At 36.1% G+C, this 72,089-nt stretch overlaps 5 protein-coding genes across 8 annotated transcripts; 4 read left to right on the top strand and 1 right to left on the bottom strand.

The window, feature by feature from the left end:
* The first annotated feature begins 13,090 nt into the window (after window positions 1-13,090).
* LOC145029100 (protein RSI-1-like) lies at window positions 13,091-14,409 on the top strand. Its single transcript, XM_078977722.1, has 3 exons — window positions 13,091-13,533; window positions 13,798-13,822; window positions 13,926-14,409. The coding sequence occupies exons 1-3, from the start codon at window positions 13,453-13,455 to the stop codon at window positions 14,105-14,107; spliced, it is 288 nt and encodes a 95-aa protein (XP_078833848.1). The 5' UTR covers window positions 13,091-13,452; the 3' UTR covers window positions 14,108-14,409.
* Window positions 14,410-40,741: 26,332 nt separating this feature from the next.
* LOC145031662 (myosin-binding protein 3-like) lies at window positions 40,742-42,413 on the top strand. Of its 3 annotated transcripts, none has more exons than XM_078980264.1 (2): window positions 40,742-41,339; window positions 41,418-42,413. In XM_078980264.1, the coding sequence occupies exons 1-2, from the start codon at window positions 40,820-40,822 to the stop codon at window positions 42,158-42,160; spliced, it is 1,263 nt and encodes a 420-aa protein (XP_078836390.1). In that variant the 5' UTR covers window positions 40,742-40,819; the 3' UTR covers window positions 42,161-42,413. The 3 variants fall into 3 exon arrangements, with proteins under 3 accessions (XP_078836390.1, XP_078836388.1, XP_078836391.1); XM_078980262.1 differs by having other exon boundaries at window positions 40,744-41,339; window positions 41,415-42,413; XM_078980265.1 differs by having other exon boundaries at window positions 41,189-41,339; window positions 41,408-42,413.
* A 1,756-nt stretch (window positions 42,414-44,169) lies between these two features.
* On the top strand, window positions 44,170-45,277 carry LOC145031661 (HMG-Y-related protein A-like). The gene is made up of 2 exons (XM_078980261.1): window positions 44,170-44,319; window positions 44,515-45,277. The coding sequence occupies exons 1-2, from the start codon at window positions 44,269-44,271 to the stop codon at window positions 44,959-44,961; spliced, it is 498 nt and encodes a 165-aa protein (XP_078836387.1). The 5' UTR covers window positions 44,170-44,268; the 3' UTR covers window positions 44,962-45,277.
* Window positions 45,278-50,735: 5,458 nt separating this feature from the next.
* On the bottom strand, window positions 50,736-55,619 carry RAD4 (DNA repair protein Rad4 family). Its single transcript, XM_078980260.1, has 13 exons — window positions 55,363-55,619; window positions 54,667-54,714; window positions 54,364-54,485; window positions 53,927-54,226; window positions 53,740-53,832; window positions 53,558-53,650; window positions 53,355-53,453; window positions 52,533-53,269; window positions 52,351-52,454; window positions 52,166-52,266; window positions 51,735-52,079; window positions 51,427-51,636; window positions 50,736-51,303 (listed from the first exon to the last, which is right to left on the bottom strand). Exons 1-13 carry the CDS (start codon window positions 55,403-55,405, stop codon window positions 50,923-50,925), a joined length of 2,676 nt encoding a protein of 891 aa, XP_078836386.1. The 5' UTR covers window positions 55,406-55,619; the 3' UTR covers window positions 50,736-50,922.
* A 6,846-nt stretch (window positions 55,620-62,465) lies between these two features.
* LOC145031658 (THO complex subunit 4D-like) lies at window positions 62,466-71,634 on the top strand. 2 transcript variants are annotated; one of them, XM_078980259.1, is made up of 7 exons: window positions 62,466-62,586; window positions 69,784-70,026; window positions 70,391-70,525; window positions 70,647-70,715; window positions 70,795-70,982; window positions 71,073-71,129; window positions 71,211-71,634. In XM_078980259.1, the coding sequence occupies exons 2-7, from the start codon at window positions 69,826-69,828 to the stop codon at window positions 71,389-71,391; spliced, it is 831 nt and encodes a 276-aa protein (XP_078836385.1). In that variant the 5' UTR covers window positions 62,466-62,586; window positions 69,784-69,825; the 3' UTR covers window positions 71,392-71,634. The 2 variants fall into 2 exon arrangements, with proteins under 2 accessions (XP_078836385.1, XP_078836384.1); XM_078980258.1 differs by lacking the exon at window positions 62,466-62,586 and adding an exon at window positions 69,228-69,510.
* Window positions 71,635-72,089: the final 455 nt, after the last annotated feature.

Raw genomic sequence — 72,089 nt, 5'->3', positions numbered from 1 at the left:
AAGTTCATGTTTCTAATACTTAGTGCTTTGATAATCTTTTATCAAGGCTTCTTGAACTTATACACTTTTGCCTTAGATAGTTCATATGTGTGTCTTAACAATTAAGACTAATTGCCAAACCTCACAATTCAAATTATGGAAAGGGATGCCGTAACCATGATCGAATTCGAGAATGCAATTTTACAATCACTATCTTTTAAAATCTTTCTTAGTGAAAGCATTTTCTCACAATCATTTTCATGAAGGAGGAAATCTTATGACACTTAGATTTAAACGGTGTATGTGTTCTATCCATGTGAATTTGTTAAAACCAAAGTTTTACGATAAATTCAAACTCATATGGATCGAACTTTCTTAATCTTGATTTCTTGCCTTATGGTAGCACAACTGCCCACCACGTCTTCCAAGTAGTTAAACAGCTCACCTTTTCCTATCAATGTACTTTCCATTGATCAAGGTCCTTGCCTTTTATGCATTCAAATGAGAACTCATAGGACTCACATGCATAATTAACTCGATTGGATTGGCACAGAAACAAAATAATGTCAACACGCTAGGTTGTAAACCTCAACTCGTGTGCTAGTGATAATCAATAAGGTTTATTTGTTCTTGAAGCCTTTCAAGACCATTAAGACTCCCACTGACTCCATGACATATGAGATTCTCTTGTCAATAAACATTTATTGACAACCAAATATTCAAGAGTTAGTGTAGCTTTTATCAAAACACTTCATAAATTGGTCTTAGTTGGTCTCTGTCTTATCCACGACATCACAACTTTCCACAATTGATGAATGTTATAAACCTTCTTAATATTATTCACTCAATGTCACAATCTTGACTTTAAGACTTGTTTTGGAACGAAGTATGATTGACTTCTTGATTTGACCATTTCTTCAATCTTTGATTCCTCTTCTTGGACATACAATTGTACCAAGACTCACTTAGAGGATCAATTAAGATATGGTTCTCAATCATTAAGACCTATCATAAAGCATAAAAGGTACTCTCCCTTCTTCTTAGAATGGAGAAAATTTTATCTCTCTGCCTACTTGATTCTTCTTATTCGTTTTGCTATTGATCTAAACCCTTTAATCAATTCAAAATTACACTTAATCTTGTAAATGTAATCATATTTACTAAGCCTTTAGTAAATCATGATGAATATCTTTGTTACTCTTATGGTAAACTCGATCAACACACAACTGTGTGTACTCGATCTCCTAGTCCTTCACTTGACACTTTGTCAATGAATTAGTCTAATTTCCAAATATGAAATTTCTCATTCATCGTACAACCTAGTTGCGTGATTCCAAGTTTCTGTCCAATTGAAACTTGGGCGATGAGAAACTCTCCCTATTTGGTAAATTCTTGACATTTCCGTAACTAAGAATCATATCCATTCGTTGTAGAAATATGCAAACATCAATTTTCATAACGATTTCATTGCAAGGAAGTAAACAAATAAATAAGTCAAACAAAATTTATTTTATTTATAAAAGCAGCGGAAAAACATTTGTCCTTACAATGCAAAATCTATTGAAAACTATGTAAAAAGAAAATTTCTAACAACTCTATCATAACTATCTAAGCTCAAAATCCAATCTTCAAGTCCATGAGATCAAGATCCATCTCTTGTGATTAGATTCATCTTGCTCTCTTATCAAGCTTCCTTTCTTTTCACCGATCCTTCAAAACATTCAAATGCAATCTTATCACATCATGTATTAAGAATCAATGAATAGGAACTTAATGGAGTTAGATAGTGGATTCTTACCTAAAGCGTAGTCATACTTTCGACTCTCCCATCTCTTAGATCTCTTAGGTAAGTAGGGCAACTTCGTCTCCAATGCCCCTTCTCTTGGTAATAAAAGCAAATTGACTCCTTTGGAACAACACATGGAACTACTTCAGACATCGCCTTTCTCTTATGATCAAACTTTTTGATCATTGCATGTCTTTCATTGCCATTGTCTATATCCATAGAGGTCTTGAAGGCAGATTCACCAATCAACTTTGCTTTTCTATTGCGCCAAACCATTGTTGATTCAGCAGCAATAAGCGTGTAGGTAAGATCTATAAGTGTCACGTCGTGGTTCATCATATAGTACTCTCTTACGAACTCACTATACGAGTTAGGAAGTGACTGAAGAACCCAATCAACAGCCATCGCTTCACCGACAACGGATCCCATCATTCTTAATCTATCAATGTGTGACTTCATCCCTAAGACGTGTGCACACACCGACTTGCCTTCTTTATGTTCACTTGCCAAAAGGGCTTGAGTGATCTTGAACTTTTCAAGCCTTTGAACTTGTGGGTTAGGGAGAATAATTGGAGGAGGAGGAGGAAGTGAAGCATGATTTCTTGTTCCTCGATCGAATCGTGGAATATCATCTTCATGTGGAATGCTTGTTCCACGGGATTTGAGAAGACCATAGTTGTCGAACTTTGACATCGGGAGAAAAATGAATTCAAGTTAGTTGATTGATTGAGTCCTTGGTAAATCATCCAAATGAAATTCCAAGGCTAGGATCCAACACAATATCCTACAACTCGGGAGAGGGATGCCGTAACCCAAATTGCAGAACATTTGAAGGTAAGTGAATGACGATTCACTAGTTTCCACCATGAAAAACGAAAAGGAATTTAAGTTTTAAATCTATGAAAACTCCTAGATCCTTTGAGATTCATTGAACATTTCAATGGCATGTTTAAATCTCGATATGCCCCTCTTGTTTGTGACTGGGATGCCGAGGATCACAAAGCGGGTGTGAATAACCATGCAAACTACATGGTGCCCTCACATGTTACAATCACCTATTCGATGTGCCGGTAAACCACACACGCTCCACCGAACTATGACAAACATTGAGTCACCCTTTGCTACCTTTGCTTAGAACCATTTAGTGTGCCGGTAAACCACACACGCTCCACTAACGTCTTCGCAAGGGCACAAAGTGTAATTTCATGGAATTGCATCAATTCACTTTTGCCTAAGTAACTAAGATTGGGAATTTGATAAACATTTAGTTACTTTGTATTTCATTATACTTATAATGGAAGGTTTCGTCCTATCCTACCCGTTCGGCTAACGACCCTCCACTAGTCAAGAGTGCGGTGGGTAAGAGTGGATACCCATTCAATCGCCATTTTATAGGCAATTTCCTTAAACACCCCTTATAGACCAGCTTCGTGAATGAGGCCTACTAACGGTAAGACTGACTTTTACTCATACATATATATAATGTTATACCTTTAATGTTATATATAGTATAGGGTGTATTTTATACTTTTAAAATACTATATGGTTAACTTTAACAATTACACTTTTAATTCAATTAAAAGGTTAACCTAAACTTTTATGGATTTATTAAACCTCTTTTAATTATACTCCTTAATTAATTAATAAAACCATAAGGGTGTGATTTGAACTTTTCAAAACATTACTAGAGTTTTAGAATTTAACATTTCTAATTAAACCTTTTAATCAACTTTTAAATTCCAAAACTTGAGGGAAAGTTTTTGAAATATTTCAAACATTAGGGTTTTAACTATTTAAATTTCAAAACAACAAAACTTTTGGGGTTCAAATTTAAACTATAAAACCTAAAGGGATAAATTGAAACTATTTCACAAGATAATTCAAATCTAAATTACAAATAATCAAACTTTATCTAATAAAACAAGTGATTATCTAAATTTTGACAATTATCTTCTATTTAGGTAAGGATAATCACATAATAATGAAAAAATTCGGATTTTATCACAAAAACAAGTTTATGGTAATTATCCAAAACCAAAACAGGAAGAAAATCGCGAAAACGAGCTGTCAGACACTTTGACTCGTCGAGTCTGGGCTTGGACTCGTCGAGTCCAGCTGACTCGGCGAGTTCACCAAGTGACTCGGCGAGTCAAACCTTCAAAACTCAAAAAATCGATTTTCAGTGCTTATTACGATCAAATATGCATCAATACAATAGAAACCAATCAAGGCTCTGATACCACTGATGGGTTTTGGTCATAAGACATCCTATGTGCTCATACAAACCCTAATGCTTGGATCTAGGTTTCTCTATTGTACATGCTTTGAATCCAAGACTATAAACCCTAATTCTAGCATACATATAATCATATTAACATGAGAATAAGTTTATAGTGTTACCTTGATTGTTATGTAGCAATAACAATCCCAATTCCACCTTGGATTGACTTTGGAATGCTTAGAGTCACAAGTGTCACTCCTCTAATGGCTCACAAACACCATAAGCAAGTGGAGAAGGTATAAAGAAAGAAGTGAGAGGTTAGAATTCGTATCTAGGACCTCTTGGGAAGGGATCCCCGAATTCATGACCCTAGGGGTGTTTATATAGGTGTAGAGATAGGGTTTCAGTCATTATCCTTATCTAGTTGATTATCCATTAAGCAACCAATAAGATAATCCTTGAATCCTTATCATACTCGAATTCTAAGGCTTTCCAACCTTAAATTCGTCCACCATATAAATAAGATAATCCTTACCTTATTTTGTAACTATCACATAATTACAAATCAGCCCCTCTAGTTTAATTAATTACATTTGATCACAAAACTAATTCTTAATTAATTATTGACCAATATTAATTAAACAAATATGATTTCTCCTTTAATATATTATTCTTATAACATATTAATAAATCATATTATCCTCTCTCTCTTTATTCATTTCTCCAATCAAGTTGCTTTGGTGAAGGCAACCCAAAAGGACCATGCACCATCGGGTCAAGTACATACCAAAATAGTTATGGACTTAGACACTAATCCAACAGTCTCCCACTTGGATAAGTCTAACAACTATTCTGCGTATGACTTCAGATCCTGATCTGCAATCGTAGCTTTCCAAAGCCGCTGTCAACTCTGATCATATCAGATACGCGTGTCCTTAGATAAGGGATCATATATTCCTCCATTCTAGATATCGTATGAGATATGATTTCTAATCATTCTCTTTGTACTATATCTCGATTTCCGATTTATGACGACAGACTAACTGAACAAATCAAATTAGTCCTAGCCCGGCCGAGCATTTACGTATGTCATCACTAAACCATCGAGGGGCCCAAAGATATCACTTTTATCCTACTTTGGATAAAAGGAACGGATAAACTTTGATACAATGCTTGCTTGCACTCACTCACCGAATTACACACAACAATATGTTTTATAACACCAAGTTACTGGTGCGTTTACATATTATCAATGTGCAACCGATTCGCAAGATACAACTCACACATCTCGGTTTCAAGAATATAAGATGTTATCGTCTCACCAATCACTCGTAATACAATTCATGGAGTGATCCAAGTGAGCGTGGGTTTAATCCAATGCTCAAATCATATTCGTAAGCACTCATGAACGTTGCAGCAAACATTTGCTTATGTCTAATACTCTTTTAGACAATCCACACACCAATTCACGACAATCTTCATTCATATCTACTTCCAACATATGAACGACTGTGGCCCGTTTGAATAATTCGATTATTCTTAATAAACTCAATTATTCTGGAAGTCAAAACATGCAAGGTGAAACACAAGAATAATACTAATCCCATATGGCCTCAAACCTTTGAGTATAAACAAAACACGTTTTATTTATCACCATATCGATTACTCATTATTTGTCGTTTCGGGTAATCAACTTCGCATTTGAATTCCAACACTTGTCCCATGCTCCTAGCATGCACACAATGTTTACCTATGGTTCTTACTTTTGTGAAATAGACAAATTGAACACATTTCCAATCATTCTCATTTTACAACTCCAAATCCATTTTCTTAAGTGTAAGAATATCAAATTCTTGTTACTTATAGAATATACTAGATTCTAATACTTTATGCAACGATCCTTTTGTAATGTTACTGCACCAAAGTCTCAAAGACTATTGCCAATGATATTACAAATTCCTCTATCGGAGATTGTTTCAAGACAATTCCTTAGATATGATGTCTCTCACTCAAAGTACATTCCTTTGAACATCCTTTTGCATAAAAGTTTCTAATCTAGACATAGATTTTCAATATTTACTTCCCAACATGGACACATTTCCATATTTTCCATATGACAACTCATTCTTAATAGAATCTTATCTATTCGTAATGATGTCGATATTGTCCATCCAATATGGAAACACTTCCATAATTTCCAATACTATACTTCCAACTACTCACAAGCGACCAATCCTCGTCGAACTTTGGATTGTCCTTTGATAGTTGTTTAATTATTTTAGTCAAAACCAATTCTAGTCCCTTTTCCCTCTAAATGCACTATACATTTGGAAAATTTTAGAATGGTCAAACATTAAAGCATTTGCAATCGATCCTATACCCGAAGCGTATGGGACACGACGCATAATGTTTTATTTGCTATGTTCTCAAAATTCGAATTGCGAAGAGGAATGCCGTAATCACAATCGAAATTTTAAGAACACACTATGTACCTTTGACTAAATTTATTAACATTTCGCAACCTAATCCTTTAGATTTGAAATGAAGCATAATATTCTCTCCCTTAATTATAGTAAAACAACCTTTCAACTCTTACAACTTTGCAAAGTATGACTCTTGTTTTCTATAATTAATATTGCCAACTATGCAATACGTGCCTTAATAATCATACAATCATAACATTTATGCTCCCACTATCATGATGATTATTATAAAACATAACACTTATGCTCCCACTAGCTTCGACATGTATTCATAAACATCTTAACTTTCAGAAAAACAATACTTATTGAATTTCTTAAGTTCATGTTTCTAATACTTAGTGCTTTGATAATCTTTTATCAAGGCTTCTTGAACTTATACACTTTTGCCTTAGATAGTTCATATGTGTGTCTTAACAATTAAGACTAATTGCCAAACCTCACAATTCAAATTATGGAAAGGGATGCCGTAACCATGATCGAATTCGAGAATGCAATTTTACAATCACTATCTTTTAAAATCTTTCTTAGTGAAAGCATTTTCTCACAATCATTTTCATGAAGGAGGAAATCTTATGACACTTAGATTTAAACGGTGTATGTGTTCTATCCATGTGAATTTGTTAAAACCAAAGTTTTACGATAAATTCAAACTCATATGGATCGAACTTTCTTAATCTTGATTTCTTGCCTTATGGTAGCACAACTGCCCACCACGTCTTCCAAGTAGTTAAACAGCTCACCTTTTCCTATCAATGTACTTTCCATTGATCAAGGTCCTTGCCTTTTATGCATTCAAATGAAAACTCATAGGACTCACATGCATAATTAACTCGATTGGATTGGCACAGAAACAAAATAATGTCAACACGCTAGGTTGTAAACCTCAACTCGTGTGCTAGTGATAATCAATAAGGTTTATTTGTTCTTGAAGCCTTTCAAGACCATTAAGACTCCCACTGACTCCATGACATATGAGATTCTCTTGTCAATAAACATTTATTGACAACCAAATATTCAAGAGTTAGTGTAGCTTTTATCAAAACACTTCATAAATTGGTCTTAGTTGGTCTCTGTCTTATCCACGACATCACAACTTTCCACAATTGATGAATGTTATAAACCTTCTTAATACTATTCACTCAATGTCACAATCTTGACTTTAAGACTTGTTTTGGAACGAAGTATGATTGACTTCTTGATTTGACCATTTCTTCAATCTTTGATTCCTCTTCTTGGACATACAATTGTACCAAGACTCACTTAGAGGATCAATTGAGATATGGTTCTCAATCATTAAGACCTATCATAAAGCATAAAAGGTACTCTCCCTTCTTCTTAGAATGGAGAAAATTTTATCTCTCTGCCTACTTGATTCTTCTTATTCGTTTTGCTATTGATCTAAACCCTTTAATCAATTCAAAATTACACTTAATCTTGTAAGTGTAATCATATTTACTAAGCCTTTAGTAAATCATGATGAATATCTTTGTTACTCTTATGGTAAACTCGATCAACACACAACTGTGTGTACTCGATCTCCTAGTCCTTCACTTGACACTTTGTCAATGAATTAGTCTAATTTCCAAATATGAAATTTCTCATTCATCGTACAACCTAGTTGCGTGATTCCAAGTTTCTGTCCAATTGAAACTTGGGCGATGAGAAACTCTCCCTATTTGGTAAATTCTTGACATTTCCGTAACTAAGAATCATATCCATTCGTTGTAGAAATATGCAAACATCAATTTTCATAACGATTTCATTGCAAGGAAGTAAACAAATAAATAAGTCAAACAAAATTTATTTTATTTATAAAAGCAGCGGAAAAACATTTGTCCTTACAATGCAAAATCTATTGAAAACTATGTAAAAAGAAAATTTCTAACAACTCTATCATAACTATCTAAGCTCAAAATCCAATCTTCAAGTCCATGAGATCAAGATCCATCTCTTGTGATTAGATTCATCTTGCTCTCTTATCAAGCTTCCTTTCTTTTCACCGATCCTTCAAAACATTCAAATGCAATCTTATCACATCATGTATTAAGAATCAATGAATAGGAACTTAATGGAGTTAGATAGTGGATTCTTACCTAAAGCGTAGTCATACTTTCGACTCTCCCATCTCTTAGATCTCTTAGGTAAGTAGGGCAACTTCGTCTCCAATGCCCCTTCTCTTGGTAATAAAAGCAAATTGACTCCTTTGGAACAACACATGGAACTACTTCAGACATCGCCTTTCTCTTATGATCAAACTTTTTGATCATTGCATGTCTTTCATTGCCATTGTCTATATCCATAGAGGTCTTGAAGGCAGATTCACCAATCAACTTTGCTTTTCTATTGCGCCAAACCATTGTTGATTCAGCAGCAATAAGCGTGTAGGTAAGATCTATAAGTGTCACGTCGTGGTTCATCATATAGTACTCTCTTACGAACTCACTATACGAGTTAGGAAGTGACTGAAGAACCCAATCAACAGCCATCGCTTCACCGACAACGGATCCCATCATTCTTAATCTATCAATGTGTGACTTCATCCCTAAGACGTGTGCACACACCGACTTGCCTTCTTTATGTTCACTTGCCAAAAGGGCTTGAGTGATCTTGAACTTTTCAAGCCTTTGAACTTGTGGGTTAGGGAGAATAATTGGAGGAGGAGGAGGAAGTGAAGCATGATTTCTTGTTCCTCGATCGAATCGTGGAATATCATCTTCATGTGGAATGCTTGTTCCACGGGATTTGAGAAGACCATAGTTGTCGAACTTTGACATCGGGAGAAAAATGAATTCAAGTTAGTTGATTGATTGAGTCCTTGGTAAATCATCCAAATGAAATTCCAAGGCTAGGATCCAACACAATATCCTACAACTCGGGAGAGGGATGCCGTAACCCAAATTGCAGAACATTTGAAGGTAAGTGAATGACGATTCACTAGTTTCCACCATGAAAAACGAAAAGGAATTTAAGTTTTAAATCTATGAAAACTCCTAGATCCTTTGAGATTCATTGAACATTTCAATGGCATGTTTAAATCTCGATATGCCCCTCTTGTTTGTGACTGGGATGCCGAGGATCACAAAGCGGGTGTGAATAACCATGCAAACTACATGGTGCCCTCACATGTTACAATCACCTATTCGATGTGCCGGTAAACCACACACGCTCCACCGAACTATGACAAACATTGAGTCACCCTTTGCTACCTTTGCTTAGAACCATTTAGTGTGCCGGTAAACCACACACGCTCCACTAACGTCTTCGCAAGGGCACAAAGTGTAATTTCATGGAATTGCATCAATTCACTTTTGCCTAAGTAACTAAGATTGGGAATTTGATAAACATTTAGTTACTTTGTATTTCATTATACTTATAATGGAAGGTTTCGTCCTATCCTACCCGTTCGGCTAACGACCCTCCACTAGTCAAGAGTGCGGTGGGTAAGAGTGGATACCCATTCAATCGCCATTTTATAGGCAATTTCCTTAAACACCCCTTATAGACCAGCTTCGTGAATGAGGCCTACTAACGGTAAGACTGACTTTTACTCATACATATATATAATGTTATACCTTTAATGTTATATATAGTATAGGGTGTATTTTATACTTTTAAAATACTATATGGTTAACTTTAACAATTACACTTTTAATTCAATTAAAAGGTTAACCTAAACTTTTATGGATTTATTAAACCTCTTTTAATTATACTCCTTAATTAATTAATAAAACCATAAGGGTGTGATTTGAACTTTTCAAAACATTACTAGAGTTTTAGAATTTAACATTTCTAATTAAACCTTTTAATCAACTTTTAAATTCCAAAACTTGAGGGAAAGTTTTTGAAATATTTCAAACATTAGGGTTTTAACTATTTAAATTTCAAAACAACAAAACTTTTGGGGTTCAAATTTAAACTATAAAACCTAAAGGGATAAATTGAAACTATTTCACAAGATAATTCAAATCTAAATTACAAATAATCAAACTTTATCTAATAAAACAAGTGATTATCTAAATTTTGACAATTATCTTCTATTTAGGTAAGGATAATCACATAATAATGAAAAAATTCGGATTTTATCACAAAAACAAGTTTATGGTAATTATCCAAAACCAAAACAGGAAGAAAATCGCGAAAACGAGCTGTCAGACACTTTGACTCGTCGAGTCTGGGCTTGGACTCGTCGAGTCCAGCTGACTCGGCGAGTTCACCAAGTGACTCGGCGAGTCAAACCTTCAAAACTCAAAAAATCGATTTTCAGTGCTTATTACGATCAAATATGCATCAATACAATAGAAACCAATCAAGGCTCTGATACCACTGATGGGTTTTGGTCATAAGACATCCTATGTGCTCATACAAACCCTAATGCTTGGATCTAGGTTTCTCTATTGTACATGCTTTGAATCCAAGACTATAAACCCTAATTCTAGCATACATATAATCATATTAACATGAGAATAAGTTTATAGTGTTACCTTGATTGTTATGTAGCAATAACAATCCCAATTCCACCTTGGATTGACTTTGGAATGCTTAGAGTCACAAGTGTCACTCCTCTAATGGCTCACAAACACCATAAGCAAGTGGAGAAGGTATAAAGAAAGAAGTGAGAGGTTAGAATTCGTATCTAGGACCTCTTGGGAAGGGATCCCCGAATTCATGACCCTAGGGGTGTTTATATAGGTGTAGAGATAGGGTTTCAGTCATTATCCTTATCTAGTTGATTATCCATTAAGCAACCAATAAGATAATCCTTGAATCCTTACCAACCTTAAATTCGTCCACCATATAAATAAGATAATCCTTACCTTATTTTGTAACTATCACATAATTACAAATCAGCCCCTCTAGTTTAATTAATTACATTTGATCACAAAACTAATTCTTAATTAATTATTGACCAATATTAATTAAACAAATATGATTTCTCCTTTAATATATTATTCTTATAACATATTAATAAATCATATTATCCTCTCTCTCTTTATTCATTTCTCCAATCAAGTTGCTTTGGTGAAGGCAACCCAAAAGGACCATGCACCATCGGGTCAAGTACATACCAAAATAGTTATGGACTTAGACACTAATCCAACACCTAGTGAACCTAAACAACTGGGGAAACCTTCGATCTTAACAATTGGTGCAAAAACAGAAGGATTTTGTGGAAAATGCACCCTGACTCGTCGAGTCCCAAGAATGACTCGTTGAGTCCCTCTATGTCCAAAACTATACACTCGATTATAATGGGTCTTAACGTGTCAAAACCATAGATTTGGCCTCCTAGGGTCCATTTTATACTTAAAGCTTCAAACTTGATGTATATACAAAATGTGTTTTTCCTTGGTTATTTTTCTTAAAACCACCCACTTTTTTTTGGTTATTACTCGAATTTTCTCAATCTAAATCATCACACACATTTTTTTTTCATTCATTAGTTGTAACCAACTAAGCTACCTGGACCTTTTTCCTAAAATATGTTTTTTGCTTACACTTTTTCATCAAGCTTTCGAGCAAAATATCCACACTTTTTTTTAGTAGTGAATAAGATGCTTGACAACAACGCTAAATCCAAACATTTAACGTGTAACACAATACCTTAAGTGTGGGAGGGCAACCTATATGTAGGAATGTATCCCTTAGAATGGTCATTCTATCACAAAGTTGCACAAAATTAGCAGAAGTCTTGAGAACCAATGTCCGACCCACTATATGATAAATGGTCTTGGTTCGATTCAATCCGACCCAACTAGACCAATTGCTCACCCTAAGTTTGATACCTTAGTTGATAACCGTTGATTTCCATTTCAGAGATCATGAAAACAACATTCGCAATATACGTGATTAGGGCTGTAAACGAACCGAACGAACACGAACAAGGTCTTGTTCATGTTCGTTCGTTTAAGTTAGCCGAACAACAAACGAACACGAACAGATAAACGAACAAGATTTTCTTGTTCATGTTCGTTCGTTTAACAAATTACTTTGTTCATGTTCGTTCATTATGTTCGTGAACATGCTAAACGAACATAAACGAACAAACATAAACGAACAAAGATAAAAAAAAAACACAATTGAACATATATGAACATAAAAGAACATATAATATAACAATATAATAAAAAATAATTGAATATAGATGAATATAAATAAATTTAAATGAACTAACATAAACGAACGTAAACAAATATAATAAACGAACGTTCACGAACATAAATGAACGAACGAGATCATTGTTCATTTCATTTATTTAACTAAACGAACGATAATTTTTGTTCATGTTCGTTAATTTATTAAATAAACGAACTTCCCGCCGAACGGTTCGTCGAACGTTCAGTTCGTTTACAGCTCTATACGTGATCATCTGTTACAAATGTTGAACAAATATATCAACTAACTACAAAGACACCTCCTATTTTGATATTTTTTGTAATTAATCCTTATTATTTTCTTGCATTTACTTTGTAGACATATCTCGTTATTGCCCAAAGCCTCAAAGTAATAAATATTCTTCAACAGCCAAAAATAATATAATAATAAATTAAGTATGAAAGGGACACAAAATGATGGCGCCTTAGTTCCTGAAACGCGGCATTTTATCCGGTAAATTTAATTTCCTTCGATCTCACGATCCGGAGGACGGAAGTGGCTGCATCCCCTGTTCACGCCTTAACCTCCGCATCGACCACCACCCCGCCGCTTCCACCAGGCCACCACCACCGCTGTTCTCTCTCTCTCTCTCTCTCTCTCTCTCTCTCTCTCTCTCACACACACACACACAAACACGATCTACTGTGTGTGAATCTGAGCTAGGAACCAACCCCCATTCTCCAAGAAAAACACATCCCCTGCTCCCTATAAATAATAACCTTCCCACTGCAATTCTTCTTCACAATCTACATTCTATCGCATTCTATCTGTTCTTTCTCACTCACATATCATCAGATTTCCATTTTTTTTCAGTGAGTGAGAGAGACAAAATGGCAGGAGGACGTCCGTACACTGCTCTGCTTTTGGTCCTATCGTTTATTCTCTTGATCGCATTCGCCGATTTTGCTCAGGTAACTTCCATTCTGTATAAACTAAAACCAGGTCGAATTAGCTCCGTTTTCCGTCGATCTAGCATACCCAGTAGTCTTCAAATGCATTAACGATGATGAATTTTGTCTGCATAATGCTGAAATTCATTCTAAGATTACATGATTTTGATTTGCATGAACTTAAAGAACACATTTGTTGTACTTTTCTGGATCAAATTTTGTAACGAAATGATGAGTTTAAGCTTTCTTATATCTAACCTAACTTTTGGATTTTCATTTTTACAGGGATACAAGAAGCTTCGTCCTAGAGGTACTGCATTATCAACATATTCAAATTCAGTTTGTGAATACTTTGAACAGAAGTTTTGTTTTTGATCTAAAATGTTGATTTTTTTATTGGATTCGTTGTACAGATTGTAAACCCAAATGTATATATCGATGCTCTGCAACATCACACAAGAAGCCATGCATGTTCTTCTGTCAAAAGTGTTGTGCGAAATGCTTGTGTGTACCAAAAGGTGTTTATGGCAACAAACAGGCATGTGCTTGCTACAACAACTGGAAGACTAAGGAAGGCAAACCCAAGTGTCCTTGATTTTTATGTTTCAAAGATCGGAGGGGTTTCATTGACAATTTTATAAGTCAAAGGGTCTAACTGTTTCTTTCACCAGTTTATGTTTGTTTTGTTGATTCGAATAAGGGAAGTGTACGGATAACCGAGGGGTATTTTAGTCAAAGTGTTGTCCGTAGGGTGTTGCCTCTTTTATGCTAAGCTAAACTAGGATATCATGTCAAACTTATCAAGTTGTAACTGTGTTTTTGTCTTTATGTATTTAGAGCATTTATGATGATGTGTCGTGAAGAAAAATGTATCTTTATGAAAAAAATATATATTAATTGGTGTGGCATAAGTGCATGTACTTATAAAATTAAAAATCATTAATGTTTGTGATAAGTGTATATTGGTTGCGACCTTTTTCTTTCATGGAGAATATGAAATTCAACTCCATTTGAGTGCATCAAGACTATAGGAGTAGCATTTTATTAAACGTGAAATGGATTTGTCAAACTTCTCTCTATGCTTGGTGGCAGCTTCATTTGATGTATTTTATCAAAGTTGAAATGTATTTGTCAATTTCGTCTAGGAAACCAAAGGAAGTTGATTATGGAAAGTCTATGTTGGTTCAAATCCATCTCGGCCCAACAAACGTCAATCTTCTAAGTTTTTAATGTTAAAACATAACCCAATTTGTCTTATAAGTTTGGTTGAGTGTGAGTGTTTAAAATAAGAAATAAGCTTTAGTTTAGGGTTATGTGTGTGCTTGATGTGTGTTTGGTGTGGTTTATATGTTTGAATCATACATAACCTAATATATGTATAATAAGATGGATAAAAGTGTGTGTGTGTGAATTGATGCTTATATAATCATATAAGAAAATGTGTGTGTTCATGTTAAGATCTAGGATGTAGATGTGTTTTTGGGTCTCTTTGGTCCTTTATACTTGAAACTTTGGAGTTTGAAGAACTCCATAACATTAGACTTGTTATTCTTGGACATATAGATATTTCTATGGTGTTGTTTGTTTTTTTGAAGCCAAAATGTTGCAGTCTCCGAACCACATCTGCAAGCCTCTGTAGCAAAAGAGGTGGATCAAATGTCTGCAGTCTGTAATAAGAAGACTGTTTGTTTTTAGCGTTTGTAGTTGTTGAAATAAATTGATTTTTCAAACTTAATTTCATATCATAAACATTAAAAATGCATTTTCAGCAAAAAAAAAAAAATGCACGGTGGTCCATGTTTTTTTGGTTTAAGTTAAAATGAGGTCCGAAGACCTTTGAAGACAGTAGTCCATGTCTACGCCAAGAAGACCTTGAGCAGACATTTTTTGATTTGCGCACTTCCAAAAAACAAACACTCTGTGAGGGCATATGTCTGCGCATTATCTGTGTGGCGCAGACAAAAGTGGTTGCGCAGATCTTCACATTAAAAAAAAAAAAAAAAAAAAAAAAAAAAAAACACCTAAGACATTTTGAGTGCATGTATGGGGTTCCTTTGGAGCCATGCAAGAAAGGAAGTCTTTTTAGGACTCTTTTTAGTTAGAATTTGATATTGGATTTGATTAAGCCAAAGGCATGGATCAAATTAGAAACATTATCCATTAAAACCTTCATATGTTTCAGATCTGAAAGTTATGACCCTTGGTTGAAGGGATTAAGAACTTAAAGAATGAGTATGATTAGTTGAGAATAGCAGCGGAACCTTTTGGATGGTCGTGGTGCACATATGGAAGAAATTGTGACTATCTTGTCGCCTAGTGGTAGCGACGCGACAAAGGACTAGTCGCGACGCATTGACCTTTGACCGTTAACTTTTTGACCAGTTTGACATTTAGTCAAATTGGAGATTTTGAGGTGTAGACTGAGTTTTAGCCTCTGATTGGTTTAGATGGTTCGTGTAGCTGATTCTTTGGGACTTCAAGTAGTTGGAATTCAGTTCTTTAATTTATGTGAGTAGTATGGCAGTCTTAGGCTTCTTTTCTCCCAATTGTCTTGCTCTTTTTCTGGCGTAGAAGGGGGTTGGCTTCAGCGGTTTCCGCCTTCAATGGTGGCTAGGAGGTGGCGGCTGGAGGATGGGGGTATAAGGTGGCGGCTGGAAGATACCACGCTAGGGTTAGGGTTTTAGGTTAGATGAGGCCTAAAAACGGGAGGGAAGATATCGGGTTCAAGTCCCGTGTCATTACCAAACATTACATCATTTTTACACTTTCAGTCCCTCCCCCTCCAATCCTTTTCAACATAAATCCTACAATTTACAAAGCAGCCCCCAACATCAATGATTCATAACAATTGAAGTCCTATAAGTTACCATTTAACCCTCAACATTCAAAAATCCTTTTAATCTGAGTCCAACAATTACCAAACACTCCCTAACTTCTGAAAATCTTTACAAAATAAATCTCGAAATTACACTTTAAACCCCCAAAAATCCAAAATTCTGACATTTAACTCCTCGAAACCAACACCCCCCTAAATATTATTGATTTTGGCTACAACAATATAAAATAATAATAAAAATTACATCTCGGGGATTTAGATTTTATCATTTATTTAATTAACTTAAAACAGAATGTTACAACTCTCCCTCACTTAAATTAGACTTCGTCTTTGAAATCCTTCCTTACCATCCTGACACGCTAAACATCTTGAGCAACACGACCTCAGCCACAAGCATACCCCAACCTTTCCAAGGAAACCAAAACCATCCCTCGTAGGGTTCTAAAATCTAAAGACGAACGAATTCCTTGCAACCTGATCACATCTACTCCATCTGAAATTTGAAGTCTCGAGATGGTCTGTCTCCCTGACAGATTGTCCCATTCTGGACCATTGTTGAATTCATTACACTTATCTCCAAACTGGCTACTCAACTTCTGATAACTTGAGGTTCCCACAAAACACAGAAGCACAGACGAACTTTCCCTGCAGTACCCTATACTTGACAAAAAGCTCATCCGAAATACTGAATTCTTACCCGGTTGTTGAACCAAAGGGAAATCTTACAGTCGACCCACGCGACCTCCGAAGGAAACTTCAACTAGCACTACTTTCCCTCGCCATATCTGTGACATCCCCAATTTCACAGCTAGAAAAGACCGATTTATTTATGCTTTGTTTTTAAAATCAGAGTAATCATTTAAAGAAAACGGTTGCGGAATTTGTTCCCAAAACAAGATATGATAAAAAAAACTTATCAAAACAATTCTCAAGGAGAATGTATTTTCATTAAATAATAAAACCTCGGGATGTCATGTTCCGATACAGACACATAAGCATAAACAGAACATACATTCATTTACTCTAGTGATTTACATCTCCTTTAATCTCTCAGTGCAAAACAGCTTCGTATCGATACCTGTGATACAATTAAACTGAGTGGGTCAGACTTGGGAGCCTGGTGAGCATATAGGGTTTTCAACCCACAATATTATATCATATATATATATATATATATATATATATATATATATATATATATATATATATATATATATATATATATATATATAATCATCAAACAATCAACCCAATTACCCATTCCCCATTATCTTCTTTACTCTTAAGGTTTTACCCTAAGAATCAACTATCCTTCATTCATTCATTCCTAAGGATTGACCTAAGGAATCAGCACGAAGTCCATTGCTGCCAAAGTTTATCTATCAGGTATTAAATCCATAGCTATCAGACGCTAACTCCATAGTCATCAAGGTTCACTTAACGTGCGCTAACTCCATAGTCGCCAAGGTTCGTCTATACGGTACTAAATCCATAGCTACCAAGGTTTATCTTGTTTATTGATAGTATCATACTCGAGATCCCTCTCGCAATACATGCCAATGGATTACTAACATGTTTATCTTGTTTATTGACAATATCATACTCGAGATCCCTCTCGCAATACATGTCAATGGATTACTAACAAGTTTATCTTATTTACTGACAGTATCATACTCGAGATCCCTATCGCAATACATGCCAATGGATTACTAATAGGTTTATCTTGCTTATTGACAGTATTATAATCGAGATCCCTCTCGCAATACATGCCAAGGGATTAATAACAGGTTTATCTTGCTTATTGACAGTATCATACTCGAGATCCCTCTCGCAATACATGCCAATGGATTACTAACAGGTTTATCTTGCTTATTGACAGTATCATACTCGAGATCCCTCTCGCAATACATGTCAATGGATTAATAACAGGTATATCTCTTTTATTGACAATATCATACTCGAGATCCCTCTCGCAATACATGTCAATGGATTAATAACTAGTTTATCTCTATTCCTGATCCCTACTCACGGATCTAAAGCTAACCTTTTGATCTTATTATCGAACTCATCTTTTATCCTACACCAACTATCTCATCTACCCATGTCCTACCCAACATATTTGTAGATACAAAATACATATACAGATTAACTCATTTAACACCTATATAAAACATCCATTCTACACTCATCTCAAATAAACAACAATATATAAACACATAGTACGTATTTCATAGCAAATACTTAATATATATGTGTTAGAAGAAAGTGATCACATACTCACCCAAAACATATACTTAATACATTAAAACAATACTTGTATTAAAATCGTGTTATGAAAGGGACTATACACTCACTTGATCAGAAGATGATCGGACAGCACTACAGCTCTAAGAGTAGTATTCCTCAGTGAAACCGGGATATCTTCACACACCGGGTTTCTCACGGGCAGAGCTTCGGCTCGGAAACTCTTTTTCTTCGCGGGATCTTCGAGCTTCGGGACTTGCTACGGGTCTCGGGATGATATCGGGGCTTCGAGGGTATTTCTTTGCACGTAAATTGATGCAATACAGGTGAGAGATGAGAGAATGAGCAACCAAACTCGGTTGGCCCTTCAAATCTATTTATAGGGCAAAATTGGCCCTTGCCACGTCGTGGCACCTTTTTCCACGTCATGGGCTTGGTCGTCACTACATGTGTCATCGTCCACTTGCTCTGTCAGACTCCAGAATGCGTCAGAAGTCCTGCCACGTCGTGACCACTGCTGCCACGTCGTGGTCTCTGACACAGCTTTGGGGTTCGCGCCTCGAACTTCAGAAATTCATAATTTTCGCATACGAACTCCGTTTTCGCCGTTCTTTATATCAACGCGAAGGTGAGATTATGCTATACAACTCTCGTTTAGACTCCGTTGGCTAATTTTGACTTTATTTTTAATATATAAAAATATATTACTTATATATTATTTTTAGTAGGTCGGGACAGGAAAACTCCGTTATAAATTCATAACTTCTTCATCCGACGTTCGTTTTCGTCCGTCTTTCCGTAGTTGCACTACTATCGATGAGATTTTCCATTATCATTTAGATTGTTTTGGATAAATATCGCTCTAATGTAAATTCAGTATTTACATCGCGTTGTGTCGTGCCGGTTCTGTCGTGAAAGTTCAACAGGTCATAACTTCTTCGTTATAACTCGGATTTCGACGTTCTTTATATATTCGGAAACCTCGTAACATAAAATACATATTAGTTAAGATTAATCCTTCTAAATAATCTTTCCCAAAAAAGTCATTTTTGACGTTCACTATCCTTAAATTGACTAGCCCAGATCTACGGGCGTTACAATTATCTCCCCATTAGGATGATTACGTCCCGGAATCATCAATGAAATAAGACTTGTATAATGATTTCATATGTTATCTTTCCATACTAAGTAAAAACCGTGATGCTCAATCTTGCATCTGTTCTTCGTACTATGTTGGACTTTCAATCATAACCTTCAAGTTACAAAATAAGTCCTCATTTTGGACTCCTTCTTCTTCTTAGGATAAATACTTTCCTTTATCTATTGTAACATACCGATGGGTCATATTCTAATGACCTCTCATCGTATGATGCAACGCTTAGACTCAAGTCTCTTAGAGTCAAATTCCATGATGGAATATACCTTCCTTCATATTCTAATGTGATATAATCACTTTTTTACATGTAGCATTTCTAGTTACAAGCTTCCTTAACAACGAGCGCGATGCCATCGATCACATTGGTACGCTGGGCGTACTGCAATGATCGCCAATACAAAAGCCCAAAAGAAAGTCCACAAGAGGAGTACGCTGGGCGTACTCTCCTTGGTACGCTGGGCGTATTGCAATGATCGCCAAAAGAAAAACGGGACACTGGCCCGCTACGCGGGGCGTACTCGAAGGTTACGCAGGGCGTAACTGCGAGATCCATTAAGTCCTTTCCAACCTCTTAATGGCTTAAGCTCTTAAGCCCAAACTTCAGATCCATATGCCAAATATGAGTAGAAATCATAAAGTCTCAGACTTTATCACTTGGGACGTCCTTAATCTCTTAATCCATTAAGACCTATATAACTCATACATGGAACAACTACAGCCCTTGGGACCTCATTTTTATCACTCAAGACCTCTCCAAAGGTCTGAAAGGACAGATAATCTTGACCAAATCGAACTATGCAACAATATGAGGACTATTGGGACAAGAATGATAACAAAGCTTCAAAATACATACATCTATGCAATATGAAGGTCAAGCAAGAAGCTTTATACCTCAAACAAGCTCCAAAGGGTGGTATTTCTTCAGATCTCCAAGCTCCACACGTTCTTCTTCTTCTTTGACAACTTCCCTTTTCTCCTTCAAGCCTTTCTTTTGCCAACAAGAGCTTTCCAAGGTCAAACACACCCAAAAATGAGAGGATACGAGATCTAGGGTTTCTCTGAGGTTGAAGATGAGCATATGGAGGCTGAGGGGTGAACCAACATGTTCCTTATATAATGGCTAACCCTAAAAATAGGGTTTGGGGTTTCTGAGAGTACGCTGGGCGTACCTCCTTGGTACGCTGGGAGTACTCACCCGGCCACCCGCAACCTTTCATCTTATTACGTTGGGCGTACCCAGCCACCTTTCAAAACTTACATGCATGCCATGCATGCATGGGATCCTTGTTCTACTTATACCACAAAGATCTAAAAAACAATGATCAACATCAAGACACTGCAACTCCTCTAATCTAAACCCACTCTCAAATATCTTTACACTCAAACGAGGGTGACGAGAAGCCCAATACTTCTAACACATACACCCGCCCGAAACCTTCTCGGATGAAACTCATTTCTAGAAAGGGACCAGAATTACCTTTCTCTTAATTCTCAGAGACTCATAATTAAACACTTAAAGAACGGGGTGTTACAGATTCCAAACGGACTCAGCGAGTAGGCAATCAACTCGACGAGTTGGTCAGAAGTTTCACGATTCTTGACTTTGCCTTGTCGTACATGATGGGTTTTGAGCATTCTAACACTTCCTAAGTGTACATGCAACCCTAATAACCTTGGATCTATGTTTGTCTAATTGTCATGCAAAGTTGAATTCCAAGGTTATATTCCTATCTAGCATACATGGGGAACAATTTTAACATAAAGTATAGATAGAATAACTTACCTTGTTGTTGTTTGTGTTCCTTGAAACCTTGTGAGCCTAGCACCCCAAGTGTGATGCCTCAAATGCTTCACACAACACCAAATGCTCTTGGAAGAACTTATGAGAGTATACTCACTTCTTCAAAATCGGCCAAGCCCTCTTGTTTCTTAGTGTAGCTGATTTTGGGTGGAGAATATGTTACTTATATAGTGTTGACACATCTAGGGTTAAACCCTAATGTGTCATGACTCTTCATTTCCATGACCCATGGGTTTGTAACTCCCATGGAGCATCCATGGAGCATCCTATGGGTGGAACCCAACTTGATAGTCCATGGAGCCTTTTAGCCCACTATACAAGATATGGATGATTTACATAATCAACCCATATATTTAATTAGTTATCTTTTGATCACTTAATTAATTCTAAATTAATTCTTGATCAAACTAATCAAATAATATTATTAATATATTAGAACTTATAATATATTAATAATCTCCAAGTGTTATTTCTCTCATTTAGCCTATCCAATTGCATGGTGCCATGCAACCCAAATGGACCATGCCGGGTCGGGTCAAGTACATACCAGAAATAGTTATGGACTTAGACACCTTATCCAACAGTCTCCCACTTGGATAAGTCTAATAACTATTACTGCAAGTATGACTTCAGGAACCGATCGGCAATCGTAGCTCTTTTCAAGGTTTCTCGAAACTGAGAAGATGATGGTACGCCATTTAAGATAAGTGATCATATAATCCTCTATTCTAGATATCAGTCGGACAAATACATGGAACAATGTCTTACTTATTGTCCAACATTTGTTTCCCGATTTCCGATTTGTTTGACAAAGAACTTCATTGAACACATCAATTTAGTTCTGACCGGGCCCGGTACATAGGTCAAAACAAAATCATCGAGGGGCCCAGATATCAGCTTCTAATCCAAGAAGGAACAGATAAACTTCGACTCATATGTTTGTTCTACTACTCATTGAATTACACATAAGAGCGCGATTTTATAACATCGAGTTACCAATGCGTTTTTCGTACAATCAATGCATAACCAACTTGTAAGTAACAAATCATATCTCTAGGTTTAAAGATTTATATGATATTACCGTCTCACGATCACTCGAGATAGAATTCCATGAAGTGATTCCAGTGAGCGTGGGTTGAGTCCAATGCTCAGAACTTATGAGCACTCATGATTGTTGTAGCCTTGTCCCAGACCTCTACAACCAAACATGACAGTCTTGATTCATACCTACTTCCGACATATGACCGACTGTGGAGGTTTGAATAATATGTTATACCAAACAAAATTATTTTGGAAGTCAAAACATGCAAAAGAAATATAGTAAACGATCGACAAGAGATAGTAACACTTTACTCATAAATAAAACACTTTTATTCATCATCAAATGTCAATTACACTTTACAAATTTCGAGGTTATCTAACTACTAAATCTAATATCATCCTTCAGCCCTATGCTCCGAGCATGCTGGAGATGCTTAACCCGAGTCAGTCCCTTCGTGAGGGGATCTGCCGGATTCTCATCTGATGATACCCTCTTTGCCACGAGGAGTCCTTCTTCGATCCGATGTCTGATGAAATGGTATTTTCTGTCGATGTGTCTGGATCTCCCGTGATCCCTTGGTTCCTTGGCTAAGGCAACAGCGCTTTCACTATCACAGAAAATTTCCATTGGCTCTTTAATAGCTGGTACAACTCCAAGGTCTCCAATGAAGTTCCTCAGCCATAAAGCCTCCTTTGCCGCCTCGCTAGCTGCAATATACTCTGATTCACAAGTAGAATCTACCACTGTTTCTTGCTTGGAACTCTTCCAAGAAATTGCTCCTCCATTTAGGGTAAAGACCCAGCCCGACTGAGAGCGGAAGTTATCCCTATCAGTCTGGAAGCTAGCATCACTATACCCTACAACTCTCAAGTCATCACTCCCACCGAGGGTAAGGACCCAGTCCTTAGTCCTTCGTGGGTACTTGATAATATTCTTTACCGCAGTCCAGTGTGCCTTGCCAGGGTTCCCCTGAAACCTGCTAACCATGCTCAAGGCAAAGGCTACATCAGGTCGAGTACACGTCATAGCATACATGATCGAACCTACAGCCGAAGCATAAGGTACTCGACTCATTTCTGCTATCTCAGCCTCAATGTTAGGGCTTTGTGTCTTACTCAACTTGGCGTTACTCTGGATGGGTAACTCTCCTTTCTTGGAGTCTTGCATTCTGAATCTCTTCAGAACCTTATCCAAGTAGGTACTTTGACTAAGTCCAATTAGTCTTTTACTCCGATCTCTCAAGATCCTTATCCCCAAAATATAGGCAGCTTCACCAAGGTCCTTCATAGCGAAACACTTTCCAAGCCAGGACTTTACTTCCTGCAGGGTTGGAATGTCGTTTCCTATGAGTAGTATGTCATCCACATACAATACCAAAAAGCTAACTATACTCCCACTAGCCTTGACATATACACAAGATTCATCTTCACTCCTAGAAAAGCCAAATTCCTTGACCTTTTCATCAAAGCAAAGATTCCATTTGAGAGGTGCTTGCTTTAATCCATAAATGGATTTCTTAAGCTTACACACTCTATTAGGGTACTTGTTGCTGACAAAACCCTCTGGCTGACTCATGTAAACATCTTCAGCCAACTTCCCATTAAGGAAAGCGGTTTTGACATCCATTTGCCAAATTTCATAGTCATGAAATGCGGCTATGGCTAACATAACCCGAATAGACTTAATCTTGGCTACCGGAGAAAAGGTCTCATCATAATCCACTCCAGGAATTTGAGAGAAGCCCTTTGCAACCAGTCTAGCCTTATAAATGTGTACTTTACCATCCATGTCGGTCTTCTTCTTGAAGACCCATTTGCACCCTACAGTCTTTCGACCTGGTACATTCTCAACCAAGTTCCAAACTTGATTGTCATACATGGATTGTATCTCGCTATCCATAGCCTCTTTCCATTTAGCAGACTCGGGACCTGCCATGGCTTCCTCGTAGCTGTTAGGGTCATCTTGACTTACTAGTGTCTTATCACTAATAAGTGTCTCACCTTCTGCAGTAATATGGAATCCATAGTAATGCTCAGGTGCACTCCTAACTCTCGTGGAACGCCTCAGAGGTACAGATTCGTCAATTGGCTCAACAGGAGTTTCCTCCTCAAGTTGAGGGCTAGAGTTTGAAGTTCCTTCACCACTTGACTCTTGAATTTCTTCAAGATCAACTTGCCTCCCACTGTCTCCTTGGCTTATAAACTCTCTTTCTCGAAAGACTCATCTTCTTGCTACAAAGACCACATTGTCACTAGGTCTGTAGAAGAGGTAACCAAAGGATTGTTGTGGGTAGCCGATGAAAATACACCTCTCGCTTCGGGGTTCGAGCTTATCATGAGTCTCGCGTCTCACGAAAGCCTCGCATCCCCAAATCTTGATGTGGTCTAGTTTAGGTACTTTACCAGTCCACATCTCGTGAGGAGTTTTGGCAACTTTCTTTGTAGGGACTAGATTAAGGATATGGGCGGCAGTCTCTAAGGCATACCCCCAGAATGAGATTGGTAGTGAAGCTCGACTCATCATGGAACGAACCATGTCCAACAAGGTTCGATTACGCCTCTCAGCCACACCATTCAACTGCGGTGTCCTGGGAGGTGTCAATTGTGAGACAATCCCACATTCCCTTAGATAGTCGAGGAACTCTGAACTAAGATACTCACCACCTCGATCGGATCGAAGCATCTTAATGTTCCTGCCCAATTGATTCTCGACTTCCTGTTTAAATTCCTTAAACTTCTCGAAAGTCTCTGACTTATGCTTGATTAAGTAGACATATCCATATCTACTGTAATCATCAGTAAAAGTCAAATAATAACGATTAGCATCTCTTGTGGCATGTTTGAATGGTCCACACACATCCGTGTGTATAAGGTCCAACAAACCTTCACCCCTTTCACACGAGCCTGTGAAGGGTGACTTTGTCATTTTTCCAAGTAAGCATGATTCGCAACTATCATTTGACTTTAGGTCAAACGACTCCAAGACTCCATCCTTTTGGAGTTGGCCTATGCGTTTCTTTCTTATATGTCCAAAATGACAGTGCCATAATGATGCTTTATCCAAGTTATTATTATTAGGAGAATCAATACACAAAACATTATTTCCTGAGTTATCTACAATAGATACAGCTTCATACACACCATCACAAGGTAATGCTTTAAAATAAAGTACATTATTAAAGAAAGCATTAATCGAACCAACTTCATTATCAAACGAAAAGGTGAAACCTTGTTTGTACAATGCATGAAAGGAAATAATATTTCTTGCCATTTCTGGCGAATAACAACATTTATTCAAATCTAAATTTAACCCACTACTTAGCGATAAAGTATAAACTCCAATCTTGGTGACAGGTGTAACTTTCCTATTCCCCATGATTAAGTTTATTCTTCCTTGCTCCACATTCTCACTTTTTCCTAGTCCCTGCAAGTCACAACAAATATGAATACCGCAACCGGTATCAAGGACCCAAGATTTTGAATGGGGTGAGTTATTAGAAATGATAGTGTAAATACCTGCATGGTTGGGTTTGACTTTCCCATCCTTTACATCCTGCTGGTACTTTGGGCAGTTTCGCTTCCAATGAGCTTTTTCATGGCAATAGAAGCATTCAGCCTCTTTTGGGTCAGAAGAAGGAGTAATGAAACCTTTCTTGGTTCCACTTGAAGAAGAGCCATCAAGGGTCCGAGCCTTGGTACCCTTTGAAGATCTCTTTCTCTTCCTCCCTCGACTTTGCCCGATTGCCAAGACCGGAGTTGAGTCTGGAGTAGGAGTGATAGCAACCGACTTCCCCTTAAGACCTGTTTCTGCAGTCTTGAGAAGTCCCTGAAGTTTGCTGAGGGTGACCTCTTCCTTGTTCATGTGATATGTCATGCGGAATTGATCATAGCACGATGGTAAGGAGTGCAAAATGATATCTATTGCAAGCTCCTCAGGGAAGTTCACATTGAGCTTCAGCAAACGATCCACATACCTTTGCATTTTCTGCATGTGGCTCGTGACGGACTCTCCGTCCTTCATCATGGTTGTTATCATGAAGCAGATGACTTCGTACCTCTCTTGTCGTGCACTTTGATGGTATCTTTCCATCAAATCTTGGTGCATTTCATAAGGGTAGAAATCTTCATAAGACTTTTGGAGTTCAGCTGTCATGGTGGCCAACATGATGCAAGCCACCTTGGTTGCATCTCTTTCATGAGTATGAAAGTCAGCGATCTCCTGTGGAGTTGCAGTGGACTCATCAATTTCCTTAAGCTCCTTGTCAAGGACATATTCTTTGTCCTCGTAGCGGGTAATCATCCTGATGTTTCTGATCCATTTATTGAAGTTGGATCCATCAAAGGTGACTTTCCCGCACAAACTCATAAGAGTAAAGGGGCCATTAGGATTCGAGCCAGAAGCATAGTTTGAAGACATCTGAAAGAGAAGAACAAGTTTAGTTTAGATTTAAGAGAGTCCTTAATAAAACACCCAAATGTAATATTAAGGCTAGGATCCAATCACAATATAATATAACTTAGAAGAGGTATGCCGTAATCTAAGCTATACCATATTTGAAAGGTAGGTGAATGACGATTCACCAATTTCCACCACGAAAACCGAAATATTAGATATTTAGTTTTTATTGGTTTTAGAAATTCCTAGATTCTTTGAGATCCAATGAACTTTTCAAAGGCATGTTTCAATCTCGGGAGTGCCCTCCAGGTTTTGTGACTGGGATGCCGAGGATCACAAAACGAGGTGTGAAGTAACCATGCAAATCACTTGGTACCCTTAAAGTTTATCACTCAATCGATGTGCCGGTAAACCACACACGCTCCACCGATACTATAATAAACCTTAAGTCACCCTTTACCTACCTTGTTAAGTCCAAGTTAGTGTGCCGGTTAACCACACACGCTCCACCAACGACTTAGACAAAGTGTAAAGTGTAATTTCATGGATTAGCACCTTATTCACATTTTACCTAAAGTAACTAAGATTGGGAATTTAATAAACATTTAGTTACTTTATTATATTCATCATACTTTGAATGAGAATTTATAAGTCCTTGTCTTACCCGTTCGGCTAACGACCCTCCGCCAGTCAAGCAAGCGGTGGGTGAGAATATTCACCCATTAAGTCACCATTTTATAGGCAACAACCTTATACCCACCTTATAGACCGGCTTCGTGAATGAGGCGTACTAGCGGTAAGACGACTTTATTCTTATACATATATATATATAATTATTAAATCATCATAATATAAGTATAAGGGTTGAATTTTAACTTTTAAAATTCTAGGGGCTGGAACTTAAAGTTTTAACTTAACTTTACTTGTTCCAAAACTTGAGGGCAAGTTTTGTAACTTTCAAAACTTTTCATTTCTTGTAACTTATGAGTTTAATAGAGTAATAAAATGAAGACTCTTCATTTTTCTAACTCTTGTGTTTTCTTAATGGTTTTAACTCAAGTGTGACTCTTGGTTTTCCATAACTTAAGGATAAGTTATGGACTCCATTAAAACACATTATGATCAAGAATTAAACTACCAAATACGTTGCAAATAATTCCTATGATCATCTAAAACATCATAAGAACAAGAACATGAATATGAACACAATCAAAAATTACATAAAACTTTGTAATTTTGATAACTAGTTGTTGTAAATGAATTAGCAAAGACATTACACCACCAAAAACAAGTTTTCAATTACCAAAACAGTTTAGGGTAATGTTTCTAATTCATTTCCAGCAACTGAATCGAAAATCTACACTCAGTCGACCCTACTCGCCGAGTGCATAAACTGACTCGCCGAGTTGGTTGAAGATACTCATGGACTCGACGAGTCCCCCCTATAGACTCGACGAGTCCATTCGCAGACAGCAAAATTTCCGATTCTGTTTTCAACTTTTAAGCACAAATAAGAACAAACAAGCCTAGGCTCTGATACCACTGATGGGTTTTGAGCATTCTAACACTTCCTAAGTGTACATGCAACCCTAATAACCTTGGATCTATGTTTGTCTAATTGTCATGCAAAGTTGAATTCCAAGGTTATATTCCTATCTAGCATACATGGGGAACAATTTTAACATAAAGTATAGATAGAATAACTTACCTTGTTGTTGTTTGTGTTCCTTGAAACCTTGTGAGCCTAGCACCCCAAGTGTGATGCCTCAAATGCTTCACACAACACCAAATGCTCTTGGAAGAACTTATGAGAGTATACTCACTTCTTCAAAATCGGCCAAGCCCTCTTGTTTCTTAGTGTAGCCGATTTTGGGTGGAGAATATGTTACTTATATAGTGTTGGCACATCTAGGGTTAAACCCTAATGTGTCATGACTCTTCATTTCCATGACCCATGGGTTTGTAACTCCCATGGAGCATCCATGGAGCATCCTATGGGTGGAACCCAACTTGATAGTCCATGGAGCCTTTTAGCCCACTATACAAGATATGGATGATTTACATAATCAACCCATATATTTAATTAGTTATCTTTTGATCACTTAATTAATTCTAAATTAATTCTTGATCAAACTAATCAAATAATATTATTAATATATTAGAACTTATAATATATTAATAATCTCCAAGTGTTATTTCTCTCATTTAGCCTATCCAATTGCATGGTGCCATGCAACCCAAATGGACCATGCCGGGTCGGGTCAAGTACATACCAGAAATAGTTATGGACTTAGACACCTTATCCAACAGTACATGGGATTTTAAGTGATGGACTCGGCGAGTAGGTCACTGGACTCGCCGAGTAGCCCTTATTTTCATAAAATATACATACATATATATGTATATATATATATATATATATATATATATATATATATATATATATAAACGCTTCTCATTCGAACCCTAACGAATAGGGGAAGTTTAGGACGATTTTTGGAGGCCAGAAGGGTTCTTAGAAGCTGTGGTTTTCGAGATTTCAACTTAGATATCAATTTGGAAGAAGATCAAAGGCAATAACACACTACTTTTATCTTAATCTTTTGCATAAACCATGTTTCAGTCATTAGATTATGTTTTTAGTTTGTTATTTGCTGTAGATATGAGCTAAAAACTCATAAATTCTGTTTAGGATAGATGATTTTGTGATTATGATTTGATTTTATGGTAGGATTAATTTAATATTGGTGATTTTGTTGATTCTAGCTTGTTAAAGAACCTTATGTGTGATTGAAAACTATTTTTCTGTTATTAGGAAGTTAATTAAGCTGTATGAACATCTGTTAATTACTACCTCATATAATTTATGTGACCACTTTGTTATATGACTAAGATTAACGACTGTGAAATTAGAATTAATAGAAAAATAGGTAAAATCATGTGTGAGCTTGTGTGATGACCATCAACAAGAGGTTAACTAAAGGACCAAATTAGTTAACCATTACAAGTCTAAATTAACCCGAATAAATATCCTAGTGAATTGAATTAAATTAGACAACTGGCCACTGTTTGAGTTAGTTTGTTCTCTAAGGATTAGTGCATCGAACGTGAATCTAATCACTTGAATCGATAGCCAATAGAAGAATTAATCCATTACACTATTACCATAATATCAACCATAGGATCAATTGAGTTGAACTAAACAGAAGTTCCCTTCGTTATTGAATTTAGTTGAATCTTTGCTTATCTAGTTTTTAGTTAAGTAGTCTAAGTATTAGTTGGTAAGTTTCTAGTCTTGCAAAACTAGAGAAACCCCCTTTTTATTACTTGTTTTATTTAGATAATATTAGCATTTATTTTAATTGTTTACCGTTCCCTGTGTTCGATACCCTACTTGCTTGAACTATATTACTAATCGATAGGTACACTGCCTTTCGTGTGTTTATTTTGTGTCTAAGTTTGTAGGATTAAAACTAGTTGGTTTCACACACATCAGCTCTTATGTTGTAGTATGTTCTCCATTTGGAAGAGTAATATGATGATGAAAATCTAATTTGTGTATTTGAAATAAGACAGATATGTTGTAGCACATATGATCACTTGCTCCAGAGTCAATAATCCATGACATGGATCCACTGATTCGAAATTGACACTTGTTTGAATCTTTGCAAATTTTAGGTAAAGAGGAAGAATTACCAGCAAAATTCACATTAAAAGTGGTTTGACATGAATTTTGTCCCTGATCTTGAGAGCTAGATCCTCTTTTTGAGACAAGCTGACTGCTTAACATTGAAATGAGATGTTGATATTGATCATTGGTTAATTTTTGAGATTGAATAGTGTCATAGCTTGTTCCATCAGTAGATTGAGAAGAAACCACATTATATTCAACACTCTTTCCTTTAGTAAACTTAAAATCCTTTGGACAACCAACAATCATGTAGCATTTTATCAGTAGTATGACTAGATTTATTAAATAAAGTACATGTAACGTTCTTTCTTTCTTCATTGTTGTTCCTTCCCTCAGGTTTGTGTTTAGAAATTTTTTTCTCGGATTTAACATTCATGGAGGCGGATTCAAAAAGAAAATGAGAAGAATAGTGTACATATCTTTGTTTTACATCTTGAATGAGGAACGTATAGGCTTGAGTAAGAGAAGGAAGTGGTTTTGTCATAAGTAGGCTTCCTCGAATAGTTCCATATTTATTGTTTAGTCCCATAAGCTTTTAGTTTTGTAAAGCTTCTTGGATTTGTTGCATGGATCCACATGTGTAGTCAGGAATTGAAGAAAGTGCATTAAGTCTATCCCACTGTTTCTTCAATTTTGTGAAATATGCAGCAAAATCTGTGACATCCCCAATTTTCATGGTAAAACAGACCTTTTTATTTATGGTTATTTTAAAAACAAATTTTATTAATAAATGCAAAATTTGTCCCATAAAATTATTTTTGAAGAAATGTTTTTCATTGATTATTAAAAACTTTGGGATGTCATAACTGATACAATAAACATAAGCATAAACATAATTATTAATGACCTTATAATATCTAATGACCTACATTTCCTTTAATCTCTCATTAGATCCGAACATCGTTTACCTTCATATCGATACATGTGATACAACGAAACTGAGTGGGTTAGTTTGGAAAACCTAGTGAGTACATAAGGTTTTCAACCCATAGTAATATAGTTAATATGTTTAATTATTAAACAGTTAACCCAATTACACATCCCTATTTTCTTTTATATTTTCCCTAAGGATCTATCCTAAGAATCCTTACCTACATCGCATTTTATTATATAATTATCAATAAGGACTCCTTCTAAGGTTCATCGCCTAATATCGCATCTTATATTTTCATTGATAAGGACTTGTCCTAAGGTTCATCGCCTAACATCCCATTTACATAACTACTTCGAGGATTCCTCCGCAATACATGTCAGTAGAGTACATCATTGCATGCACTCATAATTCATTACCTACAGATTGTGAACCTACCGATGTTCCATCAGACTATTTAAATCAGTATGTGGTCATCATCTATACCATGTTAGATGACAACATTGCAAATACCGCAATCATCGCAAGGTAAAGTCATGACATCTCCTATATTTCCATTGTTATGGACCTCTCCTAATTGTTTTTCATCTCTCATATCTCATTTCTCACCACCCATCGCTACCTATATATATATATATATATATATATATATATATATATATATATATATATATATATAAGTATGAAAATACTTATATAACTAAATCGAGTAAAATCATGTCATATAGGTTCATCCAACACATATTGCAGATAATAGACACGTATAACATTTAATTATATAAATACTTCATATCTACATGTAAGATGAAAGTAATTATGCACTCATTTGATAGTGGATGCCTCAGAATTTGGGAAAAACTTCATCTTAGTACTTTAGATTTTCCTTTGTCTTGATCTAGGTACGGATATGCAACACCTGGTCCATGGTACGTATTTAATTCAAGTATTTTTCATGTTTTGCCCTGGGACTCAACGAGTTGGAGGTCCAACTCGTCGAGTAGACTCGACTTTGGACCCGGAGGTTTAGTGACCTACTCGACGAGTAGGAGCTGTCTGGAGGAAACCCTAATGTTAGGGTTTTCACCCTATTTCAACGTCTTATTCTTCCTCAACCCAACCCCCATCATCCCTCCCAGCCCAGATGTAACGACGTGAAAATTTAAAACAACTTTTTTTCATTTTTAAAACACATACTTTTCATAACACTTGTAAAACAATCTCATTTGTTCAATTTTCAAAACATAACTCCATATTTCAATAATTAATAATCCAGGATCCTCAAAACATAACTCTTCCTCTGGTGTGTACAATCGAGTCGGTGCCATCCCGCTAACCTGAAAACCTGAAACACATATCACATAACACTGTAAGCACGAAGCTTAGTGAGCTCCCCAAAATACCACATATAACACATATTAGCCACTCGAGGCTATAACTCTGTGGACCCTCCGGTCCTAACTCTGTGGGCCCTCTGGCCCTAACTCTGTGGACCCCGTGGTCTTAAGCTTTTTGGACCCTCCGGTCTGGTCTGCTTAAGCCTTCCGACCTCATAATCGTTGGACCCTTCGGTCTTGTCTATAAACTCTGCATAGCATAAATCACAAATACATAATGCATAGCATGTCACATACAACAAGATAGCATAATACTCAATGTAAGCGCATAAGACCTTCCGGTCACACATAACTACCACTCAAGGTAAAGTATAGTGAGAAGACTCACCTCGGATGAAGAACCGCTCCTATAAACACTGCTGCCACGCACCGGCCTCTAACTCTGTACCAAACCCACAGTTATCTCAATTAGGAGCTAAGTCCAACCTCTCACTTATTTGGGTCTAAAGACAGCCATCTACCACCCCATTAATTCCCTAAGCCCATTGGGCCCACCAGGGCCCAATAATAAATGGGCTTCTTTGAGGCCCAAACCTCAACCCATATGACAAGCCCAACCCAAGGGCCCAAAGCATAATTATATTATTTTTCTGCTTAAAGTCTCAAATACACAGGCCCAAAGATTCGACCAACACTTAAGGCCCAACAATAAAGCCTAGCCCCAAAAGCATACAAAGAGATTACGCGGGGCGTACCTCCTTGGTAGGGTCAACGTACTCAAGCGTGCATGAGACTGATCAGGGACCTTAACCCGATACGCGGGGCGTATTGGAATTACGCCGCACGTACTCTCAGTTTTTCTTATTCAAGTTTATGGGTCTTAATCTGTTAAGACCTTGTCTCATCTCTTGGATCCGGACTTCCTAACATCTCTTACTCCATAAAGTTAACGACTTTAGGCCCTAGAATGGCTGATAAGGTCACAACACATGAAACTCTTACTTTCTTAACCCAAAATGCACATAGTTCATGCATGGGTTGATTCTCATGAACAAGATCTCATTTTTATGGTTCCTCACCACTAAAAACACTTAAAAGGACAGGTGATTAAGCTTTGGAGTTCACCAACTCATAAAGTTCAAATCTTGGGACATCAAACTCTAAAAATCGACCATACTAAGCATAGATCAAAAGAATGGGAAAGCTTTGAGCTTTTAGCTTCATATGATGCTCTAGCCCCAAGAAAGCTCAGATCCAAGGCCTGGACTTCAACTCCATTCTCTTCCATGCTCCTTCTTAACTCCAAAGAGCGCACAATAACACATATAAGCTCAACATGGCCACCCACAAGCTCAAGAACGGGTATTAGGGTTTTAGAGAGTTTATTGACTGAGGAAGGTGACCATAAATGAGACCATCTCATTATTTAAATAGGGACACTACTTGAATTAGGGTTTTACTTCAGCGCCTAGTACGCCCAGCGTACCCTCTGGTACGCCCAACGTACTAGGAGGTCTTCGTGTCCAATCCACGCTCATAGGTACGCTAAGCGTAACCATACTTACGCCCAGCGTACCCGATGCCACCCCATTTCTCATTAAGGACCCAACTTGCACTAACTTCCTAACTATCTTAGCTTCTTTGATATATCTTCAGATTCCAAAGATCCTCATTTCTACGGACAGGTGATGAGATGCCCTACGCTTTGGCAACTCGCTCCAACCTGAGACCTCCTCATGCCCGACTTGTGGCTCGCGAACCCTAATTAAGGACAATCTGAAATAGGATGTTACACCAGAGAAACCCTAACTGGAAACCCTAAGCCCCTTTTGAGTGTTCTTGAGCTTTTTGGTGACTTTTATGTGCATTTGAAGTTGGAAGAGAAGAAGAAAGCTTAGGAGTTCAAGTGGAAGCGAGTAGATCCAGAGGTTTTGCTTCATTCTCAGTTCATTCAAGGTAAAAAGCTTGAACCTTGGCAATCTGTCTCCTAGATCTTTTTTTGGGGCTATTTCTACCTTTTATAAGCATTTGAGAGGCTATACTCGAATTTGTATGTATATCTGGAGTTTCACTTCAGATATGGAGCCATTAAGGGTTCCCATGGCATAAAGGTGCCAACTTTATGGCCTTGGGAGACCCATGCAACATATAAATCCCTTTTTATGGCTTTTTGAGCCAAAGGCCCCATGCATGGACATCAAGTTTGTAGCTTTACGTGTAAAATGGACCCTATGAGGCCAAATCTATGGTTTTGATGCATTAAGACCCATTATAATTGACTGAATAGTTTTGGACAAAGAGGAACTCAGCGAGTCGTGTCGCATTTTTCCGAAATTCCTTCTGGAAATGGTCTTTGGTTGAGTGGAAGGAACACTCAGCCTGTTAGGAGTTTGTTATGGACTTGAAGTTCGAAGGACTCGACGAGTTCAAGGAGGAAATCGGCAAGTTCAAGGCAATGTCCCAACCACATGAAGATGAACTCGACAAGTTCAAGGATGAACTCGACGAGTCATAAGCTGAACACCTTCATATGGATGAAGATGAACTTGACGAGTTCAAGGACGAACTCGGCGATTCGGTTGAAGATAGTCTGATGTGTTGTTGAAGGAGAAGTCATTGATCTCTTGCTAGACTCGACAAGTAGGGATGGGATTATGGCATTTTGTGGACATGGGGACTCGGCGAGTTGGTGGACCAACTCGGCAAGTCGAGTCAACCAGATGTTGACTTTGACCAATGTTTTGACCTTGACTTTGATCGGGATTTGAGTGAACCTCGTAAGGGTTATGAGTATGAATTGATAACTTAGAAAAGTTATCGTATAGGGATTGAGGAGTCGAGAAGAGTCGATTTTCGTACCGAGGGCAGTGCAGACACTACACGACATTGAGGTGAGTTACCTTCCAGTAGAAGTGGGTCTAAGGCACCAATGCTGACCCACTAGTAGTTGATTACAATAGAGATGATTGTTTATGTGATAATCATCTGGTTGCTATTATTAGATATGTTCTATGTGCTAGTATGATATATTTTATGTTTTATGGTAGTAGGAAGGGGAATAGTCCCCGATTCGGTTGTTAGGACCGAAGGGTAGGTCGGACACCCCAGATATGTCTGACAGCATGATTATGATATGTATTATTATGTGATAGTAGTAAGGGGTGAAATAGTCCCCATGACCGGGTGAGATAAACCAGAGGGTAGGCAAGCACCCCAAAACGGTCAGACACGGGTAGGTCAGCATCCCAGAATGGCTTATCATGGGTAGGTCAGCACCCCAGAATGGCTTGACACGGGTAGTCCGACACCCCATAACTGCCCGACAGTATGTATAGTTGAATGGTATGCGGTATGATGGGGGAACTCACCAAGCTTCGTGCTTACCGTTTTTAGTTTTGTTTTCAAGTACCTCTTCAGCTAAGCGGAAGGAGCCGGCAGGGTAGCAACGCATCGCATACATATGATTTCCACTTTGAGAACCCTGGGATTGTACTATGACGTTTTACTACTTGATGTATGGTTTTTGAGACTTGTGATTTGTGACTTGATGTCTTGAAATGATAGCAACGATGTTTTCCTTAAACTATTTTTATAAGTAATGTAATTAAACAAAAAAATTTGGGTCTTGGTTTTGAGATGTTACAGGATATCACTAAGTCTTAGTCTTATATTACTAGCAACTAATGATAATCTAGATTCCTCACTAATCCCAATGTCTACATCAAGATCTATCAAGTAAAGGAACAACCAAGTAGGGTCATGTCTTGGTATATACATAGTATACTATTTGGAAATCTCACTTTAAACACTTCTCTAAATCCAACTTAAACATCATCCCTATATGTAGATCAATCAATATAATGACTTGGAATCACATATAAATCTTATTTATATGTTCATAATAACAATTATAACTATAAATAAAAGTTACACTAAAAATAATATTGTGTGTAGTTAACTAACAGAGATTTCTTAGGGTATTCAGTACACTGAAAACAATATTCAGTATACTCATTTGATTCCGTCTAGCCATTATCCTATAAAAACAAACACAAAAAACCAACCAGAACAACCTAGTAAAACAAATTATGGAAAAATAATACAACAATTTGGTTGTCTACTCTACGCTGGGCGTAGTTCTGCGTACGCTTGGCATAGCTGGTCGCACAACGGTGCTTCCAGTCGATGTCTAGGCCAAAAATTGGTCAAAAGGGTTGGTGCTATGAGTCTTAATAAGTTTGAACAAGCAAATTTAAGCATCAATTTCACAAAAATCAGACAACAAACATACCAATTCACATAAACCGTAGAAATCAATTTTCGCATAATACATCAATAATCATGAAATTGAACCGTAATTTAAGTAAAAGGGTTAATGAAATCATACCTTTATGTCGATTTCAGCAGCAGAAGAAGAAAATTGGAGATATTTGATGAACTTCACCGATACACTCGAGAGGAACCGTGAGGTGTGTGAAAAAGTGAAAAGTAAATCAGAGTAAGAACTGACTTACCTACATCGATCTACGTTGAGCGTAGACTATATACTTACGATGGGCATAGAAGGTGGGACTGGATAAGTAGAGTCGTGATTTTTAAAATGCATGCTAAGCGTAGGAAAAGTTATGCCATGCATACACGATAATTCCTCCGTTTTAATCATATTTTTATCTAGGTCCATCAAGTACTTTCACATACTTAAATCTATGCAAAACAACACCAAAAACCCTTCCAATAAGTGACACGTTATCAAAAATAAAAATAAATAAAATTTAAAAAGTTTAAAAACAAATAATGAATAATCAAAGAGACCAAATCAATTAAAAATCATATAGTGCCAAAATTTGATGTGTAGAAATACATTAGTTTTATATTTATAATTGTGTACTTGTTATCAACTAGAGCTGCTACACATTTAGGCAAGTATACATATTCGTTTAACAGTGTAGAGACGGTAAATACAATTTTCGAACACTCGGGGGATAGTAGTAAATTAAATTTAGAATTTTTGATTATAGGTTACACTAAATAATATATAGCAATAAAAGTGGGGGTTTATGACTATAAAATCTCAATTAAATAAACAACTAATCTCGATAAACTAACTAAAAATGAATCACTTCAGGTACCTTAGTTTAGACAAAATTATATCTCAAAATCATAGATAATTACTAGTGTAATAGTTATTTATTCTTTATTCATTGATTCCTAATATGACCAGTTTCCTGGTCTAGACAACTAATCCTTTGATCTTTAATACTTTTAGTTACAGTGATCAAGGGAACCAATTATCCTAAAAATCTGTATTTAGTTCGTATTATGAGAGACTTAAATTATTCGCATCAAAATCATGAAGCTAAAACACATGAATGGTCATCACATGTATACTTACACATTAAAATCATAAACTTATTGTATAACCATAAGTTTTGATCAAATACTAGTCATATAATTTTATAACTCATAAAACCATATGATTCAAGCACATCAAGCTAGATTGTTCATCTAAACGTAACTTTTCTCAGCAATAAACAAAAACGAGTGAAACTTTAATACATAAGGATCTTTTATCAAACAAACATAATAAATTGAATAAGAACAAATAATCCGAATAGAAATTAATTCGTAATTTTAAGGAGTCATCTAGTCTAACACAAAGCAAAAGGCTTTTGAATCCCTAAAATCAAAAAGTAAACACATATAAAATCATATTGGAATGCTAATCGTGGTCGTAACGATAAACTGGATGAATTTTGACATGAATCTGTACTCTAATCCTTCAGATCTTTGTTTCTATCAGCTTAACAGCCCTCCGATCGCCTTCTAGACCATCAAAACGACAAATATAAGTGTTTCTTGTCGACCAAGGTTGATTAGAAATCTGAATCTTCCTTTAGGTTAAAGATAAATGTCTATTTATGAAGATTTCAATCGACGTACTACGTTGGGCGTAATTTTAGCTATGCTGAGCATAGATCATTAATTGCTCATGTTCAATATAACCTTCTACGCTGAGCATAGAAGACCTCTCTATGTTGAGCATAGAAGCTTACTATGTATAATAATCTCAACATCACACATGCCATGTCATATAAATTACATGTTAACCGGCTTAATTCGAATAGCATTCCTTTATTATGCGTTAGGGTATAATAGGGTTGTAGTGGAGAACCGAATTATCAATGGATCGTGGGAGTTTGCTTTCCGAACTAAAACTTCTACCTTATACATGAATTATAATAAATCCATTATAGGATAATCCAAATGGACAATCACGAATCTAGGCACAAAAACATGAGCCAAATTGTAGAGAGAGAGAGAGAGAGAGAGAGAGAGAGGAGCCATATTCGAGTTTACATCTTCTAAATTACTTAAGAGAATCATGGATATAATAACCTAATTAATGGTTTCCAAAATTGACGAGATTTGTCAATCTTACCGTAATCACTTATTAGAATTCAGATTTTTCATAAAGAAACTAATTCAAATTTACAAAGTCCTTTTGGGCCGTTGCCCCAAACCGCTAGACGCGCTGCCCCTAGGACCCAACAAGGGGGTGCGGTCCTCTTGATCATTATTATTTTGTCGTACCGACTTATATATACATGCAATCTGCATTCAACAAAGTAAAAATAATAAGTTTAATAACTCATATATTAGTTTCAATTATACAGAAAATATTGATAACACTACTGTTATGCTATCTAGATTTCTTAAACATTAACCACATATAATACACCAAAATTAAAAAGAAATCATTTAAAACCAATGTCAATACATCTAAAATCAAACATGGCCATGGCCACTTTGAACAACTCACTACTGCAGTACTGCTAATGTAGCACCATGAAACCTTTTTTAAGAAATGATGCCTTTAATAATCATTACTTGATTTTTGTCCACTGATTTTATTATTATTATTATTATTATTATTATTATTATTATTATTATGTATTTATCTCAAAACATTTGATTATTTAAGCATTTTACACGAGGACCAATATACGACAATAAAAGAGGCAAATCATTATCTTTTTGTATGAACAAAATATTACTAAATTCATCTAGTAGAATAAATCATTGATTTCATTAGAACTACAAGCTCAAAAACTAACTTACATTTAGCTTCCAGTTCCACGTAAGTACGTAACCAAGTGCATATAGTTCCTTTTGATATGAGTCAATGCAACGATTGAGATGCAAAATTTCATACAAATGGTTTATGGTTCAAATCTGGACATTGCTAAAATATTACTTTGTGTTCTATAATTGATCTTTCATGTAGGTTACTCATATGGTAGGGTCTACTATTTATTTATTTATTTATTTTTAAAATATTGATAAATGGATGTTGGTGTAGATATTTGATTTATCTATATCTATAAGAAATTAGTTGTTATATTATATGAAAGTGGGTTGCTAAATCCGGTCATTCAAGCATGAACCGGACTTAAAATTTGTTTGAATCAAACTTTATGAAGTCAATCTCTAACACAAAATGCAAGCTGAAAACGTATAATGAGTCAAACTCGGGCTTATAAGAACTAGACTCAAGCCCAATGTATGGGTTAATATGTTTGGGTCGAATTCATATGAAATTTGTTTTATTATGAATAGGTATTAATGTATTTTTATGGAAGATTTTAACTATTCAAACTTTGAAATAAAATTCGAATCTTCCCCCAAACCAAATTCAAAACTTGATAAAAAGCTGGTCAAGCTCTCAATTAAATCCAACCTACTATTGTAATTTATTCTCGTTAGTTAGTGGTAGAAATAGTATGATTAATACACTGGGTCCCATCACGTTCTTTATGTCTTCCAAATGTTAGAGGCTCCCATCAACATCATTATTTCCCGAATTTCATCAACTTTGTCTCCTCCTGCTTTCCCTTTTTCATTTCTTTTAAACTTGAGGAACACCAACAAAAACATCAATGGCTGCCACCCAGAAAACTCTCTTCATTCTAGCCTACGCAATACTCGAATGGACCCTAATCCTAATGCTTCTTCTCAACTCTTTATTCTCATTTCTCATCAGAAAATTTGCTACTTACTACGCCCTTAAACCACCTTGCTTTTGGTGTTCCACCATCGATCATCTGTTAGAACCAAACCACGACGTAAACCCATTTCATAATCTCATTTGTGAAGCGCATGCAACTGAGTTTATGAGCGTTTGCAGGAATGGAAAGTGCTCGTATACCAGCATGAACTTCAAGGTGGATTCTCTTGATAAATCATCCCACAGTGCGTCAAAGATCAAATCATCTCACGAAGAAAACGAAATTGTACAAGTCATGGATCTTTGTATGTTGAATACGAGTCGACACATTCAAGTTTTTGACCAGATTATCCCTATTGAGTGGACGGATTCATCAACCAGTTGTAGTAGAGGTTCAAGTTTAAATGGAGACGAAAACATGGTGATCAATGATGAAGATCAAGTCAAAAAAGGTAAAGATAGCTTATTTTCATAATGATCAAGTCAATTTAGTTATATATCGTTTACTAATGTCATTCAGAAATCAGAAGGCGAATTCTTGCATTCATCCGGCTATGAAAATGAAGAAGATGAAGAAAATAAAGCTGCGACGATTGATGGTTTAATGGAAGAATTAAAATCCGAAAGACTTGTTGTATGTGGTTTATACATAGAACTAGATGAAGAACGTAATGCGTCTGCAATAGCTGCAAACCAAGCAATGGCGATGATAACCAGACTTCAAGAAGATAAGGTTGCACTGCAGATTGAATCCATGCAAAATCAAAGGATGATGGATGAACAAGCGGAATACGATAAGGAGGTTTTGCAGCTGTTAAACGAACTTGTTATGAAGCTAGAGAAAGACAAGTTTGAGCTTGAAAACGAGCTTGAAATGTACAAAGAGAGATTCATGGATTATGATGGAAAGAAGAAGGCAAAAGTGAAGAGAAGATCCATTACCAAGAAGTGTTTAGATGAGACTAATGTTGTGGATTTACAGAATTCGAAGACACTTGAGGAATCTGTTGTAGAGTTCGATGTTGAGAGGCTATGGATTCTAGATAAGCTCGGGGAGCTTGATGAGACACTAATGATGTTGACTGATGATCGAGATGAGGATCTTCATGGGAAAGCAAGTTTACAAAGAGAACGTCTCTGTTATAAGGGAAATGTATTTCTTGGTGTTTTTGGTATAGAGAGTGTTGATGAAGGTGATGAAGCATCTCATTCCGTTTGGCCCATTCAAGAAAATATAAAGAAAAAAGGAGACACTAAGGAAGTTGAAGTATGAATCTTAAGCAAGAATCAAGAAACGATTGATTCAAGTTCAAATCTTGTGTATATTAATTTGGGAAGTGAATTGTTTTGCCTTTTTCTAATTGTCTAAAGATAACAACGTTTAATAGAAGAGTTGAATGAGGTGGCAAATCTGTGTGTCATTCAATGGATAAAACTTTATCATTGTGAGATATCACCTTGACATTCAACGGATTTGGAGTTCAATGACCATTGAACTTTTCAATGAGAAAAAGAAACGTTTTTAATTCTTAAATATTTACTATAAATTACATTTTGTATAATTCTATTAAACTTTGTGGAGTTCAATGCATTGTAGGAAAAAAAATAATACATTTATATAGATTGTAGAAAAATGATGTAAATGCATTAAACTTTATAAAGTTCAATGAATTGTGAATGTCTTAAAGGCTAAAAATATAGAATTTCAAAATACTAATACTAAGTTATCTCCATCCAATCCAACCAACACCAACGGATCTTTCAAGCCACTTTCAAAAGGCAGTTGAATGCCACATGGATTGGCACTTTCAAAGCATCAAACATTTCTATTTCTATTATATATTTCTAATTGTAATATTATTCTACATTTCTATTCAAGGTTGCTTGGTCCCCTCCATGTAATTTGGATATCTAAAACATGAACACCCTAAAATAAAAATAAAAAACCTCACATGATCAACCCTACACCCTAATCTTATTTGTTCGATAACATTCGTGATTTATTACATGCACAAAAAAAAACCTTACAATAACTCCCTAACTCAATGTAATAACATTATCACAATATTAAAAATCATGCCACTATCACATCTCATCATCTAATATCATATACAACATTGCACTTTTATTATAAATCTTTTGGTCACCTAACATACACCTATTATCCTGTTCGTTTTAGTCTCTTGGTCTTCCTAGCCACAACCATACTTCAATGTCCTTTATCATCTCAAAACAAAAACATTGTCAAATGTCAAGCATACTACAAACCTTTTTGTTGTTATATAGTCATATCAGGATTCAAGATAGGTAAATCGTAGGTTTATGTGTATTTTCACTTTTACTAGGGTACAAGAAACTTCTTGTTAGAGGCACGACATTATGGCCACAAACAAAGCTGTGCTTGCTACAACAACCGGGAGACCAAGGAAGGCAAACCCAAGTGTCCTTGATTTTTATGTTTCAAATAGTGAAGGGGGGTTATTGACAATTTTATAATTTGAAGGGTCTAGTTGTTTTTTTCATTTGTTTTGTCGGTTCGAATAAATTAAGTACGGATAACCGATGGGTATTTTAGTCATAGTGTTTATCCGTGAAGTGTGGCCTAGCTAGCTTTAGATAATTGTGCTAACATAATCTAGGATATTATATTAAATTGTTATTAATGTGTTTTTGTCTTTCTCTATTTAGAGCATTTATGATAATGCATCGCGAAGAAAATTACATCTTTATGAAAAGGTATAGAGTAAACTTCAAAAATGGTCCCTGTGGTTTGGTGTTTTTGTGGAAAAGGTCCAATGTTTTTTCTAAATTGCATAGACGTTTAATTTTTTAATTTAATTTCTTTTTGGATTTGGTCCCTAATTAAAATGATTGTTATAGAGTGGAATATACAAAAAAACGGAGATGTAAAACAAATTGTTCATATGTGAAAGGATGATGAGCCCAACAAGTAAATCATTTTTTTCAATTTTTGGTTGATTTGCATGCTTACATTACTAATCTTTTTGTTCATTTTCTTTTTAGATATGTAGTTAAAAGTATAAAAGTAAAAGTAATTTCTATCTATTTTTTGGGATTTTAATAATGTAAAGAAGAACAAAGAGAGAAGGAGAAAACTCCCTCCTACAAGAAAACCACTTCACAACCACTACACAGTAGGCACGTCACCGATCCGCGTGATTCCATCCATAAACAAACCCAAAACCGTTGATCTAATCACCACAATAAATCTTGACCGTCCATTTCTTTCCTCAAGCGAGAAACTCTTCGCATAAATCGTCTCCAAAAGGTCTCTACCATGCACACACTTTGTTACTGTGCTTCTTCGAAGCTGACATCTCCTTTCTATCTTCTCTGTACAATCTCCTGCACTTCCTTCCAATGGCTGCCGCAAAACATCCCAAGTCTCCATCACTGCCACCATATTCAGAGGTAATTTTAACCCATTTCATGTTCTTACTTTTTTTTGAGCCCTAAGTTTTAATTCAAGTTATTTAGTCCAGATTCTGTAGGTTTAGCTATATGGGTTTTTGGGTTTTGTTCAATTTACTGTTGGGTGTAGGGCGAATTTAGTTTTAGGGATGTAATTTAGGTTTAGAAATTGATTTCTGTTGGTGCTTTGTGCAGATGATTTTCGCTGCAATTGATTCGCTGAAAGGCAAGGAAGGTTCAAGCGAATCTTCGATTTCGGACTACATCGAATCAACCTGTGATAATTTGCCAGATGAACACACCAATATCCTGACTGATAACTTGAACAAATTGGTTGAAAGCGGCGAGCTAGTGGTGTTGAATGACAACTACATGCGACCGGAGCCCACCGAAGCGCCGAAGCGCGGCCGTGGTCGTCCACCGAAGCCCAAGGACCCTTCTGCTTCAGAGGCGGTGACCCAGGCGGAGCCTGGGTCGGAGGTCAAGAGAGGAAGAGGACGACCCAAGAAAGATCCTAACGCGCCATCTTCAGCCAAGAAAGTTAAGGTTGGATCTACCTCGCCGCCGTCGTCCAAAACCGGCAGGCCAAGAGGCCGGCCACGCAAGGTGCAGCCGGAGTTGACAAGCGTTGAAGCCAATTAACCTTTAACTTGATGCAAAGAAGAGAACAGATGTTGCAGGCTGATTTCCAGATCAGAAATTTCTAAGTTTAGAGTAATGTACAATTCTCACTGTATGATGTACAAGGAACTATAACTAGCATTCTCTGGATTTAGAAGTTTTATCTCTGCAAATTTCAATTACCTAACAAAAAGCCTTTTACAAAGGGTTTCTTATTAGTTTAAGGTTTTTTAATGTCTTTAGGGTTTCTTGTAATATAACTTCTATGTTAAATGCATTTGTGTGTTGTAATTTGCCTACTTTTAATATAAAAAGTATCAAATTGTTTCCCGACTTATATTATTACTTATTAGGGTTGATTTATGTTATCAGTATTTTTATATTTGATGCTTGTGTGTATTAATTGGGTAGTCCTTTTCCCAAAGTTAAAAAGATTCGAAAGTACTAACATTTAAAGATGTATAAACTTCGAACTACCCTTATCTTTGAAGTCAAAAGATTCAAAAGGATGGTTTTTAATGCATAGTGTACAAGTACAAATAAGTTTTAATGCACTGTGTACAAGTACTACTGCTTGGATTGCGGATATCAGAAAGTTATGGGCATGTTATTAAAGATATGTACAAAAGAGATGCTTTTTTAGTCTTTGTATAAAAATGGTGGATTTTTTTTTGTTTGATACCCCAAAAAGCATCATCACTTGATGGGAATTAAGGGAAATGGCATCTTGAAACATTCCACTTGGTAGGTAGTGTACTAGTGTTAGTTAATTTATCATATGTTAATAGGATTATTATTGCTAAAAGGGCCCTATTATTGAATATATATATACATAATACATCAAATTAGAAACAAGGTATGTGGTAGCATTATCATGCAAATGATGTCATTTGAGAATAACTTTGTTTGTATGATTTGTCCGTACAAAGGTAAGTTATAACTTGCAAGAACGAAAAACTAGAAAAAACTTAGACAAATCTTCATTTAAGATCTTTTTTCGAATTTTTATTTACGCGACTAATTGTGTTTGTCATTATATTATTATTGTTTTTATTATCTATTTGTTTTTTTTTTTTTTTGGAAAACGGCGAATATTATAAATACCACATCAAAGAAATGTGAAGAACAAACAACAGTACAAAAAAGAAAAACAAAAGACAAAGAGAAGAATTGAGAAAATTACAAACAAAAGAAATGAATAAAATTTCAAACTCTCCGATCCATTTTTTTGAATGATCCTCTATGCTTGCACCATATAAATGTTGTTGCTTTTATTATTTCCACCGTGTTCGCCGGGACTAATGAGATTTTTTCGAAAATTTATTTGTTTCTATCCATCCATATGAACCATAAAGCTCCACATAATATCGCATTGAGCGGTCTTCTTTTAAATTTACACTTCGACCACTGTGAGATGAAGATGAACATATTTTCCACCGAAAGAAATCTGTCACATCTAATCTCACACCAAACCAGGATCAAGTCCATGATTGCATTCGCCACAGGACAAGTTAACAAAATGTGATCACATGTCTCCTCCTTCGTACTACATACACCACACATATTATTTTGAATTATGATACCCCTGTTTTTTTAATTCCACAGCAGATGGAATTCTACCAAGTTTTGCTCTCCAGATGAAACATATAATCTTAAAGGGGATCGATTTATCCCAAGCAAATGGTCCGTCGTTGACGATAGATCCCACCAATTCTTCTCGCTCCCGTAACACACAGACCATAAACCTGCCATCTCTCACAAAATCAGAAACCCAGCAGCAGTCGGTTGAATTCCACGACACAATTTCCTTGGGATCAATGTTGTATTGCATTAAACGATTCCGTGCTTTTATAATGTTTTCCACACACCAGTTTTGGATCTGTTAGCGAAAACAGACCAAAGCCTCTCATCTAGATTATGGATACATCGAATTACTTTTAACCACATTGAGGATTCATCAACTTTCAAGCACCACATCCATTTAGCCAACAAAGAAATATTCAGAGCTTTAATAGACCCAAGCCTGATGCCTCCAACCTTTTTTGGCGCAATAATTTTATCCCATTTGACCCAATAAATACTTTTTTGTTGTACTCTCTATACCAAATGAATTTCCTTCTAATTTTTTCGAGATTATCAATAACACCATTGGGAGGTAACCAAGCACCGCCTTTGCAAGTGTTACTCTACCACCAAAGTTCAATGCTTTTGCTTTCCATGAACACAGCTTGAAGTGAAACTTTTCGATGATTGGCCTCCAAGCGTTCTTTTTTGTTCATATTCTCACCAACGGGGATACCCAAGTAAGTAAACAGGATCGACGTTGGTTCACATCCAAGAGGGGCAGACTAATTGTATGATTTGTGCCTGGTATTGACTGATTATGTGTTATTGTATATGTCGACATATATGGTTATGATTGGATTGATGTGATCCTGCTTTGTGCTGAAGGCCAACATACCCGGAGGCGGTTCGGATAGGCTGTAGGCCCTGCGAAGCGGTCCAGTCATGTCGAAGGCCCGATGAGCGGTCCAGATCGGCTGTAGGCCTTGCGAGGCGGTCCAGTCATGTTGAAGGCTCATTATACATGATGTTTGTTATTATTTTACTGGATGTTATATGTTGGTATTTTGGGGGTAACTCACTAACCCTTTGAGCTTACATTTATTGATTTTTGGTTTCAGGTACTTCAAGTGACCATGGCAAAGCAAAGGCATAACGTACACATCCTCACATTTTATGATTTGGGATTCTGGGAACTCTGATATGAAATCATGTTGAAAACAATTTAAGAATCATGTTGATGTTTGAATAATTTTAATTACCCGGATTGATTTTGAAAAGTTTAAATTTTCTCGTAAATTTTGGGTTGTTACAAGAACAATGCATCATCTGCATAAAATAAAACACAACTTAGAATTTGGGAATTTTATCCCGTCGAACACACCTATCTCCATTGTCATCTTCATAGGCAAATTTAATCCTTCCATCACAATAATGAAAAGGAAGAGGTAGTGGGTCACCTTGCCTGACACCCTTAGACATTGAGAATTCCTTTGTAGGGCTTCCATTGATGATCACCGATGCTCTTCCGGATTCTAAAGAGTTACGAATCCAAAGCGGTCATCTCGCCACAAAATTCATTTGATCCATGATAGAATCTAGGAAAGCCCAATTTACTGAGTCGAAGGTTTTGTTAAAATCTACCTTGAACATGAGCATCTTCCTTCCTCTTGCCTTTGCCTAGGAGCAAATTTCATTTACAATCATTGGGCCCTCAAGAATATTCCGCCCTTCTACGTATGAGGGTTGTATTTCATCAGTGACGTGCCTAATGATCTTTTTGAGTCTAAGAGCTAGCAACTTAGCAATTATTTTGTATATTGATCCGATCAAACTTATAAGTCTAAAATCACCAATATGAATCGGATCCTTAGATTTTAGCTGCGAGAGATATAAATGAAGATTTACATCCTTTCACAAGCTTACCACCACCTTCAAAAACTAGGCCCAATACATCATCTTTCAGCTGCTCCTAGGATTTTTTGAAAAACTTGAATGTGAAACCGTCCGGCCCTCGGGACTTGTCCCCACCGCACGACCATACTGCGGTTTTTATTTCCTCCAGGGTAAATCCTTGTTCGAGGAGACGAGCATCCAAATCCGAGAGCTTACGAAATTCAGAGTTCCTGAATAATGGTCTATTTGGCCATTTTTCCTTGAATTTCTCTTCAAATAATTTTTTCGCCTCCTGTTTAATTTCGACCGGATTAGTCATCCAAATCCCACCAGCCATGATCCCGTGTATATGATTTTTTCTGTTTCTGTTATTAACGTAACCATGGAAGAATCGAGTATTTTCATCTCCTTCCACCTCCCATTTGAGTTTTGATATTTGTTTTAGATTTAAAGTCATTGCTCTTGCATGCTCCACGATCTTGACACCCAATAGATCTTTCCTGCACTTCCATTGCCGTTAACGATCTAGATTTCGTTGCGAGTTCAATATCAACCATTCTTTTTTTTTTCAATGTCTCAATTTCAGTATTCTCCATCTTTACTGTGTTAGCTTTCCAGCATCTAATGGCAATTTTTAATTGTTTTAGTTTATTCAGCAAGCGCATATATGGTGTGTTATAGCCCACGAATTCCGAGCATACTTTCATAATTATCGCGTCCAAACCTTCTTTCAGCATCCAAGAATTAAGCAACTTGAAAGGAGGGGGGCCAAAGTCATCACACCGGGCTCTAAGAATAACTGGAGAGTGTTCTCAAATATCCCTATCCAATGTGAAATAGGAGGCAAGGGGAAAGATGGACAAGAAATTGTTGCAGACCAAGAAACGATCTAACTTACTTAACTTTGCGCCATGGACTTTGAAATATGTGAATTTTTTACCACCCATCTTCAGATCAGTGAATTATCCGTTTCGAAAAAATTGATAAAAAGCAGTTGCACTACGTTGACAGAAAACTGAGTTTATACGCTCTTCAGGTCGGCGAACCACATTAAAGTCTCCCATAACGATCCACGTAGCAGGTCTCGAACACTTAATTGCTAACAGTTCATCCCACACTTTTGATTTCTCGCTCACCAATTGTGGACCGTAAACATTTATAAAGCCAGTGAGACCATTTATACCCACAAAATTCCCCAGAGTCACAATGTAGAATCTAGTTTTAATTTACTCTACCTTCGAGAATACTCTGCTATCCCAATTAGATATAATAACGTCGGACCTCCCAGTAGTGAATACATGGTCGAACCTATAGTCGGAGTCCCCCTAGCAGCTGACAACGTTGAACGGCAAAGAAGACTCCCCCAATTTGGTATCCTGAATTCCAATCATACATAGCTTATGGTCATTTCTAAGCCTACGAACCCAATCCATGTTGTGTTTCTCTCCGAGACCCCTAATGTTTAAGGTCATGAAATTCATTGGGGAAATTGGTTCTTACCTTCATCACCAAGAACTTCCATAAGGATCGAATTGTCTACATCAACCTCAAAGCCCAACAACCTGCCAACTTCAACCGTGTTCTTGATTTCAAACGACGTGAATGGGATCAAGGAAATGATGGGCCGCATAAGACCGTGGGAGCACCACTGCTGTCATGGGATCAAGGAAATGATGGGCTGCATAAGGTTGTTTGTGATATAATGTTATCTTTAGTCATGTAGCAATCACTTTTAGCCTCAACTTTGGTGACGTCAGGATTCGACATATGGGTTCGATTGGTTGGATCAAGGGTTCGTTAGGGCCATGAGTGGTGGTATAGCTAGGACAGTTATTGCTAAACGAGGCCTCCTTCGGAGGTTGCTAGTCGGCTCAACAACCGGACGGAAACCGATGTTCCGAATGTAGGTGTTCGGCATCCAGTTATGGTAGGTGAATTCATTCGGTTAGTAACACCGAGATAATCAGGAGCGGAGAGAGAGTCTGGTGTGGTTGGGTCCTGTTGCCTTTGAAAGGGCCATTGAATGATCGTGGTGACGGCTGTGTCTCTCGGGACATCGGGTGTCGGTATTCGTTAGGTTCAAAACGGTTTGCCGATTACCGGTAAGAGTTGGATACCAAAGTTTTATCGGGATTGAAGTACTCGCATGGTTTCGACCTAAAGGGCGACACCCAATTCGAGAAGCAGGTCTGAAGGCCAAGTATAGGGATTCGGTCAGCATTTGACCGGTTGGGCTATTTGAATGCCACGTGTACAATTCATACTTATTTATTAGATTAGGGAATATTAAGTTTAAAGTACACATTTTATTTTTTCTAATTTACTCAACAAAACGGTTTTCTTTTATACAAAACATGCAGCATGTCATATATAGAAGATGTTTCTCTAGCCTTAAATAGAGAACTGTAGAGGTACATCTCTCAATAGACTTTTCAGCTAAGCTGTCAAACACAACTTTAAACAGATAAAACATGACTGTATAATTCGTTTCAAATTACATAAAATGTTTCAAAACATTATCAACTACATCTCTTCAACTTCAATCGAAAACCCACACCGACAACTCTTTTTCCTCACGGAATTCTCAACATCCAAACTTCCATTCACAAACACATGCTCATGGTCATCTTCAAACATTTGTGCCACGTCATCATTTTCTTGAAGTGATATTAATTTTTGCACATCTTGTGTATTAACACTAGTTGAACAATGATCAAATGAATCATTTGTTTTGTCAACATCATTTTTGTGACATGAGGAGACTTCTTCTGGTTTTGCATATCGATTGTTCAATCTTTGTCTAGTTACAATGGATGAAAGAAGTTGATACCATCTTGATAAAGCTTTTGCTTCATTCTTTCTTCTCTCCTCTTCCCCCCTCCTCTCTTCTTCTTCTCCATATGCCTGAAAAACCAGATTCATTACACAAAAGAAAAAGCTTTTGTAAATTACACTTTTGGTCCCTGAGTTTAGTTAATTTTTTCAATTTAGGTCCCAAAAAGCTTTTGTAATGATTGATAAACTTACATCTAGAATCATATCCTTGAACTCCGAACACACGACAATCCCATTATACAAAGGGTAAGATCGTCCATTCTTGAATTCAAATCCAACCATCGCAGGGGCATAATCGACATTTAGCCTCTTAGCAACATTAAAGATCCTTGGAAACCCTAAATGAACAGTTCCTGGAGGAAGACACTTCTCAGACCATACATCCACTTGCCCTCGTTCATTCTATACATATTTCACGACAAAACAATCTGTTATAAGTATTTTCATTTTTCAAGACTATTTTTAAATTATTTTAATGAAAAAAGAGAAAAAGATTAGACCTTTGGAACAATCCCATTTTGTGCATGAGGTAAACATAGAGGCTCTGTTTGCCATTTTCCATAAAGATGAATGGTCCCAGTGGGGCCTACACAATCATCTTCATCATCTGTAACTTTCCCTTTGTTGACTTTTACAGAGCGTTTCAAGACTTTGACTGGAAGCTCGTTGACTTTTAACTGAAGCCCCTCACGTAGCCATTTTTCTTTTGTATGCAGGATTTGGACAGAAGCTCTAGGGTAAACAGGATGACCTGAACAAAACCCTAAAATCGGGCCTTTTGGGTGAAGAATTTGGTACTTTGTAAGCCATCTTTCAATCGCATATAAATGATGACTTCTATACGCCTAAAAAGTAACAACAAAAACCCAAAAAAGATAAACATAAAATGTAAATTAATTACAAGTTTATAAAAAAATAAAAAATTACTAACTTGTTGATTAGTTGGAAGAGGCTCGGTCAACGCCTTGGTCTCCAGCTCCATATCCTCGAGAGATGCACGTTCGTTTCTCAAATTATCAGACAATCCAATGCCTATTGAAGAACACAAAAATTAGGGTTTGAAATTTCTAAATTATATATTTTATGTTATAAATGGATTAAATTCAAAGGTAAAACCTTGGGTTGTTTTAGACTCTAGGTCTTTTAATGGTGCCAAAACTGCATCCCACCAAGTGGAATTAACTCGATGTGATGCTATCTTGTACCATTTTGCACAATACCTGAAAGATTATAATTATAACAAATTAATATAAATTTAATAAAGATTCAGAAAATGATGTTATTGATAAATATATAACCTGCGAGTGACATCTTTAGCTCCTTGACCATTGAAAGCAACCACATATCTTAATGAACTTTTACATGCAGTAACTAAAGCTTCAACTTTATTTTCTCCATCAATGGTGGCATTTATGGTGTCAACATGAACCCATTTTCCATTAAGATAAACTTCTGCCCAATATAATGGAGCTCCTACTTTTCTTGATCCAATTGCAGTAGAGATTGATGATAATGATGATGATGATGATGATGGATCTTCTTCACATCTTATTTTTTTCAATTTTTTCAAAGGAGAAATGTTTAATGAATCGGTATTTGATATTTCTGATGTTTTAGTTGCAGTTGCAGAAAGAGCCATTTGCATTTGCATTTCAAATTCGAGATCTCCTTTCCTCTTTGACCCTAAGTCAACCCTTCTCTCATTTGACTGATCATCAACGGGAGAGATGGTTTGACTTTGACTTTGGCTTTGGAATGAAGGTTTTATAGAAGTTTCAGGTGTTTGGTTGTTTTGAATAGAAGCAATGTTGTCAACATCAAGAGGTGGAGATTGTTTATTGGAAGATGTAGAGGGTTTGGTTGACCGAGTCACCATGATTGTAGATGACTGAAATACCCCTGTACCAGTTTTTCTTCGGGGTGACATGTCATCAGATTTATCAGCATCTGGTTTCAATGATGCGGCGTCTAAAATGGATACAAAACGTGTTAAAAGATTCAATGATCTGAACATTGCCACAGATAAAGCAGCTACCTGAAAGAACATTGAACATGTGAATTTTCTCATAAAGTTGACTAAAAGTCAAATCTTTTTTATTCATTTATAAATTTATAAATACCTCTTCTGGAGTCCCCTCCTGGGTTCCAAGAGCAGTGGCTAAAGCTGAATGGAAGGATCTCTCACTGCTTGAACTTCTAACACGAAAGTTACTATGGAACTAAAATTAATAAAATAAAAAATTCCATCAAAACAAGAATATAAATTATAAAAAAGAATCTTGAAACTGTTAAAAAAGAGATAAAAAAAAAAAAAGATGTGTACCCAGTTGACTAAAGGAGTCAAAGCATCTACTGTAAGATTTGTAGCTTCTGATAACTTCAGAAACTTTGTTGGCAAAAGTGATAATAAGGAAGCCTGTTATGAAAATATATATATCACCATGAAGAAAAATAAATATAGGATTTTTGCAGATTAAAAAAAATGATAAAAGAAAAAAAAAAAACCTGAATGAGAGGATCATTGCAAGCACTATCAATCACACGTCCACGTGCAAGTAAACAGAGTAAATGTGTCCTATGCACAAGCTCAGCAACTTCCTATAATAAGAAAGAAAGCAGTTTCAGGTTTTACAGTTGGAAGGGTATTTTTGTCCGAAAGAATTTTGGACAAAGGGTATGAAATATAATGTACCTTTTCCTCAGCAGAAGCTCGACGTACAGGCTTCCGTTTAGCAGTATTATCACCAGGTGATGCATCAATTTCTATAGAAATATTATTGTTTATATGATTTTGATGATCAATTTCAGAATTTAAATTTGAATTAGGTCCATCTTCCCAATCTGAATCAGCCATTACATCTTCTGATTCAGACTTAACTTGCATAGAACTTTTTCCATCATCAGTGTTCAAAGGTGCTTTGGTATTTGGTATATTTTGTGAGCCAATGTTGACTTTTACTTGTTTTTCCTTTCCCTTTGACAAACTTTCCAACTGAAAAACGAACCAATGATCAAGACTTAAGATTATTAATATATATAGTAACACAGAAGAGAGATTAAATGGTAGGTAAACTTAGAAAAATAAGCTTTATGTTTGCATGCTTGTAAGTTGAAGTCAAGAACACTAACCTTACTTGCAGAATCAAAATTAATATCTTTTCCTTTCAACCCACGTGAAGCAACTCGTTTCTGAAACTTGTTGATACCCTTCTGTGGTGTATTCTTCTGTGGTGTAATATTAGCAAGAGTGCCTGATATAGGGTCACTTCAGACATTAATAAAGCAGCAAACGAATCTAGTTCATTAAAAGCATTAAGGGTGTTTCAGAAAAAAGATGTAATCAGATATTTCTCTTAAGATGCATGAAACTCAAATAGTTTTTAAGATGTGGTTTTTAGATCATAAACAATTGCACAGTGACAAAAACATTACCATTTGCTTTTGGATCATCTCCAGCTTCCTTATTCGTGTCATCTTGACCTGCAAAATGGAAAGCAAAGGATATCATTCAGTCCTTCATCAGTTCACTGTTTTACCAAAGAGACCCCTTGACTATACATAAGTGCTTGGGTGTGTGCTTTTGAAGTCAGGAAATCATCTTTGTTCACATATACACCAGAAGTCGAATCATTGATGTTCATGGAGAGGTAGGTGAATACTGTCATCTAAAATCTTGAAACAAAGGGAATAGAACTAATTGGTATCCCAACAGTTTTAGCATTCCAATAAAATTCTTGAATCTGGTTTGTGGCATATTTATTTCCTGGAAATACAAAAACTAGGGTACCAGCATTATTTTATCAAGCATAACAGTGCTAGAATTCAACTGCGAGAAACTTTCATCAACATTTTTCGATTTGCTTTTCCTTCGCAGAAGGTAGAATTTAAAAAGTAGGCCGTTTGCTTTTCAAAGTGATCAGTTTTTGGGGTTAAAATGGACGGGTGCTGTAACATTTTCCTATAAGGAGCTCAAGCAAACCGAATGCAAGGCGCCTAGGGCTTTCGGTATTCAGAAAATCAAACTGCAAATTCATGTGTAAATTACGAAAACGAGAAACGTAACTACTAGAAAAATACAGTAAAATTAACAAGGATGTAAATTCTAACGTAGTGATGGTAAAACGATACCATATGGTTGACGTTTTCGCTTGGCTTGATTTCTGGTTTTCATCCCCTTTTCTCGGATAGGCGGATGGTGAATGAGACAGAAACCCGTGGGATTCTTACTTCGTATCCTGTGTTGATGACCGATTGGAGGAGGATGAACACCAATGGCGGTTGAACTTCGTTTTGACGACTGCTACAGCATCAATTGATTGGCGGAAAAAAGAGGCAGGAAGGAATTGCCGCGAGTTTGCTGGTGAACAAAAGGAGAGTACGAAGGAAGAAGATGATACGACGTCGTCTCGATTACCAAAACCAAAACACGAAAGGACTAACCGAAGGTAAAAAAAAAAAACTCAACATTTTTATGCTATTGGTTATTTGTATTTTTTTTTTCTTTAGGTATTTTCATCCATAAAATCAGCAACAATTTTATATATATTTTTTAATAGAATAAATAGGTCACCAAGGTAGGGTAGAATTTATATATGGTAAAAAAAACAATGTTGTATTTAGAAGACACATATATTTGATCCACTATTGGGATTCTTGAGACAATTTCTCTTTGTCATGTTGTTGCATCTGCTCCATGCATAGTACCTTGATGATGACACATTTATTGGAGATTCGGATGAGAGGGTTAAAACGTTGGACATCATTAAAGTGATTGGCTCAAAATTAGGTATTTAGTTGAATATCAAGAAAACCGAGCTCTTTTGGCCCTCATGTGATGATAGGAAGTTGCGTGAGGGGTTATTCTTAGTTGGCATCCAGAGGCCGCCATTATGGGTGAAACTTCTTGGAGGAGCTGTTAGTAGGGATGTTAGTTTCATTAACAGTTTAGTCATAAAGAGAGTCGAAAACGTTGTGAATTTGAAGCGCCCTCTTCCACAATTGTTTGACCCCAGAGTGAGCTCATTCTATTTCGGTCTTATATGGGTATTGTTAAACTTTTCTTTGGGCTGATGACGTGCCAACCCATTCACATGGGAGAATTGATGGTGTTCTTTGACAATGGGTTGTGCGGGGCGATTGCGGGCATTATGGTTATTGGTGGTCCTTTCTTTGGCGACATACATTGACGAATTGTTTTCCTACCCATTAGGTTTGGTGGTTTGGATTTATACTCGGCAGTAAAGGCTACCTCATATGTTTTTTGTTGCCTCAAAGGCCTAATCTTAGGAATTGGAAGACCATATCTCGTGGAATAACGACATATGTGGTACAGATTTTGATTATGTTTGTGTCTTGACTTTTCTTCGTAACAAGCTTCCGAACATTGACCTTAGTAGTGTAACGACCCAATTTTCACATCCAAAAAAAAAATTGTTTAAAAACGTTACTTTAGAAAATATTAATAACTAAAACATCGTTTGATCAACCATAATATAAACTGAACCATGTCTGAAAACCAAAACATACAACTAATCAGAATATCAGAGTATCAATCCCAGAAAAGCTCGTAAATGCGGAAACCGGGGAGTGTGTGTGTGACATGCTGCTACCGCGCCGGCTCCTTTCCCCTAGCTGAGGAGGTACCTGAAACCAAAACTGAAACTGTAAGCACAAAGCTTAGTGAGTTCCCCCATAATACCCCATACCATGCATATATATAACAAACAATGTTCAGCTAGGAGTTACGGGCCTTGCCCACACTCGGGAAGATACGGGATCTGTCCACACTTCGCTAGTTGGGAGATACGGGCCTCGCCCACACTTGTGAAGATACGGACCCTGCCCACACTTCGCTATCGGGGAGATACGGGCCTAGCCCACACTCCAACCTCGGAGAGATACAGGCCCTGCCCACACTCAACCGCTAACCCATAACATACAAGTATCACGCAGACAACAAGTGTAAGCAACCCTATCATATTAACACATATTTCATACTTGACTAAACCCAGAGGTACGGGCTCGGCCCACACTCTAGTACTAACATCTCGTCTACACGGGTCGGCCTTGGTGCCTTAGACCCATTCCTACTGGAAAGAAAACTCACCTCGAAATAGCTGCTGGTCTGTGTAGGAATTGATCACCTACTACTGCTGCTGCTGCTCCGGAAACTCCCCGGCTGTAATTCCCACAATAAACTTAATCATACACTGCTAACTGTGCTTTGGGTAAAAAGACCATTTTACCCCTGGTCTAGCCCTAAGTCAATTCAGAGTCAACTTTTAGTTGACCCGATTCGCCGAGTTGGCTCTCCAACTCGCCGAGTCCCTGTCCAGACGATTGTCCTGGGTCCCTGATTCTACTCGTCGAGTTAGGCTATGACTCGACTAGTTCTTCTTCTAAACTGACATTAAAGTTCTTCGTCCTACTCGCCGAGTCATATGAACACTCGTCGAGTTCGTCTTCATCCGTTGAACACTCGTGCTTAGACTCGCCGAGTTGTATGAACAACTCGCCGAGTCTGTTCTTGATCTAAGGAGATTGCCTTGAACTCGCCGAGTCAGGGCATTGACTCACCGAGTACCTCCATAGATGGGTTAAGCTTCCGACTCACTCAGTCACACCCCGTGACTCACTGCTCACTCGACATTACGAAAAGGGGACAAACTCGGAGACTCGCGAATAGACTCGCCGAGTCATATGAACGAATCGCCGAGTCGTTGCCATGCACTTACTAAATACACGGATTTGCTCGATTCCACTCCATGGCATTCATAGATCTGGACTTCTAGGACACAAATCACACGTAAAGTTTCCAACTTTACGTGTGGATATTCACCAATATGGATTTTAGGGCTCAAAATGCCTTAAAAGGGTAGATCTAGGGCTAACAAGCAACATGGGGCCATAAAGCTAACAGATCTGAGCTCCTGGAGCTCAATCTTGCCTAGATCCAGAGGCCAAACATCTTATTACGACATATAATGCACATACAAGCTTGGGGATTTGACCAAGAAAGACCCAAATGAAGTTTTAAGCATAGAATCATGGGGAAAACGGGTTATACCTCAAAGGAACTGCTGGAAGAACACAATAGTTGCCTGGATGGCTTCCCTTCTTCTGGATCTACTTCCTTCCTCCTTCAAAACCTTCAAAAACACACACAATAGCCTCAAACTCTCAAGGAACAGTTTAGAACGAGGGATACAGGGCTCTAAGGGTGAATGAGGGCTGGCTTGGGGCAGTTAAGTCGTTTAAATAGGGTGCAAACCCCTGAAACTTAGGGTTTCATCCAACAGCGGCGACTCGCCGAGTCCAGAATATGGACTCGCCGAGTCGCCAACTTAAAACGTGACCTGGGTCACGTCCCTACTCGGCGAGTCGGACCTATGACTCGCCGAGTCCAAGGCTAAAATAAGAAATATTCGAATAAGATTTACATACCAGAAACCAGGTGCTACAAGTAGTTTTACAACTAAGGAAACCGGTCCATCTAAATCCCAGAATACACAGGCGAGTGGCAAATTCCCTTTTTAGTAAAATTGTCTAAGATATTGAAATGCATTTCGACATGACGGTTGGGCAGAAAGCAGTTTTCCCGTGTTTACGTGCATCACACACTCAAAATTTTCTTTTAGTTATCCCTATATATGGGCTTTACCAACATATGACTCATGTGGAGTATTGTGCTAACCTCAAATATCGACTAATGATCCCAATATTCTTAGCTGACAAGATATGTCCGATGTGTCGCAATGTATCTTTGGACTCTTTTAGAGAGCATACAGTTAATTGTAAAGAACTCTCGGGTTCAAATACAAGCACGATATGGTTAGGGATGTTTTTTTTGACATATTTGAACATGATGGGTTTCCGCCAAGAAAGAGGCACCAGTGAATTTATTGACTGGCCCGTCAAAATGAAGGTCATCCCTTCGACCGACTGACATTTTGATTTTGGATGAGTTTGAGGGAAACATGCATGTGTGGACCTTACAGGGGTATCCCTTCTTGTAGGCTTGAGAGTTGGATGTTTCACTTTCACTGTGGGACAGACTGCTTAAAAAGTTGTTACATGCAAGGTCACCAAATTAACATAAGAAATGGTGCATGTAAAATCAGCAAGTGTTCATACTATTTGCATTTGATACGTTTGGTTTTCTCGCACCTGGATGCGGTGAAGCTTCTTAATAGAGTACAACGGATCATGCATAACAGTGTTATATTACCTAAATCTATGAATGTAGTCTTCAAAAGAATTGGTTTCACCATACAACAAGGATTAGCGGCGCAGCTTGTTGCCCGTTTACCTCTTCACTCGTTGGATGGTGATAACTTAGTTATAATCAAATTTTATGTAATATTTTCAATATATATATATATATATATATATATATATATATATATTAAATATATTAAAAATATTACATAAAAGTTGATTATAGGTAAGTTATCACCGTACAAGTGAAAATGTAAACGGACAACAAGTTACGCAGCTAATCCTTTTTGTATGGTAAAACTAATTTTTTGACAATGGGTTTCAAGACATGAATTACTAAAAAGTTAAAATAGATATTGACAAATATTTATAAGATGTGCTTATGTAACTCATTGAACTTATAACTCCTATAGTATTATAAATAAAAATCACAATTCAAAGATTTTATTTAAACTTTCTAATTAATGACAATTGATAAAAACAATATCAATCCTTTTAATTATATACATACTAGTTTAGTTTATAAGCCATGAGAACCACAATATAAAATTAATTAAATTTTCATATTAAAATCTCTATATATATTAAACCAGAAACCACCTAAAACAATCTAACCCCTTCAATGTTTTTCATTGATTATTTTAAACCACTAGATCAATTTCGCTGATGTCATCATAACAAAGGGAAACTACAAATACGCCTTTTGTTACAGTCTAAAACCACTTTCCTCCAAAATACGGATTGCTCTCTTCCTATTTCTTTCTCTAATGAATATAATATCAAGAACCGATGATCTCTCCAATTTCTATTCATGTTCTTCCTCCTCAAAATCAATGAACATTAAGTCATCTTATTATATACAACGAGCCATTGATCTTCTCAATTAATGCATCTCATGCGTCGTGTTTGTCACCAATAACTTGAAATTGAGATTGAATACCAAAGATTATTCCCAGTGTGTTTTTCTTCTTCTCAAAGTACGTATTCTTTAAAAAAAAAAATTGTCTCGGTTCTACTAATAAAAAATGTTATCGATCTTGCCTACTTTATCTTCTATTGATTTTGCAAATTCAAATGTTTGTTATCAATCTTGTCTATTGTATCTTCTATTGATTTTGCTAATTCAAATGTCTGTTATCGATCTTGCCTACTGTATCTTTTGTTGATTTTGCTAATAAAATTTTTGATTGATATCGCCTAATGTATCCCTATCTGTTGCCAGAAAATTGAACATCATTCCTGAATGAATCTGAATATAGAGGTAACTTTTTTGGAATTGGTGGTGTAATAAAGAACTGGTGGTGTAATCTACAGTGCAACAACGTGTCTAACACACCGACCCACACATGTACAAATTTGGGACCAATTTGGCCGGGGACTAAAATTAAAATATTCTGTTAGAAGGACACAATTGAACATGTAAAGGAAGGACAATTTTGCCTTAAAATTAAAATCTTCTATTAGACACAATTGAGAATATATATATATATATATATATATATATATATATATATATATATATATATATATATATATATATATATATATATATATATTGACTTGTAGGGATGATGAACTTGACATTTAACACACATTAGGATTTGAAATCGAAAAATAAGATACCGAATTATTATTATTATTATTATTATTATTATTATTATTATTATATTATATTATATTGTAATTCTTGAGGTTTCTTTTTATTTATCAATTAATTCTTTAATAACAATGACAATTTTTGTTTGTAAACTATAATGAATATTTATTATGTTTCTGGTTATGCAAATATTCTTACATGAATATTTTGATATCAATTTCCAGTGTAAATAGTGTTTAATACTCGTTAATGTTGTCGATAGTAGGGATGAGTGTTGGAACCATCAGAACCGGAACTGATCATGATTTAATATAATGATTCGGTTACTGGTTCTTTAGAGTTAGCAAAACCGGTCCCGGTTTTAAAACCGGTTCAGGTCCATAAAAAACCGGAACCGGTCCGGAAGTTTAAACACAAAAACCATTCAATTTTTTTTTAAATATTTTGTGATTATCTTAAATCATATTCTATTCAATTTCATGTTCATGTTAATTAATCCATATATATTCATTTCCTCAGTTTTGACATATAGTCGTATGAATGTGTAGTTATTAGTTACATTACAGATGTTCGAAGACTATAAAAAGAATGCATTTTTTTGTACTAATATGTTATTAATCCATATTTTTTTTGTACTATAAAAAGAATGCATTTTTTTTTGTACATTACAGATCTTCACTTTATGCATTTAGAGTTGATGCATTTAGAGTTGTTTAAAAGTATCTTTAATACCTAGTATAATCTTGAGAAAACATCATATCTTTGTACACTTGGTTGGAATACGCATACAAAAGATGATCATTAATCTGATTATAATTCTTATAATGTAAAAAAATGGTAATCAGTAATAAGTAATGATCGATATTATAAAGTGCATCGTCATTAGTTTCATCTTATTTATAACCGATTTTTGTTTGAAAAAATAACCGGAAAACCGAGACCGAAACCGGAATTGGACCAGAACCGACATTTGAACCAGCGGTCCGATTACCGGTTCTTATAATATCGTAATACCGGTTCCGGTTCCATTCCGTTCCAACACTCATACCTAGTCCATAGTGTTGTTAATGATTAATATTCCCTTGTGAATGTTCATAAACTCAAATAAATTTATGTTCATTCATAAAGGAACATGCTTCACATTTTATGAATATTTTTTAATGAATTGATACGCAATATGTTTTATATATTAAAATTTGTAATATATTAAAATTTCTCAAAATTCTAAGTAAAAATTTTATTTTTAAACCGATAAACTCAACCCTTCAATCATTTATTTCCAAAAGTCAACACCTTTTAAATCCTTAATAAAAATAAATCCAAAAAACAAAATTATTATTTTCAAAGTGAATGGACAAGATTCAAAGACGATGAGAAACCACATGAATAAATTCTACAACTTTGTGTTCCATAATAACTCACCCAAAGTAACACTACCCTTTTATAAATAAGCATATGACCCTCCATTCGAGGAAGACAAGGACGACGAAGGTGCTAGGTCAACAATTTTTGGGATCTCGTATAATCTTGTGTATCAGGTAAGATTTGATTAACCTTAATGCGTTTAAATTATCGTTTCATTTTTAGGGATGGTTTTCCGGGTGACAACCGATGCCATGGGATTTTGGAATAAAGTCCCGATGTATGTGCCGTGTTTAGGTTATTCAAAAAATCCCGAGGAGCCACTTGGAACCCATGATTCACCTTGTATGTTTGGAGAAATATCTGATTGAATGTTTTTGGGCCACTGCCGCCAAGTGTGGTGGTGTCTCTTGTGCGTCCACATGACGGGTTAATGTGACTGATAAATAGAAAAGACTTAGAGGAAGAGACATAACGAAGCTTGGAAATCATTAATTATAATTGTGTGAGGATTCTTCTTGATTGTTTGGTTGAGTCTCAAGACAAATCAAGCTAGTTAATGTGTTTCTATATGTGAAATTGTTAGGTTAGTATATTGTGATTAGATCCCTTTCATCCCGAGTAAACCAAGATACTGTAAATCCATTAAGCATGAACTAGAGAAAAATCGATTAAAAATAGAAGTCGAAGTCCGTGAATTCAGAAGAATCGGGTCATATATATATATATATATATATATATATATATATGTGTGTGTGTGTGTGTGTGTGTGTGTGTGTGTGGAATCAATAAATAACCGACTAACAAAAATAATTCGACTCTAGTTAGTAAGCTAACTCTAGTTATTAGAGATAAAACTCCCCCTCAAGATGAGCCCCAAAAAATGTTGTGAAGAGCCATTTTGGACATCAAAGGATTAAGTTTGCAATGAGGTAGTAGTTTGGTAAGCATGTTTGCCACTTGAAATTGAGTGCGGACAAGTAACTAACACTCAGCAAACTTATAACGAATGAAGAGACAATCAACTTCAATATGTTTGGTTCGTTCATGGAATGTGGGATTGTTAGCTAGACGAACAACAAAAGTGTTATCATTGAACATCAATGAAGGAAGTTCATTTTGAATATTGAAATCTGTCGAGAGTTGTCGTAACCAAATGAGTTCACATGTCGTGGAAGCCATAACATGGTATTCGACTTCTATGGAAGATCGAGATACTACCAACTGTTTCTTGTAGTGCCAAGAGATTAATGCATCACCCATAAAGACACAATAACCCATAATAGATCTTCTTGAATCAGGGCAAGTTGCCCGATCGGAATCGGAAAACGCTTTAAGTTGAACATGTCTAGCAATATCACAAAGTGCCTTAGGTTGCAATGATGAATTCGTTGAAAAGAATACACCTTAACCAAGATTTGTATTAAGATATCCTAGTAAATAAGTTGCAACTTGCATGTGAGGGACTCAAGCACTATATGGAAAATGTTATATCGGGACAAGTTATTGTCAAGTATATAAGTCGTCCGATTAATTTTCGATACGACGAGGGTCATCTAAAATATCACCTTTTGTATTGGAAAAACGTATATGAGGATCTATAGGACAAACGTATATAAGGTGTAATGTCACTGAGATAAGAAAATACATGATCATGATCTTGCAACCTCCAGCCCCAAAAAAATACTTCAAATTTCCCAAATATTTGAGCTTAAATCGGTTACTAAGGCGGACCTTTACATCATCAATTATATGAATATAAGCTTCGGTGATAATATCATCGTCAACATATACAAGCAAGGCAACATACGTCGATACATCGAACCTGATCCTTGAAAGAAAAGATAATAATCCGCATTGGGTTGTTGAAAACCTTCATCAACCAGAAAATGAGAGAATTTTGCATACCATTGTCGAGACACTGCGTTGTTAACGTCGAGTTGAATGTGAGGATCCATGTATTGTATATGTTTATATGTATACCGGGTGAGCCTGATGAATATGTTGGGAGAGGTCCATGACATGTTACAGTCAGATTTGTATTGGGCGGGGCCCGATTTCTTTGTTCTAGTCATGTTTGGCTGGAACTTACATTTCGATTTTGTAAAGACAATACCATGTTCTATTATTATTTATATGATTTGATGTTATGTTCGTATCTTTGTCTAACAATTTCAGTTTTGTTTTAAACCAATGTTTGATGTATTTTAATTCATGCTGATCCTAGCATTATACCATTCTTGTTATTCTATTTTATAAAATTTGTAATTGTTTTATAAAATGATACCAAGTAACAAACATTAAATTGTTTTCTGTTTTTGTTGACTTGACACCCAACCGTAATTGACTTGATGTAACGTCCGTAGATCCGGGCTAGTCAATTTAGAGACGATAAACATAAAAAATGACTTTTTGATGGAAGATTATGTAGAAGAATTAATCTTAACTAAGTTATATCATATGTTACAAGGATTTCGTACATATAAAGAACGTCAAAATCCGAGTTATAGCGAAGAAGTTATGACATGTTGAAGTTTCACGACAGAACCGGCACGACACAACGCGACGTAAAAAGTGAATTTACGTTAGAGCGATATTTAGCCTTAGCGATCTAAAGAAAGCCATAGAATACGTTAAACCGTGAGTGTGCATAAAAAGAACGACCAAATTTGACTTCGTATGAGGAGGTTATGATTTTTCTAAGTTTTGACTTAGCGGTATGCAGTCCGAATATTCGATTTGAGATCGAGCGGTTTTTAGCCGAAACAATCTAAACGAGAATCGAAGATCTCGTTGATAGTAGTGAAACGATAAAAAGATAGGCGAAAACGGACGTCGGATGAAGAAGTTATGAATTTATAACGGAGTTTTCCTGTCCCGACCTACTAAAAATAATATATAAGTAATATATTTATAATATATTAAAAATAAAGTCAAAATTATCCAACGGAGTCTACACGAGAGTTGTAGATCATAATCTCACCTACGCGTCGATATAATGAACGTTGAAAATAGAGTTCGTATACGAAAGTTATGAATTTCTGAAGTTCGGGGCGCGACGTGGCAAGTCTTCTAGAACCTCTGGGAGTCCCCCAGACGCAACTTGCGATGACGCATGCAGTGACGACCAAGCCCACGACGTGGAAAAAGGTGTCACGACGTGGCAAGGGCAAATTTTGCCCTATAAATAGATTTGAAGGGCCAGCCGATTATGGTTGCTCCATCCAGTCTCTCCCACTCCCGATACACCCTCTAAGCCCTATTTTAACCCCCCGAAGCCCCGATAACATCCCGAGATCCGAAGTGAGTCCCGAAGCCCGAAGATCCCAAGAAGAAAAGAGTTTCCGAGCCGAAGCTCTGTCCGCGAGAAACCCGGTGTGTGAAGATATCCCGGTTTCACCGAAGAGTTCTACTTGAAGAGTCGTAGTGATGTATGAGCATCGTCTAATCAAGTAAGTGTGTGGTTACTTTCTTCTAACACATAAGTATAAAGTATTAGCTATGAAATACGTGCTATGTGTTATATATATATATATATATATATATATATATATATATATATATATATATATATATAATTTATCTATTTGAGATGGGTTTGGAATTGATGTTTTTATACGGGTGTTAAATGATTCAAACTATTTATGTATTTTATATCTACAAAATATATTGGGTAGAACATGGGTAGATGAAATAGTGATAACTATGAGACGCAACGCCTATTGTATAAACCTTGGTGACTATCGAGTTAGCGCCTATTGTATAAACCTTGGTGACTATGGAGTTAGCACCTATTGTATAAACTTTGGTGAGTATGGAGTTAACGCCTGTTAAAGTAAACCTTGGCGACTATGGAGTTAGCGCTTGTTCAGTGAACCTTGGTAACTATGAAGTTAGCGCTTGTTGAGTGAACCTTGGTGACTATGGAGTTAGCGTCTGATAGCTATGGATTTAGTACCTGATAGATAAACTTTGGCAGCAATGGACTTCGTGCCGATTCCTTAGGTAAATCCTTAGGAACGAATGGATAAATGATAGTTGATTCTTAGGGTAAAACCTTAAGAAATAAAGAGGATAATGGGGATGGGTATTTGGGTTGATTGTTTGATAATTGAATATAATAGATGTATTATTGTGGGTTAAAAAGCCTATATGCTCACCAGGCTCTCAAGCCTGACCCACTCAGTTTTCTTTGCATTACAGGTAATGGCACAAGGGTATAAGTTGATGGACTTGACGAGGGATTTTGGATTATAGATCAGTAGTTATAAATAACTGTTGTAAGGTCTATTTTATATTGTTTATGCTTTTGGTATGTATCAAAACATGACATCCCAATGTTTTATTATCAAATAAAATACATTCTCTTTGATATATGTTTTGATAAGTTATTATATATCTTGTTTTGGGAACCAATTCCGCAACCGTTTTCTTTAAAAGATTACTCTGATTTTAAAAACAAAGCATAAACAAATTGATATTTTCTGGCCGTGAAATTGGGGATGTCACACTTGACACTTAATCTTGAATAAATAGAATACAGTTTTAATGTAAACTTGAATTTGCACGTTCTCACACTTCCAACATAATGAGAAGTATTAGGTATTTTTTGGAAACATTCACATAAAACTCTATGCAACCTCTAAGGTTACTACCTTGAAGCTTACTTTGGGTGTAAACTAGAGAGGTTAAGTTATTTTCATAGGGCTTACCCTTGAATTTAATAACTTGGTGAATGCATGATGTTTAGAAATGAACATTTACGAGTACCTACTTAGAGAAAATATGTCATAACCTCATGTTTAGATTCATATGCATAACTTGTGAGTCAATTACAAAATCAGAACTTTCATAATCAATAGATTTCAACTATTTACTTTTCTGTATCTTTTGCAAAAATACCCTTCATAGTTTTGTCCCCAAAATTGTCATGTTCATAGAAATATTGACATAGACTCCCGTGTATATTGGGTTCGATCTTTGCTTACCTTGCACTATCTTTTAGTATATTAAAGCATTGAATAAATCATGGACTATTTTTATATCACGTATTATACCCCATTTATTTGTTAGTTTGAGACACCAACACACTACGACCCCATTATTTTATGGGTACGTTCTTCACTTCGTCTACAACTACTGTTCCATAATCTGTAGAATAGCTCCTGAATGAACTGAAAACGTTCTAAACTAAAAATTAACTAAAAATGAGCGACCCAAAAATAGTTTAGATATTTAGGAATTGTTAGTTTACATCGAAAGGTAGTGTTCCAGAACATAAAATTTCATTCTGAAAGCCTCCGGAACACGATGAACTGGTCCGGAACTGGTCCAGAATATTGGTATGTTTTTGTTTTGGAATGAATTGATAACACCTTTTTACACTGTAAGGTAATTAAACGTGAAATAAGATCTAGTCATTCCAATTTGCATCTTTAATTTTATGTTATGCTAATGAAAAACATAATGACACACGACTCTTATAAAATACAAATCGTTTAATTATTTTATAACTTATGTTTTCTAGTAACATATGAGAGCTAAAACTCATTTTAGGTTTTATAATTATTATTAGCCCGGTTAGAATCATTAAGGAATATTTTGATATCAATTATAAACATCTTTTATTTATAATTTTAATATTTTCTTTAATTCGTTGTATTTACTATCAATATTTTATATGGTTAATTAATTTTCATATATTGTAATAGTCAAACAATTTATTCCATGATAAAAAAAATTAGAACCCCAATATTGACAATTTTAGGAGCAGTTTTGGAATATTAAAACCCGACATAATATGTTTCAGGATCGGTTCCAATATTCTAGAGTTGTAGGTTCTAATTTTAATAGGCCTATATATAAAAATGATAAAAAATCACAGATAAAACTATAAATTTCAACATATATTAACTATATATTTGTTTTACTGTGCAACGCGGTATGGGTGTGTATGGGGCAGTTTGGTTTGATTATTGAACAAAACCGAACCATAACCATTACTATTGATTAATACGTTTTGGTATCCGGTGGTTATGGTTAATATTAGTTATTGTTAATGGTTTTTTTCGATTAATAGTTAATATTGGTTAACCATAATCTTAAAAAAATGATACAAAATGAAAGTATATCGTTATAAAAATGACAAAAAATACAAAAAATATCAGACCAACAATTTTTGCAAGCTTTCGAAATCTTATAATAATAAACTAAAACATATTAATTTTGTATTTAAATGTGGCCTCGAATCAACTCTGCTAAACGTTTACAAATTATAGAACTAAGAATTATGAAAGTCATAACACAATACGTGATTGCTAATTGCATATGTCTGTGTGTGTGCAACCGTAGATGATTTAATTCCTCAATCATGTCTACTAATAAGTGAACATTAATGACTTTTAAAAAAAAAAGTTAATTGCACTTGAATAAGTTGAACTACATTTTATATATATATATATATATATATATATATATATATATATATATATATATATATATATATATATATATATATATATATATATATGGTTCGGTTAATCTATAAAACCATAACCGAATCGTTAGTCATCGGTTAGGAAAAAATACAAACCGAATCATTGGTTTTAAGCATGATCGGATAATATGATTCAGTTTTACCAATTAATTTGATTTTGATTTGGTTTTTCCCTTACAAATTTCGAATATTAATATTATTTGTAGTTGTTGATAAGAAATAACTTTAAAATAAAATATTTACAAAGAAAAACAAAAAAAGCTTCGCATTTGAATTTGTAGACCGGGCCCAGTAAAGGCCCGAAGGCTGTACAAAACCCTATCCCTCTTTTCCCAATTTTCTTTGTCGAAGTCTTCGATCTATTCTCTTTTCGCCTCTCTACCCAAACCCTAATTCGATCCCCAAATGGATCTCTCGAAGCTGTAATCAGTAATTGTGCATCAAATATCCAATTTGACATAGACGACTTTCATGTTCCTCGTCATATAATCGTTTTCCTGCCTGCATATATTCTCCACCATCGCTTCTCTCATACATCCCCTAACGGAAATCGTTGATTCGTTTCTCGTTGATTTTATCGACACAGATTTGTAACCTTCTTCAGGTACGTTTATTTTCCTAATCAATTTTGTATAGTTTTTGTGTATTTATATGAATTAATCGTTAGATTGTTTCATCAGTGTAAGTAATCAAACATCTAAGGTATCCAATTAGTTTTTCTGTTTGTCTTCTGTGTGTACGAACATTTTGGATGTTAGTTGAAATATTTCACGTTTGATCTTGATTGATTCTGTCGTAATTTTTGAGACGTGAGCTTATTGCTTCCTATCCGTAGCTATATTATTGGTTACTAAAAACAAGTTTTGGTTGTTTACAGGGCATTTATTACTGAAAACAAGGTTGCATAGTAATCCTTACTATGGCATCTCTTGATATGTCGCTTGATGATATGATTAAAAGCAGGCGCACCACTGATAGAGGCAGAGGGAGAGGTAGGGCTCGTGGTGGTGGTGGTGGTCGAGGTCAAGGAAGATCATTTGGTGGTGGAAGACCAACAGGGCCACCTCGCAGAGGTCCCCTTGCTGTGAATGCTCGACCCTCAGCTTATACTATTGCAAAGGCAAGCTCAAATCTATGGATAATCTTATACATTTGATTCAGAACCTCTTAACATTTGCATTACAAATTCAAACATGAAGAGAGAAGTTGCTACTAAAGAATTGTCACCTATCTTGGGAGGTTCATCATGTCAAATCACCAACACCAACACCAACAATTTCTGTTTCTTTTCTTTTTTTGTTGACCATTTACCCCAAGTGATAAAAGGTTCTGTAGAGGGGGAGTTTATGGTGGATTCTATTTCTTTAACTGGGATATCTTCAGTTTCTGAAAAGGGAATGTTAAGATTGTTTGAATAATTGAATGTTTGTGGAGAATGCATGGTGAATTGTGTTAAGTGTTAACTTGGTGTATACTTGCTCCAGTCTTTCCGCAGACCAAAGATATCCACATGGCAGCAGGGTTTGTTTGAAGAGAGTCTAAAAGCAGTAGGATTTGATAATGGTGCAAGATTAAATGTTTCCAATCTGGACATTGGAGTCACAAATGAAGATATTAGGGTACACATTCATCATCCATCATCCATCATCAATCATCATCATCATCATCATCATCATCATCAAACCAATGTTTTTTTTTTAAATCTCCCCTTGACACTATCCGTTTGCAATTCCAACCCAGGAACTTTTCTCTGAGATTGGAGAGCTCAAAAGATATGCAATTCACTATGACAAAAATGGTCGTCCAAGTGTAAGTATTATTAGTTTTGAGTTTTTTTTTTATTTTTATTTTTTCATGAAAGAAAAACATTGAATTTGTTTTGTTGCAGGGTTCAGCTGAGGTGTTGTTTGCTAGAAGAAGTGATGCGTTTCAAGCACTTAAGAGGTACAACAATGTACAGCTGGATGGGAAGCCTATGAAGATTGAAATTGAAGGCTCAAACTCTGAGATGATGCCTCTTTCTGCTCGTGTGAATGTTGTTGGAGGGCGAAATGGTCAAAGGACTGTTGTCATGACGTATGTCTTTTTTTCTCCCTTCTTTCATTAATCACAACAAAATTGATTGGTATTTTTGTAATTATAATATCACTGTATCATCTCCTACAGCTCAGGAATTGGTAGGGGAAGAGGAAATGCTGCAGCTATTCCTAATCGTTCATTTGGGTAACTCATTTTTTCCTTTTATATAAAAAATAGTAATTTTTTTATTTTATTTTATTTTATGAATTGGGTTGTGGTTTTTAGACAAAGGATGCGTGGGGGTATGGTGAGAAATGGGCGTGGCGGAGGTGGTGGTCGTGGGCGGGGTAGAGGACAGAGTGGTGGTGGGCGTGGGCGGGGTAGAGGGAGGAAGGCGGTGGTGGTGGACAAGTCTGCTGATCAACTGGATAAGGAACTGGAAAACTATCATGCCATGCAAACTTAAGGTTTTAGTTGGAGAGTTTGAAAAACAGAGAGATTGATTTAAGTTGTGTATAAAAAGCTTCTCAGTTTTTACTACTGTTATTGAGTTGAAACCGATGTTTTTGGGTTTAATGTGGTTTGTAGATTTGGATTTTTTACTAAATCCTTGTATTTTAGTTTTTAGTTTGTTTTTTAAGATGCTAAGTCTAAATTAATTTCTTCAAGCATGACTGTTTGATTAATGTTATGTAACATCTTTATAATACATGCTTTTGATAGTTTTTAGTGTGCAAAATAAAAATACAATGACCGATGATTTAATGTGTTGTATTGTTGGTTATCCGTATATGGCAGCCTGGGGACCTTTTTGTAAATTTTAAAGAATCTTAAACCAAATTATATATACATGGAAGCTGATTCAGAACGTTTAGCATCTAACTATCTAGAGTAAATTAGCTGAATCATCCTCGTGTAGATATTAAAATGTGCGTTTTTAGATATTAAAGTGCGCGTTTTCTAAACTAATGAAGGATGAAATGTATATGATATTGTTTATTTCAAAACACATATTATCATCCAAGCTTGAAGCTTCTGATCATCATGTTTCCTTCGTACATTCTATGAGAATAACTGCAAATCGAATTATGTAGAATAAAATTTTGTGAGAATGATTTAATATAACAAATAATAAAACAAACTATAGTATGGGAAGACTGTCGT

The sequence above is a fragment of the Lactuca saligna genome, chromosome 2, assembly GCF_052625555.1.
Source record: "Lactuca saligna cultivar CGN05327 chromosome 2, ASM5262555v1, whole genome shotgun sequence".
In the NCBI taxonomy this organism is placed as follows: Eukaryota; Viridiplantae; Streptophyta; class Magnoliopsida; order Asterales; family Asteraceae; genus Lactuca; species Lactuca saligna.
This window is presented reverse-complemented; position numbering and strand designations above follow the sequence as displayed.

Excerpts from the sequence above, each read along its gene's own strand:
- LOC145031658 (XM_078980259.1), top strand. The coding sequence starts at position 69,826 with ATGGCATCTCTTGATATGTCGCTTGATGATATGATTAAAAGCAGGCGC. Across the intron at positions 70,526-70,646 it reads TCACAAATGAAGATATTAGG|GAACTTTTCTCTGAGATTGG; the intron begins GTACACATTCAT and ends ATTCCAACCCAG. Across the intron at positions 70,983-71,072 it reads CAAAGGACTGTTGTCATGAC|CTCAGGAATTGGTAGGGGAA; the intron begins GTATGTCTTTTT and ends CATCTCCTACAG.
- RAD4 (XM_078980260.1), bottom strand. The coding sequence starts at position 55,405 with ATGAAAACCAGAAATCAAGCCAAGCGAAAACGTCAACCATATG. Across the intron at positions 54,715-55,362 it reads GCGAAAACGTCAACCATATG|GTCAAGATGACACGAATAAG; the intron begins GTATCGTTTTAC and ends TCCATTTTGCAG. Across the intron at positions 52,267-52,350 it reads AGAGTCTAAAACAACCCAAG|GCATTGGATTGTCTGATAAT; the intron begins GTTTTACCTTTG and ends GTTCTTCAATAG.
- LOC145031661 (XM_078980261.1), top strand. The coding sequence starts at position 44,269 with ATGGCTGCCGCAAAACATCCCAAGTCTCCATCACTGCCACCATATTCA. Across the intron at positions 44,320-44,514 it reads CACTGCCACCATATTCAGAG|ATGATTTTCGCTGCAATTGA; the intron begins GTAATTTTAACC and ends TGCTTTGTGCAG.
- LOC145031662 (XM_078980262.1), top strand. The coding sequence starts at position 40,820 with ATGGCTGCCACCCAGAAAACTCTCTTCATTCTAGCCTACGCAATACTC. Across the intron at positions 41,340-41,414 it reads TGAAGATCAAGTCAAAAAAG|AAGGCGAATTCTTGCATTCA; the intron begins GTAAAGATAGCT and ends TTCAGAAATCAG.
- LOC145029100 (XM_078977722.1), top strand. The coding sequence starts at position 13,453 with ATGGCAGGAGGACGTCCGTACACTGCTCTGCTTTTGGTCCTATCGTTT. Across the intron at positions 13,534-13,797 it reads CATTCGCCGATTTTGCTCAG|GGATACAAGAAGCTTCGTCC; the intron begins GTAACTTCCATT and ends TCATTTTTACAG. Across the intron at positions 13,823-13,925 it reads CAAGAAGCTTCGTCCTAGAG|ATTGTAAACCCAAATGTATA; the intron begins GTACTGCATTAT and ends TTCGTTGTACAG.